The following is a 64,473-nucleotide window of genomic DNA, read 5'->3' as shown; positions in this document are numbered from 1 at the left end:
TTGGACTAATTGTTCTTTTTCTTGGTCTATTTGTTTGAGGATACCCCCATAACCTAAGTCTGAGGCATCAGTTTCAACGACCTTGGGAAGGTCTGGGTTTGCTAGGGTTAGGCAGGGAATATCCTTAACCAATTTTTTGATTTCTTGCACGATTTTTGTTTGTGACTCGCCCCAAGTAGGGGCTTTCTTCTTGAGCCTTTGGTATAATGGTTCACAGATCTTAACCAGGGAAGATGCGAATTCTCCCTTTTGGAAAGAAAAGTTCATAACTAGACTACCAACAATTTTCTCTGAAAAAATTAAACAAAGACTCAGAAAAGAAAACAACGGTGAAATCCCATATGAAAACCTCACTTATGGAGATTTAATCAACACCATACATGAAGAAGGCATAGCCCTTTGTACAGACCTAAAACTAGCAAAACAAATGAAAAAAGAAACAAGATCCTACAAAGAATTAGGAGGATTTTGTGAACAATATGGGTTCCCAACCCCAAAACCTCCTTCAAACAAGAAGGACAGGAAACATTTCAAATCTAAGAAATATTCTAGGGACAAACGTTCTAAAGAACCAATAGAAAAGTTCTATAAAAAACCCAGGTTTTCTAAAAAGAAGAGGTTTCAAAGTAAGAAACCCCAAGAAGAACCTAAGCAAGATAAACCTTCAACAAGTTCCGATAAAAGAAAATGTTTCAACTGTGGCAAACTAGGCCACATTGCCAAATACTGCACGGCTACTAAGAAAGTAAGCCTGCTAAACCTAGACCAAGAAACCCATGAACAAATATTCAAAATCTTTGCTGAGTCTGACTCAGATACTGGGGACTCAGATGATGAAGTCTTCTACGAAGTTAAACAAGTTAACCAAGAAACTGAGTCCAGCAGTGACTCTGAACCTGATGCAGTTGCATGCAACTGTATCACCAATGCCATAAAGACTTATTCCTCCTCAAAGGAGTATACCGAAACCAAAAGCATCGGAATGATACGCCAATCATTCTTTGATGCAATTGAACAAATAGCTGACGTACAGGTCAGAAAACAATGTTTAGAAGAGGCTAAACAGGCCTTAGAAGAAAATAAAGAAAGACAAAAACCCTATGACATTAATCAAGTCTTCAAAAGGTTTGGCAAACAGAAGTCTACTGAAAAATCAGACAAAACTAGAATTACCAATCTAGAAATAACAACATAAGAACTAAAAAGAGAAATCAAAGAAGTCCAAGAAGAACTAGTAAGATTCAAAGGGAAATCCCAACAAAACCCAGAAACAAAAACAAGCCAAAGTTATGTTGAAAGTATTTCCCCTCAAAAATGGTTTGTCAAAATCAACCTAACAATAGACTCGTCTTATAAGTTCACCTCTGTGGTCCTGATTGATTCAGGAGCACAGCTCAACTATATTCAAGAGGGACTCGCCCCTACCCAATATTTCCAAAGGACTAAACAAAGGCTAACCAAAGATAGTGGAGCCTATCTTGATGTCCAGTACAAATTACCAGAAGTCCACATTTGTAACCAAGGGGTATGTTTCAAACAGCCCTTTATCCTTGTCAAAGACCTAGATAGCCAAGTAATTCTAGGACAGGCCTTCATAGAATTGATAAAGCCTTTCAAGGTAACAAATTTAGGGTTAACCACAAAGATAGGAGGACAAAAGATAAGTTTTGAATTTTTAGAGCCCTCCGACATAGAACAAATAAAAAATTTAAAAGCGTTAGCTATAACAAAAGATCCTTCTATAAATAGGATCAAATCTAAAGAAAAGTATTTGAAACATTTGAAACAAGAAATTATGCACATCAAGACTGTAGAAATTCTACAGAAAAAGGAAACTCAAAACCAAATAAGTCGATTAAAAACCCAAATTGAGAATAATCTCTGCTCAGAATTCCCTGATGCCTTCTGGCATCGCAAAAGACACATAGTCAAACTCCCCTATGAAAAGGAATTTTCTAAGAAGAATATTCCGACCAAGGCAAGACCATTCCAAATGAGTCAAGAACTCCAAGAAACCTGTAAAAAGGAAATCTAAGATCTCCTAGATAAAAAACTAATCAGAAAAAGCCGATCACCTTGGAGTTGTGCTGCATTCTATGTAAACAAAAATTCAGAAATAGAAAGAGGGACCCCTCGTTTGGTCATCAACTACAAACCCGTAAATGAGGTCCTCCAATGGATCAGATATCCAATCCCAAATAAGAAAGACCTCCTGCAAAAGATACATCAAGCCAAGATTTTCTCCAAGTTCGATATGAAATCTGGATTTTGGCAAGTCCAAATCCATGAAGAAGATCAATACAAGACTACTTTCATAACCCCATTTGGACATTACGAATGGAACATAATGCCTTTTGGCTTGAAAAATGCCCCAAGTGAATTCCAAAACATAATGAACGACATTTTCAACCCCTATGGCCATTATGCCATAGTTTACACAGATGATGTATTGATTTTCTCAGAATCAATAGATCAACACTTCAAACACCTAAGAAGCTTCTACCAAGTTGTTAAAACTAATGGACTCATCCTATCCAAGAAGAAGATGGACCTATTCCAAACCCAAATTAGATTTTTAGGACATTATATCCACAAAGGGACTATCATCCCTATTGAGAGAACAATAATTTTTGCAGAAAAGTTCCCAGATCAAATCTTAGAAAAGAAACAACTACAAAGGTTCCTAGAAAGCCTGAACTATGTTAGAGACTTCCTCCCATCAATAAGCAAGATCTGTGAACCATTATACCAAAGGCTCAAGAAGAAAGCCCCTGCTTGGGGAGAGCCACAAACAAAAGCCGTGCAAGAAATCAAAAATTGGTTAAGGATATTCCGCTAACCCTAGCAAACCGACCTTCCCAAGGTCGTGATCCTCACTTCCTCAAACAAATAGACAAAAAAGAACAATTAGTCAATATACCCGACTATGGAATAATGCATAAAAGAACTATAGTACTATCACAAAAGAGATTTTATCAAACCCAGACCTTCCCAAGGTCGTTGAAACTGATGCCTCAGACTTAGGTTATGGGGGTATCCTCAAACAAATAGACAAAAAAAAAAGAACAATTAGTCCAATATACCTCTGGACTATGGAATAATGCATAAAAGAACTATAGTACTATCACAAAAGAGATTTTATCAGTTGTTTTATGCATTCAAAAGTTCCAAGGAGATTTACTTAACAAGAAGTTTTTAGTAAGAGTAGACTGTAGTGTTGCAAAACAAGTTTTGAAAAATGATGTTCAAAATATTGCATCAAAACAAATTTTTGCTAAATGGCAAGGTTTATTATCAAGTTTTGATTTTGAGATAGAATATATAAAAGGAGAGAAAAATTCTATCCCTGACTTTCTCACCCGGGAATTCCTACAGGGCCCAAAAACCATAAACTGCATCTCCATCATGCCTCCCAAAGAAGATGACCCCCTTTCAAGAGTCAAAGCAAAAGCCGCCTATGCAAAGGCACCGCCAAAACAAATAGCAAGTTCCTCTCAAGCTACTTCACTAGTCCCCTTCTCCCATGTGGTCATAGGGGCATCCCAAACAGTATCAAAACCAAGTTCTTCCAAATCAGTAGCCAACCTCCCCACTCAAAAGCTAACCCAACAGAGACCTATCCAAAAGAGCCAATACATAAACAAAGGCATCTTCTAAGACCTTACTATCCTAGAAGACTACTACACCCAAAAATGCACCTCTGCAGCAGACATTGCTAAGAGGATTTTCTACCAAGACTAGCACTTCTATTCTCCAAACCCTTTAAAAACCCAAGAATTCTATGAGTTCATCCTTGTAGATACTGATTCTATTAGAATCAAACAAAACTTTGACAAAGAAGACAAATCCCTGATGACTCACTCTTCAGTCACCATTCTCAAGATCCTTAATGCTGAAGATTAGGGCACGTCTCCCCTTTCTCACACAGATTTCTCCCAACTTTACAATCTCAAAGGATACCACTATTTTGACTATGTGGATGCTTGGCACCATGCATTCCTTTGTCAAAATCAGAAGGGAAGACATTCGTGGTTCTTCTGCTTCGACTACAAATTCAAAAGCAATATCCCAAATTGGTTCTCAAGATGGTGGCACACCTATGGACCAATAGAAGAAGTACTTCCTGCATCTCTTGTAGAAGTATTTGGAAGTCAAGTCATAATATCGCGAGCCTAGTCTTTCAGGCAATGGCTTTGATACCAGTAGAAAACGTAGGATCTTTACTATATTGTGACTAAGTGTGTGGTGAACATGCAGAGAAAACAGCGGAAAATAATCTGAGCTTGAAATATAAACTTTTGTGTGTGCTTAGCAGGTGTTGCGATCCTTAATTTGGACCAGTCGCTGCACACATAGGGGGTAACCCTGATTGATCTGCCGATTTGCAGGCAGTCTTCTGCTGTGCTTTGGAGGCGGCTGAGCCGGCCAAGTAAGAAGATGATATATATTTGAAAATAAAACTTGATTTTATATTACTGGAGAGATCTTGATTACAGAGGTAAGCTTAAAGATGACTGGACTTGGGTACAAGTAAGGTTACCGGAATAGGTAACTTACAGGTACGTTGGTGGATCTTGAAAGCCTAAGATAAAGGCTTTGAACTTGATACAGAACTTTGCTGAAGATCTTAGTTGCAGACCTTCAGTTACAGGACTTGACTTGACGGACTTTGAATTACAAAATAAAATTAAAATTTTTGAAGATCTACTTAGATCTTTTTGTTTTTTATCGAAGCTTGAAGATGAGTTGCAGACGTTGCTTCTCTTCTTCGAAAACTTCCTCCTCCTTCTTCTGAGATGAAGAGGTCTTCTTAAAGAAGGTTTGATGCTTTGTCTTCAGCTTTATCCGAATGGAATATTCAAGGGCACGAGGGCCTGTCGGCTAGACTTGTCGGCTGCTTTTGGACTTCGGAGGCAAGTGGAGCCTACTCACTAAAAGAGGAAAGAATCTTTTAACTCAAGGGGCAAAGCCACCGAAAGTTGTTTTGTCTCGGAGTAATCTTAGTGGATAGTGGGGACTTAGTGGATAGTGGGGACACGTGGCATTCCATGTCTGGGGGACAAACTATTTTCCACATCGTGTCTGCACTATTTGCACGCAATGATTTTAATTGCCGAGTTATGGCAATAGTGTGATAGGTGTCAACCTTACGTCACACTCACGTAGACATCCTTTTCCCTTTCAGGTTGCCCGGATTGTCCTTTGGCTAGGATCCATGACCCGGGTCCACGGGTTTTGAAATAGTCTCTTTTTTTTCCTTTTTTTATTTTTTTGATAGGGCCCTTATCGGGTCCTGTTTGATCTACGGGGCAGGTGGCCAATGGTGCTGCCACGTCCTCTTCCTCGACCCCTGGTTGTAGAATGGGCTGAGGAGATTGATTTAGCTTGCTGGGTGAGCAAGACTTCTTGATCATCGGGGTCTTGAGCGAACTATCCTTCATGAAGATGATGGGACAGGGAGTCCATGCTGAACCGCTCCTCCTCATCATCTTCTTCTTCGCTGGCTGGGCCAAGCTGGGCCAGTTCTTATTCTAACTATTTTCGTCTGAGATGGATCTCTTCATTGGAACCTTGAGACTGAGTAATCTTTGGGATGGGCTTTAGCCCAGTGATAGCCTTGATGATCTTATCCAAGGTATAGTAGGTGATATTGCACCCATCCCACCATTTTACATAGAAGATCCTAGCCAGGGTCGGCAAGGTTACTTCTTGGGTCTCCATTTCTTGGACTTGATACTCCTAATACATAATCCATGCCAGGTGGCACTGTAGGAAGAATCTAAATAGGTCCGATTGTCTTGAGACTTTTTACGTAATTTCACAGAACTTTGCAAATACTTCTACAAGAGATGCAAGAAGTACTTCTATTGGTCCATAGGTGTGCCACCATCTTGAGAACCAATTTGGGATATTGCTTTTGAATTTATAGTCGAAGCAGAAAAACCACGAATGTCTTCCCTTCTGATTTTGCCAAAGGAATGCATGGTGCCAAGCATCCACGTAGTCAAAATAGTGGTATCCTTTGGGATTGTAAAGTTAGGAGAAATCTCTGTGAGAAAGGGGAGACGTGCCCCAATCTTCAGCATTAAGGATCTTGAGAATGGTGACTGAAGAGTGAGTCACCAGGGATTTGTCTTCTTTGTCAAAGTTTTGTTTGATTCTAATAGAATCAGTTTCTACAAGGATGAACTCATAGAATTCTTGGGTTTTCAAAGGGTTTGGAGAATAGAAGTGCCAGTCTTGGTAGAAAATTCCCTTGGCAATGTCTGCTGCAGAGGTACATTTTTGGGTGTAGTAGTCTTCTAGGATAGTAAGGTCTTGGAAGATGCCTTTGTTTATGTATTGGCTCTTTTGGATAGGTCTCTGTTGGGTTAGCTTTTAAGTGGGGAAGTTGGCTACTGATTTGGAAGAACTTGGTTTTGATTCTGTTTGGGATGTCCCTACGACCACATGGGAGAAGGGGATGAGTGAAGTAGCTTGAGAGGAACTTGCTATTTGTTTTGGCGGTGCCTTTGCATAGGCGGCTTTTGCTTTGACTCTTGAAAGGGGGTTATCTTCTTTGGGAGGCATGATGGAGATGCAGTTTATGATTTTTGGGCCTTGTAGGAATTCCCGAGTGAGAAAGTCAGGGATAGACTTTTGCTCTCCTTTTATATATTCTATCTCAAAATCAAAACTTGATAATAAAACTTGCCATCTAGCAAAAATTTGTTTTGATGCAATATTTTGAACATCATTTTTCAAAACTTGTTTTGCAGTACTACAGTCTACTATATATATATATATATATATATATATACACCATATTATTATATTGTATATAACCTATATTAAATTAATATGATGATACTTCTTAGGTTATAGTAACATTATTATAATATAATCCATTTAAATAACATATAATAATATATTACACAGAATTCTTAAAATTTCGTATCCGACCCGCATCGGATACAAGGCCTGATCCAAGCCTGTATGTGAATCCGTGCGTGAATCCGATGTTCCCTGTGGTTCAGCCCACACTGGACTCAAGGCTAGACCCAAGACTCTGCTTGCATCCTTTCTTGCCTCCGATGCCTTATTTATGGCTTTTTGCTTATGAAATCCTAGGATTCTTCTTTGGGGATCTTCCCACTTCTCTAACACCCTCTCGCCAAAAATATTTAAGTTTAAAATATCAAACACGGTTTATGATTGTCGATTAGTGGAACTTACCGCGATACGTACATCTGTCGATGGGTCTTGCAACTACACAGGGGAGGTATCCATCATTTACTGGTAGGTGACGCATTACCGTAAAGGTTCTTTCTTCGTCATCTACCCGATCGAACACCCAACTAAAATTCCATAACGTACCTAATGCTATGACTTCGGGTGCCGGATCTATAATCAGATTCTGTTTAGGGTTCGGGTTTCGGGCTTACAACCAAAGTTCAAATTAGCCCTGGTTTTGGGGCACAGGTGTAACAGTATCAGAGTTGGAACCATGAAAGCCAAGAGAGATTAGAAAATTAGAGAGGTGACGATACCAGCCCTAGGTGCCTATTTAAGGCCATAAATAGAACGATGAAGGCGGCACACATTATTTGGATGAGTAGAGTCAGCGAAACCCGGCGGTTGGGGCATATAAACCTCTTCCTCCAACCACCCATGAAGAAATGCATTACTGATGTCTAACTAGCGTACAGACCAACCCTGGGAGACTGCAATGGAGAGAATGCAGCGAATGGTTGTAGGCTTTATAACAGGGCTGAAGGTCTCGCCATAGTCAAGGCCATGTTGTTGATGAAACCCTTTTGCAACAAGGCATGCTTTGTAGGGCTCAAGGGACTCATCGGCCTTCCTTTTAATGTGATACACCCATTTGCATCCAACTAAATTCATGGTTGGTGTTCGTGGAACCAAAAACCAAGTTCTATTGTGAAGCAAAGCATTGAACTCGTCAGCCACGGCCGCACTCCACTCTAGAGGCTTGTTAGCCTACGAAAAACATGTAGGTTCAGATGTATCATTAGTAATAACCATAGCATGAGGGCATCCGTGAAGCTGTAAAGCTGGAGAGGGCAGCGGTAGAGAGGCAGAGAACGCTGGGGTAGCAGTGATGGTGGCAATGTAGATGTCACTCAGTAGGTGGGTCCGCCTGGGCAGAGATGGTGGTGAGGCCGTGGGTATGGGTGGTGACGGTGTAGGGGAGGGCTGTGGGGTGGAGGGTTCAGGGCTTGGCATATCCGGTAAAGGGGTCAAGGGTGTTGGCACTAGTAAGGGCATACTGTGGGAAGGTGGGATCCATACAGGGGCAGCAACCCATGGAGGGGATGCAATGGTGGAAGAAGGTGGAAGAGGTCCTAGAATGCTAGGAGAAAAAGGAAAGGAATTCTCATCAAAATGAACATGTCTAGCTATGAAGACACGATTAGACAGAATATGAAGACAACAATAAGCAGTATAAGAGGGCCTATAGCCAAGAAAAACACACAGCAATGAGCGAAAGTACATCTTATGCTTGTTATACGGGCGTAAATAAGGAAAACATAAGCAACCAAAAACCTTAAGAAATTTGTAATCAGGGATTTTATGAAAAACAAGTTGAAAGGGGAAGACTCCAGTAGAGACAACTGAAGTCATTCTATTAATTAAATATATGGCAGTTTCAAAAGCATATGTCCAATAATGTTGAGGAACAAACCCATGAGCAAAAAGGGAGAGACCGGTTTCACAAATATGCCTATGATGGCATTCAACCGCCCCTTGCTGCTCATGGGTGTGAGGTGCAGAAATCCTGTGAGAAATGCCAATTTTTGTAAAAAATGTGGGTAGAGTGTGAAACTCCCCACCCCAATCAATTTAGACGGCTTTGATTTTTTTATTAAATTGACGTTCCATAAGAGCCTGAAATTGGCAAAAGGTTGAGAACACATCCGATTTACACACAATAGGATAAAACCAAATAAATTTAGTGTTATCGTCCACAAAAATAACATAAAAACGATGTCCAGATAAAGAGGGGGTAGGAGAAGGTCCCCACACATCACTATGAATTAAGTCCAAAGAAAATAAACTCCGACTATGAGTAATAGGTAAAGTAAGTCGACTGGTTTTCCCTAATTGACAAGTCGAACAAATATTATTAAGACGGAAAAAATAAGGTAAATTATTATAAGCAAGCAAATGACGTAGCAATCGCTCATGCGGGTGTCCTAGACGGCTATGCCAAACATCAAAGGAGGATCGAATAGTAGTATTGGCGGTTGGCAAGGATGAAGGTTGAAGCACATAGAGACCGCCTTTACTCAGTCTGGACAACAGAGTTGACTTGGTGACCTGATCCTTCACAAGAAAGTGTGAAGGGTGAAACTCAAAATAAGTATTATTATCCTTACAAAATTGTTGAACAGAAAGAAAGGGTATTGAGATAGAAGGAACATGGAGCACATTATTTAAATGAAAAGAGCGAGAAGAAAAAGAAGGAAGAGAGGAATAACCTATGTGTAAAATCGGTAAACCCTTACCAGTGCCAACATGTAATTGATCCATACCAGTATACTCATCATATTGAGAGAGAGATTGGATGTTAGGGATCACGTGATGGGAAGTGCCTGTGTTAGGGTACCAAGTGAGGGCCGTAGAGGGGTGGGGTGTGGGTAAAAAAGGAGGATCAGGGTGGCCATAAGAGAAGGTAGATGGTGGATAGGTGTAGTGAACGGTTGGTGTGTGTGGAGAAGAAGGATATGGCAAAGGTGGGGTATTAGGATTACCAAGCTGATTGCAAAAATAGTAGCGATCTGTAGAATGATTAGTGCGACGGCAAATATTGCACCAAAAACGTCCAGTATAAGAGCCACCGTAGGAGCCACCACGACTGCGACCACCATGGCCACGACCCCAACGACCTCCACTCCCCCCACGTTGAGAGGCAGGAGACCCAGATTTAGTAGTCGAACCAGAACGCTGAATAGTGTTTGCAATTGGAGAACTGGTTGCAGGAGGAGCATCTGCAAGTGCAAGCTTGGTCATAGAAGTACCTTGAAGAAACTCATGACTCAAGAGCATGGCATGGAAGTCATCATAAGTAATTGGTTCAAGATGAGTAAGAAGAGAAGAGACCATGTCACGGAATTCTATTTTTAAACCGTGAAAAATATGAAGATTGAAGACGCTAGGACGTAGTGTCTGTCCTGCTGCATTGAGTTCGGCAGCGATGGTCTTAGCACGTTGCAAAAATTGAGAAACCGATTCTTCAGGCTTCTGAGTCAAATCGGTGAGAGACATGTTGAGAGACATGATTCTACTCTCAAATGGAGTAGAGAATGCGGTGGATAGGGTGTCCCAGATGGCACTGCTGGTCTTCTTGCCAAGCACTAGAGGAAAGACTTCATCAGAAGGAGAAGCAAGAAGAAGGTTGTGTATCATTGAGTCTTGACGACGCCATTCAGCACTGGTGGTCAAATCATCAGGGCATGGGGTTGTACCATCGAGATGCCCAAATAAATTTAATCCATCAAGGAACGGCTCAACTTGATAGTGCCAGAACAAATAATTCTTTGATGTAAGCTTGAGAGAGATACAGTGGTGAGCATTAGGGAAAGAAAAAGACGTAGAAGAAGAGATAGTGGAAGGAGAGGAGGACTCAATGCCTTCCATTAGAGAAAAAAAAAAAGAGGAAAAACGGCCCAAGAAGGATGGAGAGAACTCGTTGGAGTATTAGGCTGCTCTGGATACCATAATGAATTGCAATTTGATTCCTTAGTTTCATTGATTCTCCAAAGGGAGTATATATAACAAATACAATACATGAGATAGCTCACCACAATAAAAAGAAAAATAAATATTGTAATACATAGTTTCCATGTAGGACGGATTCCATAAATCTTGAGCAGTCTTGGACAGCACTCTATATCACATGTGATCAATATCACATGTGATGAAAACCAATATCACATGTGAGGGAAAAGAGAGAGAGTGTATCGTCCTATTAACCTGTAACGTCATTAACTTCCTAAGTGGGCTAACTTGAGCCGGATTCCATCGAAACGAACTCCCATTGTACCTATTAATCATAAACCTCAATAATCAATACTTCTAAATAAATCCTTTTTCTAGGATGGGGTATTACAAATTATATATAAGTTGTCATGCATGGACATTTAATACTAACAATGAAAAACATTGTTTATCTTTTAAATTGCTAAGGCCAGCCATTCTGTAAAATGAACTACCCTATGCATCATAAGAAGAGGGCACACCACTGATCAAATGGTTGCCTATGTCGAGTCCTTTGACAGATAACTTTCAAATCCTTTGTTGGAAGCTCCAAGTCCTTTGACAGGATGGTCATGCCCACATTCAGTACCTAAACCACTATTGAAATGGATGGTAGTCATATGAGATATCTACTATTCATTTCATTTCATTTAATTAAATTTTTTTTCCGTTCTTTGCCTTCTAGTTCATGTTGTCCCTTCCAAGTCCTTTGATGGAAGCCCCAAGTCCTTTAATAGAGCGGACATCCATGAACTTTCAGATACATTTCATTCATTGTCATTTATTCTCCTTTAATAGAGCGGACATCCATGAACTTTCAGATACATTTCATTCATTGTCATTTATTCTTAACTTAACATTCTTAAATATTCATGAGTTCCATACTAGTCTTTAGAAATCATATCATAATAGGATCGTGTTCATATATACTATATCAAACATGTCAAATGATGAAGCTTATACATTTCATTTTATTTAAAATATAAACCATGATGTGATACCATCAAACTCAAAACATACATGAACACATTCTAAACCATGAAATTCCATCAAAACCTCGGGGATATGACAGAATTCCACTCACCTTTACTTTCTGGGCAACAAAAATGTTCAACGTCCAAAGTCACTTGAATATCAAGATTCCTACATAAATAATTTATATCCATTAGGTCCTTCCATAAGTGAACCTAACCTACTAGGCAAACCCCACAATTACCATTCACCTAACCTCAAAATTACCTTTTTGGGTCATCCAGATGAAGTGTCGGTCGACCCCATTCATCCGTGAACAACTGGTCGACCGGTTCTTGAGAAAATCTTGCTCGTGAATAGTAGTTTTAAGTCATGTGTCCCAGATTTTTAACGGGGTTTTCACTCGCTCCATTCAAACTCACTCTAATCTATGAATAGCTCACTATAAGCCTGCACATTGTTAGAATAGTAAGTCCAATAGACTGTTGCTTTTATTGAATGAATGAAAAAATAAATATATACAATGACTTTCCTATTCTATTGACTAACTTTACAAATATAAAGAAGATAAGAAAAGGAAGAAGAATAATGGAGAATATTGCATGCTGATCTCATGAATAAAGGGATCGCATGCCATATGGAGAAGATCTATGCGATTGGATCTGAGAATACTCCCCCTCAAGTTGGAGCGTGTAGATTTCAAATGACCAACTTGGACAAGAGGAACCGGAATTGGTCCTGTCCAAGTGCCTTCATGAAAATATCAGCAAGTTAGAGCCCAGTCGCAATCTTGGTTGGCTTGATCAAACCAGAAAGGAGCTTTTCACGAACAAGGTTACAGTCGATCTCGATATGTTTCGTACGTTCGTGGAAGACCAGGTTGGCAGCAATGTGAAGAGCTGCTTGGCTGTCACAATGGAGTGGAATCAGGAGGGAGCATGCAAGGCCAATGTCACGAAATAAAGATTCCAACCACGTAAGTTCACAGGTGGCATTGGCTATGGTACGTTATTCGGCCTCTGCAGAAGACCGAGAGATGGTGGGTTGCTTCTTGGTCTTCCAAGAGACCAAACTAGAACCCAGAAAGACATAATAGCCAGTTGTAAAATGATGTGTCATGGGGCAACTAGCCCAGTCCGAGTCACAGTACGCAACTGGGAAAATATCGGATGAGGTAGAGAATTGAAGACCCTGGACTAGGGTGGCCTTCAAAAAACACAATAAACGATGAGCCACATCGAGATGGGGCTGCCATGGTTGGTGCATAAATTGACTAAGAATGTTCACAGCCTGAACAATGTCAGGGCGAATGACTGTGAGATACATCAAATGACCCACCAGTCGGTGATAAGATGAAGCATCAGATAACAGCACACCCTCTTCAGCTATTAATTTAAGGTTCTGTTCCATAGGAGTGTGGGCTGGCTAGATGCCTGTATAATCGTTGTTGTGAAGAATATCAAGCACATATTTCCTCTGACATAAGTAAAGACTTGTACTGGAGTGTGCAACCTTAATCTCTAAAAAATATTTTAGAGTACCAAGGTCCTTGATATGGAAGGTGTCATGCAACATCGTCTTGATGTCACGTAGCATGGAAGAATCAGAACCGGTGATGACAATATCATCAACATATAGGAGCACAAAGACAAAGCCGCCAGCCTATTGTAATATTAAAAAAGAATGATCGGCGGAGGAGTATTGAAAGCCAAAAGCTCATAAAGAAGAAGAGAACTTGGCAAACCACTGGCGGGAAGCCAGCTTGAGACCATATAGGGACTTATGGAGTCGGCACACTAAAAACTCCCCCTTACGATGATAACCCTGTGGAGGGGACATGTAGACCTCTTCATCTAGGTCACCATGAAGAAATGCGTTGTTAACATCCATTTGAAGAAGAGGCCAACCACAAGCAGTGGCAATGGCAAGTAATATACAGACAGTAACAAGTTTGGCAACAGGAGCAAAGGTGTCATGATAGTCAACCCCCTCAAGTTGTATGTAACCCTTTATGATGAGCCGAGCTTTGTAACGCTCAATTGTACCATCGGATTTCTGTTTAATCTTGTAAATCCATTTCGAACCAATTTCCTTCTTGCCTAGGGGAAGGGGAACAAGAGACCATGTATTGTTGGCTGTTAAAGCTTCAATTTCGGCCTACATAGCCACATGCCATTCTGCAAATTTCATGGCCTCAGAAAAACTACGAGGTTCATCAGTAGAAGTAATAGAGGTAAGAAAAGCCGAATGAGAGTCATTGAAACGATCATTGGAAAGAAAACAACTACGGGAGTGGGGTGTTGTCGAACCTGAAATTGAAGAAGAGTCTAACGACTTGGGAAGAGAGTAGAAGTAGTCCTGCAATCTATGGGAGGGCTATCTTGTGCGCTGGGGTCGTGGGGATGGCTTAGAGGGAGCAAGTTCGGCCAAGGGATCGGGTTCGGCCAGGGGGTGGGTTCGGCCAAGGGTGTGGGTGCGGCCAAGGGTGTGGGGGGGGTGGGTAGTGATATTCTCGGGATCACCAAGAGGGTCAAGTTGGTTGGGGTGGGGTGAGGGTAAGACAGGTGAGCCTGGTGCAAGAGGTTTGGGAAGCATGGCATATGGAAAAATGGTCTCATGGAATGTAAAATGCCTAACATAAATTTTTTGTGAAATTAAATAAAGTATATGGTATCCTTTTTTACCATGAGGGTACTCAATAAACACGCCAGGAGAAGCACGCTGATCAAATTTATGGTGGACAGGTTTCTCCCAAAGACAAGGCATGAAAAAACTCGCAAATGGTGGAGACGAGGGGGGTGTGATGTAGGATTTCAAACGGAGCTTTGCCTTTTAGAAGGCAGGTGGGAAGGCGGTCAATTAAATAAGCAGCAGTTAGGACGCATTCACCCCAAAACTCCAAAGGTAAATGCGATTGAAAATGTAAAGCACGGGAATATTTAGGAGGTGTCGATGCTTTCGTTCAACAACCCCATTTTGTTGGGGCGTATGGACACAACTGGATTGTTGAATAACCCCATGTGTTTACAAAAAACATGGGTAGCATTGTTGAAAAATTCAAACGCATTGTCAGATCGAAAACATTTTAGTAACACATTGAAATTGGGTTTGAATAAGGGAAAAAAAATATGGGATCAAATGGTTTACCTCAGTTTTAGATTGCATAAAAAAAAGCCATGTACTAAGAGAAAAATCGTCTATGATTGTTACAAAATAAAAAGCACCGGATAAAGTGCGGGTCCGGTATGGTCCCCAAATGTCAACATGAATTAAATTAAAAAGGCGTTTACTTGTAATTGCACAACTAGAAAAAAGTGGCAACAGTGATTGTTTAGCTAATGGACAGATTGTGCATGTGCACTTATTTGAAATAGTGATAGTAAAATCAAGGGAATTTAAATGGGGATGGGGATAAGATCCGGGGTGACCTAAATGCCAGTGCCAGAGATCGAAATGGCCCCCTATAGATACCGCAAAAGCAATTGGACCAACCTCAAGAAAATAGAGGCCACCTCGTGTCTTACCCGTCGCTATAATCTTCTTCGATTGTGGGTCTTGAAAAACACAAGCATCTGAAGAAAAGGAAATCAGAAATGAAGAAGTAGCAGTTAAGGTACTAATAGAGAGAAGATTATAACGAAAAGAAGGGACAAGTAAAACACGTTGTAAAGAAATTGTAGTGGTAAGGGAAATGGTGCCAACATGGGTAACAGGTGCATGGGAACCATCAGGAAGGATGATGGGTGGGGACGTGTTGGATGGTTCCAAGCTATCAAAGAGAGAAGAATCAAATGTAATGTGGTGGGTGGCCCCAGTATCAAGAATCCAAGTGGAAGAAGGGAAGGGGTGGATATTACCTGTCATATTGACCAAGGGATGAGTACCAGATGGGAGCAACGACATGAGGTATTGAATCTGGGCAGGCGTGAAAGCAGGTGCGAAAGTGGCGGTGGGGGTGGTAGAGGCCATAGCAGCAACGGGTGGGCGAGTGGGGCGATTGCCATTGTTAGAACGTCTAGAGCCAGCCTGTTCCTTCCATCCATCCAGGAACCCATGCTTCTTGTAGCACCGAGACACAGAGTGGTCATCTTTGCCACAGTAAGTGCAGTGATAATGAAGTTTGGTGCCAGAAGAAGTGGTTCGGGCAGCAGCAGCAAGGGGCGCTGGTTCGGTTTTGAGGGAAGCAACAACCATCACAGTCGAATCAGGGAGGATAGAATGAGCATCGTGAATGGAACGCGGGCACTCCTCTTGAAGGAGCAAAGAATAAGCTTTGTTGACAGTAGGCAAAGGGTCCATAAGTAAGATCCGGCTACGAACAGCCGTGTAGGCCTCATTCAAGCCCTACAAAAAATCCATTAAATAGTCTTCAAAGTGCATGGTTTGTAAGATGGACATGGCACCACTAGTCCAAGATGGAAGTCCGCGGTAAGACAGGAGTTCATCACGAAGGGTCTTGATCTTGGTGAAGTAGGCAGAGATTGAATCCATCCCTTGAACATGTGTGGAGAGGGCACGACGGATCTCAAAAATGCGAGGATAATTCTTCTATGAGAAGCGATCATGGAGATCGATCCAAACATCAGCGGCGGAATCTATCCATATGATACTGTGGGCAATAAAAGAGATGGTAGAATGCACAATCCACGATCGGACCATGCTGTTGCCACGGACCCAATGAGGGTAATCAGTAGAGTCAGAGTTAGGGGCCCCGAGGGAACCATCAAGAAAACCAATTTTGTTCTTCGCTTCCAAAGCCATGAGCATGGAGCAATGCCAAGTGGGATAGTTATCCCCATCAAGCAAAGGGGTAACCAAAGAAGAGCCTGGTTGATCCAAAGAATGGAGGAAGTAGGGAGATGAGATGGTGATGGGAGGTTCGGCCATGGTGGAGCCGGAAGAACCCTAAAGGGGATCGATCTTAGGATAATACCACGTTAGAATAGTAAGTCCAATAGACTGTAATCGGTTGCTTTTATTGAATGAATGGAAAAATAAATATATACAATGACTTTCCTATTCTATTGACTAATTTTACAAATATAACGAAGAGAAGAAAAGGAAGAAGAATAATGGAGAATATTGCATGTTGATCTCATGCAATAAAGGGATCACATGCCATATGGAGAAGATCCATGCGATTGGATCTGATAATACACATAAACTCAAATCTATAAAGAAACCAAAATAGAATAAGTAAGTTTTTTCTATTTTGTGATTTTTATTTAATTATTTTTCATATTAGGCTAGATTTCGCAAGCAACTGTATTTCAAAATTTTCATCATGCTTTATTAAATAGAATTTTATTTTAAGTTCTTTATTTCAATTTTGTTTCTGTTATATTACACAAGAATAATTTTATTCATATATTAACCTATTTTGGTTTATTTTTCACATTAGTTTATATTGCATACTAACTTTATTATAGCACAGTTGGATTTAGGTAAGTCCTCACTTCCTACCAATTTGTTTTCTTTGTATTTTATTTTGTATATTAGAATATAATTTTAATTAGAATATTTATCATCTTCTAGAAGTATGAAATAAATAGAAAGACTAATTTAACGAAGTAGACTTGGGTGCCAAACACCTTCCCTAGTCGGCAATCTGACTCTAATGCGATCTCATGATCAAATTTTAGTTCAATTTAATGGAGTCAATTTGTGTTTAATGTTGATTCTACGGAAAAAAAATCCTCTCTGGTACCCGCATCTTCCAGTGTGCTGCAGTGCGGATGCCAGAGCTCAACATGTGGAAGATGTGACATCCAACGATGCCGAGCTCAGGAAAAAAAAAACCTGGGTTTATTGAGCTCGCACCACGTGTCAAGTTCCAACAACCGTACTGCACCGCACGGGCAGATGCGGGTGTTATTGGTGAAGCCTGATCTCAATTCAAAAAGTGTTGTGGTGATTCTCAGTTTTGTACTTTCTGGCTGGGTTAGGGCTTTCTTATATATTGTAGTTATCTCTTTGAGAGATGAGAGCGTGAGGGTTTGTATTTGCTTCACAACAATAGTGAATTCTTTATATTGCTCGGTCGTGGATGTAGGCTTTCTTCTTGGGGGTGAACCACGTAAATCTTGTCTTGTATGTTTGTGATTTCTCTTCCTTTTTCATTTTCTTCTGCGAAATAGCCATTCTGCCGCGCTGTTTTTCTAACAGCGGGCACCAGAGAGGATTTTAAGTAATCTTGATTCTACACCCAAATTTTGGTGGTGATTCCCTATTCCTTCCTTAATAAGAGGAGGATATCTCCTTGAGAATGGAAAATCATTACTCACATTTTGTTTTTTTGCTAAAAGATCTTGTATATTAATAGAAATGAAGAAAAACGAAAATTGCAAAAGCCCAAAGAACAAAAGGGCCGGTAAGAGCCGCAAAAAAACTCAACAGGAAATCCCCACCTTCGGCAAGGCCATCAGCAAGGTAAAACCAAGAGCCAAAGGAAACTCAAAGAAACACGAAACAATCAGGGATAGAACAACCGAAACCTCAGCCTACCCTGCACATCCAAAAGCAAGTCCTTCTGAACCAAATGAGGCAATGTAACCATCACCGACAAAACTTGCAAAGAAGCTACTGATTTTGCCAAAAAATCATTAAACTCATTAAACTCACATATTGCTGCTAACAATTGGGATATTATCTGGATCGTATTCGATTATTTAGGAAATGGATAATGCTTATATTTGATTTGACAAATATTCAACCCACGCATGTTAACATATATAGTATAAATTTTATAAAAAAAATTATCTATAGAAAAATATAAAATTTTGCATGAGGATTTTGTATATTTATGTATTCAAATTTAAATACAAAATGAAAATATAACTTAAAATGACAATGGCATGAATCTGTATGTTTTTATCATATTGTCTAATAAGATATTCAATATTATTTAAACCGACATGGATAACTGAGGTTTCTTGCTGGTCAGGTCCTTTGGAAGAAGAGCTCAGAATTGATGCTCAGAGAAGACCTAGATTTTGGTTATGCTAATTCCTAGCTATTTATTTTTTCGGTGTTTGCTTGTTCACTGGTTGTCTATCCTACTGATGGCTTTGTCGTAGGTAAGGGTCAACTCAGTTGATCTTGTTTTTGTTTCTGGTTTCCCCAGTTTGTTTGTAATCTTCTATTTTTCTCTTCTTAATATATACAATTTTTTAGCGAAAAAATATGGATCCAATACAAAAAAAAGTCCACAAAACTATAGCTGATCCTATGCTATTTATATCATACAATTTCTCCTTTTTTTTTTTTTGCTAAAAGATGATTTGTATTAAAGAGAAAGAATTAAAGAATTACAACCAAAAGAAAGGCATTCCACCGGAGATTACCAACACAAAAAGCTAAAACCAAACCCTCCTACCTTGTCATATACAGTTTCTCCTAATCAAATACAAATACGTATGTAATTTACATGTCATAACACCCCAATTCTAGTTCACCTTGTCATATACAGATTCTCCTAATCATATGTAATTTACATGTCACAACACCCCAATTCTATTTCTTTCCCTAAACATAACAAAATGTTCTTTTGTCACAAATGTTATGGCCCATGAATTAATCAAGGAAACAAGGGTGCGTGTGTGTGTGTGCTATATATAGAGAGAGAGGGGGGAAAATTATCTCCTCCAGTTCCTGCCCGGCCCAGTTCCTCAATGCCTCTAATAAAGGGCTGGTGGACCCCACCCGAAAAGAATATTCAGGCAGGGGTAGTAGGGTGGTCATTGCCCTCCCTGTTGGAGGCACTGGAGAACTGGGCCGGGTAGGGAACTGGAGAGGATAAAAATCCGAGAGAGAGGTCTACTTTTCTAGTGCTAGCCAAGTCACTGCCAGGAAGAACTTCCATCTCTGATCTGTCTCCACTCTGCCTCAACAAGTCTTTCAAAGGAGTTGAGTCTTGAGTCTAGTCCTTCAACCTCAGAACCTTGTGCTGAACCATCTGATATACCTTCTGAACTTGGAGTTACTGGGTGGAAGAAATCCATGTCTACACCCATAAATGGTAACCAACCAACACTCTTCTCCTTTGGCTCAGGCACCAACCGAGCTTCAACACGGCGCCGGCAAATTGGGCATGTCGAGTGTGAGCTGAACCACATATTGATGCACTGTTCATGAAACATATGCTTACAGTTGGGCAGAAGCATTGCAATCTCTTCATTCTCGAAACTGCTTAAGCAAACCGCGCAATCCCTCGTGCCATCGTTGTTGGGCTGATCGATTTGTTTGTAAACATAGACAGGCAAGGTAGCGATGATGAATGGATCAAGAGCATTATAGGGTCTTTCTTGTGACTGCACTTGCCCCTGAGGATCAGCTTCTAGACTCTCAATTGATTGATCTGCTTCAGAATTGGCTGTGACATTATCTCTAGCAAGACACAATACATACCTGTAGATTAAGAGGAGAAAAATAGAAGCACCACATATAGTGAAGACAGTAATAGCAAAATTATTAGTTTGAAACCATCCACCACTAAAGGCAAAAGCCATATTTGCAAAAACCCAATTGAGGATTCTTGTTTGATTTTGGTTTGTTATTTCCTTTTAGACAAAGTTTTAAGAGTTATTGATTAATTTTCGTGTGGGTTTGGAATTTTGTAAGTAATGTATCTTCTAAGTTATGATTATGTTGACCATTTGCTTTCCCTTCCTTTGCTTTCACGCTTTGTTTTATCTTTCTCTTTGATTGTTGTTCTTCAAATTGAAGGAATGTAAAAAGAATCTTAGCTCCTTGTCCAACCAAAAGAGACATTAATTATTAGTCATTGATTTTGAATTTTAAGATTCAAAAGACCCAGTCTTGGAAGGTCCAACATATCCAAATATATGTAGAGATTCAGGCAAACTTTGGTTTATATAAAGTTTATTACATGATCCAATTCATCAATTAACTTGACTCAGATATGGAGTGACGTGAATGAATTCAAGATCAAAAACTAATTAAGTTATTGAGGGCCTAGTAAAATGAGTGATGTGACAAAGATTGTGTCAAATTTTCAAATGGATCTTCCACGACCAACAACAACAACTCAGTCTTATCCCAACTAAATGAGGTGGGTTACGCGGATTCTTGCCAAGATAAAATATTAAAAATAAAAATAAACGAAAAAGAAACACAACAACAACTACAAAACAGTCTTATACAAACTAACTAGGGTCAGCTAAATAGATCCTTGCCCTCCGATCAGCTCTATTGGACATCTTACAAGAGACAAGACCTAAACTATAGATGTGTTTCCTCACCACTTATCCTAGGGTCCTTTTATGTGTGCCCCTAGCTCTTTTAGTACCTTCAATTAGAATCAAGTCACTCCTCTAAATTGGAGGATCTGAAGGCCTCTGTGGAACATGGCCATGCTACCTCAGAGGACTTTCTCATAGCTTATCTTGAATCGATGCTACTCCCAAATCATCTCTAATATGGTCATTCCTTATTTTATTCTTCTTGGTTTTGTCACTCATCCATCTCAACATCCTCATCTCCGCTACACTTATCTTACCTATATGATGTTTCTTAATTGCCCAACACTCTACGCCATACATCATAGCCAGTCTTATGACTGTCCTGTAAGTCTTTCATTTAAGCTTTAAAGGGATCCGTCAATCACAGAACACTCTGGATGATTGAATACCTAAAATGGATACTTTGTGGAATCCCCGTTTCCTCAACTTTTTCACCCCCTCATTATATGTTCCGGAATTCCTAAAGTTACATACTATATACTCCATCTTCGTTCTACTTATCCTAAGACTTTTTTGCTTCCAAGGTTGATATCCATAACTCCATTTTTTTTTCTCATCAACCAAAACAACGTCATTAGCAAAAGGCATGCACCAAGGAACCTAATGTTGGATGTCTCTGGTTAACTCATCCATGATAAGTGCAAACAGATAAAGGCTTAAAGTTGATCCTTGATGTAACTCAACTGTACTTGGGAATTCATTACACTAGTTACCATACCATTATACATATCTTTAATTATGTACACATATTTACTTGAAATATTTTTTCTCCCTAGAATATGCCAAATGAAATCTCTAGGAACTTTGTTTAAAACCAGAGATAAGGGCTGAGCTGGAATTGGTCAAGCTCAGCTGATTCCAAACCAACAGATATAAGGAAGTTCCACCCTTCATTATCCTACAAGGCAACTCTAGCCCAACCCAAATCTGTAGCTCAGGCCTACATTTAGGGTGTCAATCATCGGCCCAGCCCACCTACCCATTAGAACTCCAAAGCTACGCCAATCTGCAAACATTTATGAACAAGTCATCAAAGTTGTTACCCTGCATACTAAGTAGCCTGATTCTTAACTAACACGTGTTTGGTTCATCATCCCAAATGTGCTGATTCTTAATTACATTGCAAGTTCGCCATAGTTGAAGTCAAAAGTCAACACCTTGATTTCCAGCCCAAGGACCCCAAATTAGTGGTTGGCACATTTTGATCATAATTAAATAGTTTATACATAATTGGAAAACCGGGTTTTGATTGAAACGAGTGACCCGAGTCGAGTCAAGATTTTGGAAAATCTGGTTAAGAGTCATGTAGATTAGGTTATGGTAAAAAATGATGAAACTGGGTTATAAACCGTCCGAGTCAAATAACACTCGGTGTTTTTACCTGAATTATGACAAACTAAACAAATTTAATCATTTTTTTTTAAATCATAAAGTCAGTTCAGTTAGAAACTAAATTGAGTAAAAAAGTAAATCTGTATTCTAAAACAATAAGAAACACTCAATTCCTCGTCTCCCTTCTCTTGTTCAATGGTATAAACTCAAAATGCATTGATATGTGATTTCTTGATTTTTTTTTTATTTTATTTTATGGGTTTCCCATATTTTTCTGATTTTTTTTACAAATTTATACATATTTATTGTATTAAAAAAAAAAGTAACTCGCCTTGATTGGGTTTGACAAGACCGAATCACCAGGTTTTTCTAAAAGACGAGTCAAGTCAGAAAACCTTGTTTTCTAATTATTTATACATATAAAAATGAGAATAAAAATGTTGTCTGATCACGTGGATCCTACACTTAGACACAAGAGTGTGCGGAATTGTCACACCCTCTCATGGATCCCACGCTAGTGCAGGGCCACGCGACCAGATATAAAATTAGCAGAAGTAACCTATCAGTGTTTTGATTAAAGGGGAAAAAAAAAAACTCTGGTAGCTAGTGTACGTTGCTTCCCATCTCAACGCGGATGACATGGTATTGCTTTCCAGCTCTGCAAAAATGACATAATATGATCCCGTAGGCAACAAGAACAAAATATGTTTCATGTCTTGTTAGTTCTAATTATACACGCAACAATTAGCAAATCCAAGGAAGAAAAGAAGAGATGTTTGGGCAACAAATGCTTTTGTACAAATCTCTTTTGCCACGTGGTTAAATTCTCCTCTCTGATCTTTGACTACGACCAAGTAACTGTCTCTGCATCATCTTCCAAAGTATATCCTTTAAACTTGATATCCTTCAATAAGAGGCATTGAGGTTTGACATCACAGAAGCAAATGGGACAAGTGGAATATCAACTTAACCAATAATGATGCAGTCGGCAAGGAACATGTGTTTTTTTTGTTTTTTTGGTAAAAGGCATGGAACATGTGTTTAATGTTGGTTATGTGTGCCCCTCATACCAAATATCAATTATTTAATTGATGTTAATTTCCATGATGTGTGATGGTTTGTACCTTAAGGTTAGACTTTTAAACTGTTTGCAATTAAGGATTGACCAAGGCCATCAATTTATGGATCTGCATTCTCTCCAATGAAGAGCGTGCCCAATGAGTGCTCAAGGGGCATCCAATGGCTGGATTGGTTGGATGTGCATCGGAATGTGTACCAGTCAGCCCAGTCATTAGATGCTTCATTGAGTAATCTTCTCATTGGAGAGGATCCCGATCCTCAATTTACATGGTTGTTACACTGTATATTTTGATGTAAATGAGATTTTGAGAATACAAGTGTGAGTACTCATATATTGTGTATAACGAACCAGAATCATAAGAGTTGTGCATGATAGACCATCTGTTGTGTACTTGCACAAGAATTTCATCATTAATGGTGTTCTAATCCTTGACTTAAGAGGTCCCCCACCATTACAAGTGGACATTGTACGTTTTGATGTACCAAAGGTTAATGCGAATTTGTGTTAATTACCGGTGCGATGGACTCACTGTGTTCATTTGTGAATGAGAAAGATTCTCAATGGGGAATCTACTTTTTAAACATGGAGAATATCAAATGGAAATCTGTTGACTATGATTGGACAAAATTTCAAGCTCAGTAGCATTTTCCAAAGTGTTTATTTTAAATATTTCTCAAATTTATGTCCAATCCACGGTCGAGATTCCTTGTTTAATGTGTTCGATGAGTTTTATATTATCGCCCGCTTAAGGATGAATGGTTGGTAAATAGTTTGTCGATCACTTGTTGTAATACCTTTTACTAAATGAGAGGTGGATTGCCATAACCCTAGTTGGAACACCTTATAGGATCCCATTACTTGTCTAGTGGGTTCCACTCTAATTATGGTTTCCCTGTTCACATGGGAGGCTAAGGGGAGGAGAGACAGTTAAAAAAGAAAATTTTAAATTTAGGCATAGTGTTATCTTGAAGTGTCTCATTGCATTTCAAGTTTGTTTTTAAAGATTGTGCCCTTTCCCTTTTAAAATTTGATTTTAAAAATGGTGCCTTTTGGGGCTTTTTTGGAAGGGTGTCTAAGGGGATGTGTTATATCCTGGTCCAAAACCCGTACTAATTTAAACTTTGTGAATATAGCGTAGCTTGGGCGGCTGTCTACGCCGTCTGACCTATGGGCTACCACTGTCAAGGTGACATTCAAAATCATCGATCGAGTGTCGGGAGACGTCGTCGAAGAAAGGTTCATTAATCGGACATGGGGTAGATTTATGGATCGCGGTACATTTGTTGACGGACCACCACTTACTGGTGAGTGGTGGGAAGCAAAGAGGAGGAGATACCCAGGACCTGCTTCTAAGGATGATTCCTTTGTATGCATGTGTGAAGATTGCGTGGAAGAGAGAGTGTTATTCCCGGCATTGCCTCCATATGCGTGAGGTGAATCTCTATCTCCGCACCCCATATGTTAATATAAATTAATAGTATTAATTATAGATAATTTACATTAGATAGTTGTGGGTCCTACCAATCCCTTTCATTACATTAGAACCTAAAACTTTTGGCCTTTATTACTGAAAAACCTGAAATCTGGGCTATGGGCCTAAGTGGATTAAAGAGGCCCAATAATTTAAACTAGGACCTAAGGCTAGTGCTTAGCCAAACAAGCCCCAATCAATTGGACCTAAGGACCTAAGACCCAACCAAACATGCCCTAGTACTAATGTGAGGTAAATAGCGATCAAGCCACTATTCACCTCACAATAGAAAACCCTAGAATCGATTGAGAAGGAGAGAAGAAGAAGGAAGAAGAAGGAGGTGGAAGAGTGGAGCTCGGACCTAAGCCCCAAGCTCATCCCTCCTACTTGGTAAGTCTTCTTCCCCATCACTCTCCCTCTCTCATTCCCTAATTTGTAGAACTAGGGTTTGGATCGGTTGAGCATACCATTAATGCCTCACCCACCGAATGGAGAGGTCATTAATTGCTAACCTTAAAGCCTTGTTAATGAGGATACCTAACCCTACCTTGGACCCCAACTCTCCCTCTCCATTTTCCATCTAGACCTTGAGGTTTTACCTCCATTCATGGGGTGTACCAACCCACTTGGTATACCATTAATGGAGGGCTTTAATGTCTTCAAAGTGTATTAAGTAAACCCATTCAAGTCCCCTTCACACCCCCTCTAAAACCCCAACTCCTTTGAGCAAACCCTAGATTGGGAGCTAGTGATTCTTAGGGCCTTCTTATAATTTGTCATTGCTTCATTCATGGCCTTATGTGTAGAAGCTAGTGAGGACCTTGATTAATTACGCCCAATGTAATCAACTTCTCTTCTGTCATTTTGAAAACCCAAGAAGGGGGTTTGGTACCTTAAACCTTGAATGGGGATGGTTCCCATAGCTAAGAAAACCCCATAAGACCTGGGGGGATGCCCCTTATGAGCCAAAACCCCAAAATCCCAAGACCAAATTCGGATTTAGAAATACAGTAGGACAAGCAGGAGGACATGCATAAATATTGCTTGGCTGTTCGGGCCTGTGGGCACTACCAAGGGACAGGCAGGAGGATAGGCACAAAGGTTCCAGCCTGTGGAACATTACTGTTCCTGCCTGTGGCCACTGCCAAGGGACAGGTAGGAGGACAAGCACGAAGGTTCCTGCCTTTCCCCTGTTTTAGGTGATTTGAAACCTTTTGGGTCCTCTCTCTCTTGGGGGCTTAAACAACAACTAATCCTAGGTTTTTACACATGTCCAGGGCACTTGATAACTCACAGGCACGTGCCGATTCCAAGGGATTCAGGCCATGAATTGGGAGGTCGGTCGAATGCATAAGGTGAGGAAATCGGATACCCGACCTATCTTGGAATGTTATACCTTGTTGTGTGATTGCTATATATGTACCTGTTTATTTAATGGTCGAGATAGCATGGTTAATAATGCCTATTTTGTTAGAGATAATTTGGTAGAATTCTTCCATGTTGAATGTAGATGCTAGGATATATTTTACTTTCGAATTACTACAGTGATGACATTGTGAATGAGAATGTGAATGTGATTGAATGATGAGATAGGCATGTGTGATGAGAATGAACATGGTTACATGTGTTGAGAATAATATATGGGTATGTGCGTTGAAAACAGATATGGTTATATGTTGGAATACGGGAACGGTTGATAGTTGTGAGATGTGTGAGAACGATGGGATCCAAGTGCCGAAGTGTGCGCCGAACTTGGGATCGATAACTAAAATATAATTGAATGTTTAAGTGTAAGCTAGAGGGAGCGAGAGGATAGCGAGCCTGGTGGAGGGACTACGGGCTCTACCTCTAGCCTATGCATGTACATACCATATTATGCAATAGATGTTGTTGGTTAGGTTGGCACCATACCCCACGCTACGACCCTTGCCAATAGGGGTTTAGGTGTTGGATCCCAGCGATTCCAAAAGAGGTACTGGGATCGGAGATTCCAAAGGAGGACTGGAATCGTGGTAGTGGGATTAACTCAGGGGTTTGCTGGATAAACCAACGATTCCTAATGAGGTACCGGGACCGGCGAGTCCGAAGGAGGATCGAGACCAGCAGGTTCCTTGTGCAGCTTGGGTTTGACATTGCCGGATAAGCCATCCAGGTGTGAGTGATGGAGGGCCGGGGATGCTACCTAGGGTGTTGCAGTAACACTATACCTGACCTAGAATGTAATGTTAGTTAGAAGAGTAATTAATGTATGCATTCATCATGATTATTTGTCATCCATGCATGTTGTAACCATTTGCATGATTCGATTTGCTCATTGGGCTCAGTGGAGCTCACTCCTCGTGGAAACATCTTTTTAGATGATGGTGCAGGTTTGGTGGAGCTAGAGGGCTCAGAGTATGTCGTACTTGATGGCAGTATCAATGACTGGTGGACTCCTAAGGTTGGGGAGCATGGACCGGATTGCTATTGTGAGGCTTCCTACCAGGGAGAGTAGCAGTCTTGGCCGTGGCTAGTTTTTGAGACATTTATATTTTGATACATTTATATTTGATACTTTATCATTTTGGGTCCCGTCATGAGTGATGTATTATCTAAATACTAATGCATAAGTCCTAATGGAAAGGTAAGATGATGTGTAACATTTGATGTAATAGATTGATAAACCAGATAAACTTCAATAGTTACGGTACTATGGTAACATTTAGCTTCTGCTACTCTGAGTATTATTATTATATATTTCATTTTATCCCTGATCTCTATTATGTGGTGTGGATGAGTTAGCTTAAATACTGCATCAGTGATCCTAGTGGGAGTGTAAAGCATATTTGTACGCTCTAATCATAGATTTTGGTGGTACAGGAACCTGAGCGTGACAGGATGCCACTCCTCTATTTATAGGAGTGGTCCCCTTATGAGTTGGCTAATTTGTTTTTGCTCTCAAGCATCTACATAGCCTTCTTTTGCTCCAAATTCTCTCTCTCTCTCTCAAATTTTTGTGAGTTTTAATAGGGTGTTGGCACTACCTTGTCTACTAACGTGGCCCTCAAGTTAAGTGCAAGGATGCTTGAGTGGGCTTGTAAAATTATGTTGTATCTTGGGAGATTGGTTTGCAAATAAACACGGTTTGCACCTATAGGGGGAAAATACAATCTTAAGGAGAGTGACCTATTAGCAAACCTTAGTCTTGTTGTTTCTTTCGTTTGATGTACATGATCCTGATCCAAAGATAGACTCTCCAAATGTGACATTGTTTAAATAATTTATTTTCACAATATAAATCTTACTTTATTACTATAGTGGTGTTTATATACTACAAAACTCTCTCTTACGAATTGTAAATTGAGAATTCTCCTTTCCTCTCTCCTCTCCTATGTAGAGTTTAAAGCACTAGCCTCCATTTGGGAAGAAGGGAGCTCCCGCAACTAAATAGAGACACCTGATAAGTGCTAAAGTCTTCAAAGGTATTGTTGTACATACTTGTTACACTACAGAGGTAATCCTAAACCCGCTTTTGGTTAATGGCAAATATCCTTACGCATGTGAAGATGCATTTCTGATGGCCAAATTTTGATTTGGCACTCTTCGTTTCCATCAATTTGTATTAGAGCTACCCTTGTAAGCATTGAAGATTTGCTCTGTAATGGTGGAGATGTCTCCCCTCTATTTATTCTTCAAGTTCCTTGTCCAAGTAAGGATTTTTTGGTAGTTAGGACTTTTCCCTCACGGGATATTCAAATGGCTATAATGGCGTTAATGGCATATTATAGGAAAAAATGGGCCCTGTGGCGCCGCGGAGGGGCTCTAGGGCGTGGGCGGTCACAACGCCGCATGGCTTGGTCGCAGATGGTTGGAGCGCCGTGCGATTCTGCCTTATGCAGCGTTGCCATGTGGGGCCGCAGTCTTGTGCAGCACTGCCATGCAGGGACACAGTCCTATGCTGCGCTGCCATCCGGGGCCACGATTTTATACTGTGTCGTGGTAGTTTTATTTTAGGAAAGTTGCGCCACAGTGGCTCAAGCGCGAGCCTGGTTCAGCTTTACGTTTGTTTTGTTTCTTTCTAGGTGTTTCTACGCTTGGAAACGGGGGAAGTGTCCATGGGGGGTGTCGTCAGTCATTTGCGTTCGATTGTCGTCATTGTCGGGGATGGTGACAAAATTCAGCGTCTACAGTCTTACGCTCCTCTATGGAGATATCCGCAAACAAAAGAGATACTAACATGGTCGTGAAGGTGTTCGGTTAAACTAGAGTAATTTTCTAAGTCCTTATGTCAGAGGTCAACTGGTGAAGGATGGAGACGTCTGCTTGACCTGACAGATGTCCACATACCCATGTAGATGTCCGATCAATGTTTTGATGAAGAATGGATCTCTGAATTAGGAGATATTTGCATAAGAATGGAGGTGTCTATGGTCTTAAGGAGATTGGTGAATCACGTCGACACAAAACCAGTAACTTTGACTCTCAGATATGAGTCCCTTAGTTGGTCAAACATTTGCAGACGTCTACTGAGCTAATGCAGATGCCCACATACTTGTATGGATGCATGCATGACATGAATTACAATGGTAATAAATATGACCATTGGTAGTCCAACTGTTATTATTATTATTTTTTTAACTCGTGGAGTAAAATGGAAGTCCGCATACCATCAGTGGTCGTCTACTTGGTGTTTTTGTTCATTCCACCTTTTTTAGAGGTTATCTTTTTCTTCTCACATTTAAAAGGTTGCAGTTCCTCATATGAAGATTGGTATGTACAATAAGAGTCATGAGGTGATTTGCGGTTTTGGTATGAGCCTTTGAAATTAATTGAAATAATGAAAATCAAAATATTTGAGGAGCCTTGGTAGTAGATGTACGGAGTAACCCGAACCGCTCTAAAATCTCGTGTTCTCTCTTGCTTTATTTATCTTTTCCCCCTTACATTTTCTTGACTCTTGAGTGTGAATGAGTGTTAGAAAACTCTTTGCTTCCACGTTTACTCTTTTGTCTTGGTGTTTTTGAACATTGATTCTAACAAATAAAAAACTACAAAAAAAAAAATTTTATTTGATCTTCTAAATTTTATATTTTTAATTCACCACCTTTTGGGAGATGTCCATGATGTGCCCTGTGGAGGATATTTCGGTGTTTTTTTTGATAAACTTACCAAGAGGACGTTCCGAATAGTTTTTTGGGGCAAAAAATTTCATTGGTGACGTGTGTTTTTGATAAGCTTATCAGAATCAGGAGTGTAATCCCAACCAAATTTGGGCACAACTCTAAACCATAAGTGGGCTGAGCAGGCTCAGGCTCATTGGGCTTCAAACTCAACAAAGGCCCAGTCCCCTTGCGACCTTAATTAAAACAGTCCACCAGTTTCAGGCCATGTGGATAGCTGGTTTTAGTCAGCAGTTGATCGTTGAATGAGTTGAACGTCTATCAGTAGGGCTGCAACAGGGTCGAGTTGGGCCAGGCTTTGTAGAACCCTAGCCCAACCCTAAGTCCCATAGCTTGGCCCAGGCCCAACCCGACCTTGATTCAGGGCTAAAAATATCCAACCCTGACCCGTCCTCAGGGTTGGGCTGTGCTGAACCTGATTGGCCCTGATCATGGGGAGGGGAAAAGAAATGCATGGGCTGGAATGGGTTGGAAAGAATATTAGCAATTTTTACATAAAATAACAATATAATAAAATGTATTATATCATTTATTGTCTTCATATATAGTATACTATATAAAAAAATGTGGGTGATGTTTAAAGTTTTATGTATATATTTTATAGTATAACTTAAATCAGGGCCGGGTTGGGCTGAGCCGAGCTTAGTCCCTAGCCCGACCCGACCTTGACTCAGGACCAGAAATTTCCTGCCCTAACCCACTCTCAGGGCCATATATTTCAGCCCAGGCCCTATTCGGGTGCAGGGCGGGTTGTGGCCGAAAAGGCCAAACTTGCACCCCTATCTATCAGTGAGACTCTTATCTATATCATATGACTCATCATGTAATGAGTTTTTGCCCTTTGTATATAATCGTCAAAACACATCGTGAAGGTTGCTATTTCAATAAAAAGTTTCCAAGTTATAAATCTCCACATGAGAAAATTGGACCGGGTGGAAACTAACTAGGCTAATAGATGATTATGTGAATAACATCTCCATAAATTAAGTGCTAGTGAATTTACCATGTGACAGATATTCTAGCTGTATGTAAAATTTTGCCGTAATTTTTCTAGTATCTTGTAAAAATATATTCATTGGCATCCCAAAGGGATCCACCTCCTCAGTGCTCAATGAGGCATTCGACAGCTGGGCTGGCTGGCACCCATCCTTGAGCGTGCATCAGGATATGTTCCAAGCAGCCTAGCCATCGAATGCCGCCAAGAAGAGGAGCCGGATCCAACCCAAAGGCGCTGCTCTTGGAAGGGTATGTACCAATACCTAGATATTTGAAACACACACATAGAAAGATTCCAATTAATAAGAGGGCATATGACTTAATTGGAATCTAAATTTGACACATTGCGGATCGAAACAACCCCATAAAAAACCATTGGTCTAAATTACCATATCATCCTTTCATGTAGCACAATATGGTGGATGCTCAACAGATGTCAGTGAGACATCCAATGGTTGGGTTGCTGAACGTGCATGGGAATGTGTGCTTGCATGGGATTCGGCGTGAATCCTGGTGCATGCCTAGTAACCCAGCCATTGGATGCGTCATTAGGCAGCAGCTGGGCGCTGGGCTCACACGAGAAGAGCCGAATCCCAATAAGGTGACGAAGTTTCAAATTTCATTGATAATTGTTATTATGTCCTTGAAAATTATTATAAAAAATTAAACTACTTTTATTTGAGAGTGGTGTTCTGACTGGCACGGCCAATGTGGAATCCATGGAGAATGCAAATATGTGCCATATGGCAGTTTGAATTGGGTTGAAATTTTGATCAATATATTTTTTTTTGGAAAAATTACAAGATTCAACATTTTTGAATTTTCATTTACATAACTAATCACTCTATGTTTCAATTAACAAAACACACAATTTTTGGGTTTGAGTTTACAAAACTGGCTAAAATAGTGATTATCCTTCAACAATGCATATTGTTTAACCATTTTACCCCTTACTTCATCCACCGTACCTTTTCCGATCACCCATGTCCACAATCCCTGCAATCTCTGCAACCCCCAACCCCCACCCCTGTGAGCGACCCCAGCCCCGGGTCCCTCTCTGCTCCAATCGTCCCTACTCCTACAACCCCGCCCAATTGACCCTCCCCATTACGCGCACAACCCTACGAAACCCTTCAGCCCCCAGTCTTGCAATCGCCTCGTGGCTCCTCCTAATGATTTTCCCTTTTACAGATTACTCAAAATCCATCTTGCAAATCGTTACCAACCGTTGCAAATCTTATGCGCAGGGGAGTGTTGGGCGAGGTGTTAGGATGCAAATCATTCCCAAAATTACTTTAGAGCTTCTCCAAACCCAATTCTCTTTCAACTGATTTTGTTTTTTTTTTTTTTTTTCTTGAGATTTTCTGTTGAATCCGATTCTAAATTCTAGATATGTAGAAACAGCCTGTGTCCAGTACTCCAGCATCCGTCACACAATTTCTCTTTAAGGGGATTTTTTTGGGAGGTATTTCTTGTTGAATTTGACACTCAATGCGGATTTGCAGAGAGCCGGGCCCATTATCCCACAAGGTTCGTCTCATAGCAGAAAAAATTCCCTTGTATCAAGCACCTCTCTCTGCACGTCTATAGCAACCCAACAGAAGGGCGGCAAAGGAAAACCACAAAAGAAAAAACATTTGATTTAATATAATCTTCAACAGAAAGAGAAAAAGAAAGGAAGGGTTTGGGGGAGGTGCAGAGATGATGTATCCAAGAAATCAGTCACCTCCAAGCCTCGAGCATCCACTAGTAGTACCTCTAATATACGTTGATCATATCTCTCTCTCTGAGACGGTGGTGGACAAAGAAGAAAAGAGGAACGAAGTTAGAGTGAAAATAATTTCAGATTTTATAACTCCACTAGTGAAAGTGGCAATGGATTTTTTATGTTTTCAAGGCGTTTTCCAGTGGTCGCAAGAGAAGTGACCACTGGCAGGGGATGATGCTCGTAGGAGGGTTCGCAAGGGGTGCAGCGGTGGTAGTTTTTAGTGAGGAAGACGGTCAGGAGGAGGAAGGGCTTAGGTGGGGTCTCGGGTTGCAGAGAAGGTTTGCAGTTCCGGAGATCAGGCGGAGGAGGTGGGGTGGTGAGGTGCGGTGCATTGCAAGTATTCAACATGGTAGGGCAAGGGTGAGGGCGGGGCCGAGGGGAGAGGTGTTGATGGCAGTGGTGGTGGCGGTAGCGGTGGTGGTGGTGGGTGGTTGAAAGAATTAAGGGTAAAATGGTAAAAGAGAATACATGATTGAGGGAAAATCAGTGTTTTGGTTCGTTTTGTTAACCCAAACTTAAAACTGTGTAATTTTGTTAACTAAAACAATGAGTGGTTATTTTTGTAAAGATAAACCTAATAGTGGTTAATCAAGTAATTTTCCCTTTTTTGTTTTGGTCCTATCTTATCTATCTGCCCAATGGTACTTTAGCTACCAATTTAAGGATCCAGATCCTCTACTGCCGAGACACAGTAAGGCGGGAATGATCACCTTACCTCTGCTCAAGAGTCTTACCCAAGAAGGGGTAAGATGGTCATTCCCTGCCTCACTGTGTCTCGACAGCACAGTCTTGCCGGACAGCTCGGCAATAGAGGATCCAAATTGCCAACTTAGAGAGGGCCAGGGAGAATGTACAACTACTATTACATGGAACATCCTTTCCTTGATATCCAATTGTCAGATTTTGCATATCTTCTTTCCAGGTAACACAACTAGATGTGCACTCAAGAAAAGAGCTAGCTATTCTTTCGGACTGAAGAGTTTTGTTTTTTTCATAGAGAATGAAGACCTATTACATCATATCGATCAAACCCTGAACGAAACGAACTCAAGTCTATCATAAGCCTTGGCTCAAATGTAACTTCAAATCCATCATACCTTCCTTCCTTCTCGAGGAGTGCAATTGGGAGAACTCTAGGCCTGTAAACGGATCGGATTCGGTTCGGATGTAATCGGATTTGGATATTTTCTGGTAGAATACGGATACCTCTAAATGAATTCGGATGCGGATCGAATTCGGATTTTCGGCCATCCGTTTACACATCTGTCTTGTGTAACTCGAACCTTCCTCCCCCTACTGGATACAATTCACTCTCAATCCATAGTTTTAGATCATGATTCTCTTTTCCTCATATTCTAGAACCTACTGAATCTTCAAAAACTCCAAAGATCATTATTTACTTAATTTTTTATAATTAAGTATTCAGATTCAGATTTCTATCAGAGTATTTGGATTTTTTTCCGGATATCTCAAAATGAATACGGAGTTAACAGGACTCCTATATGGTCTGGATCAACCCCTTTTGAGAGGCTTGAAACTGAAAGAAGTATGGTGTTCCAATCCGGCGTTACCAGGACTTCTTCCAACTCCATCCCGTTCTTCCTGGCCCTTTGAGATTTTGACCATTTTTTTTTTAAGATAGTGGACTGTGTCAAAGGACTCTTTTAAAACTCTTCCTCATCCCCCTTTTAGTAAGTGGTTGAATTATTATGTTAGATTAACTCAGAATACTACTACCTGTTGTTTCTTTGATCCTTGTCAAGAGTTATCTTCGTAATTTAGTAAATTCTTTCATTTTTATCAAACAAAAAAAAATGTTTAGGAATTGTTGATTGGAACCCAAACCGAATCAAATTAAAGGTGTTGAACTTAAAACCGAACCAAATTTAAATGCTCATATATAATACTGACACATAATACTGTGGGTATGATTTTAATAATACTAATATAATATTAATAGCTTGGAAATGTGGCATTAGAGGTTATGATTTTATAATACTAATATATATTACTAGTAGCTTGGATATGCGGCATCAGCTTTCTACCCAAAATAAAAAAAAAAAGAAATGCGGTATTAGTGAATTTGATTTTATAATACTAATAATATATTGTAGGGAGAATGTTCTCTATACTGGGGCGCAGATTGCGTCTAGACACATTGGGTGGGTGCAATGATCACCCTGTCCCCCTGAGTGGCAGACCCATGTGACTGGGCACAGCCTATGCAGCAGCACAAAGAACATGAGCCCTATATTGTAATAGAAAAAATTATATACTCCTCTCCTATACTATGGCCTAATTATATTATTTTTTTATAATTTTTTTAATTACATTTAGAACCCCTCTGGCTGTCGGTCTTAGTCTGCTGTTAGTTTTAGTTTCAAAAAGACTATTTTGCCCCTTTTTTAAATAAATAAACTTTATGGAAGAAAAGGTCCCAAATAAAATTTTTTGATGACAGGATTATCCCCGTCCCTAACCTCTCGCCCAATCTGAAATAGAAACCGCAAGTGTTTCTACCAACGATTCAGCCGCCGATTGGGGCTTTGTACGTCACCCTACGACCTTACAAACCCCGGTGAATGCCCACCTCATGCTGGAGAACCTTATTCCGGGCGACCCATGCCGGAAAACCAAAAAAAAAAAATTGATAAACCCCTTAGGTCGTCGCCCCTGTTGCGGTTTTGATTTTTGATTTCACGATCATAGCAGCCTTGGCTGCCCAATTAATTTTTTATTTTTTTAATTGTTGCACACGGCAGAGATTAATGGCAGCGAGGCCCTACTATGGTTCCCACGATAATGGCAGCCTTGGCTGCCTAAGTTTTTTTTCTTCTTTTTTTTATTATTTTTATTCTACCTACCACCAGAGCTTTAGGAGGGTACCCAGTGATGGCAGCGGCAGCAATATTGCAATATAAGGGACATGCAGCGGGCTGAGCAACCAGGGCGATTTTCCTTACCATGCTGGTTTCGTAATGGCAGCCACGACTGCTATTGATGGCGACCTTGGCTGCCCCATGAATTTTTTTTTAATTGAAAAATCACCGCCGGCTGAGTTTGTGAATCTGATGCCAGAGTCCGATTTCATAATACTCCTTTCTGTATTCTACTTTAATGGCTACTGCCACATGGTAGCGGTCAGTAATTCACACAACGCCGAGCACAACGACAATAGAGCACCCACCGCGTACTCCGTCGCTGTGAGGAATGTCGATCCGGTCGTCAGCCGTATCACCGGATCGACATTCCTCGCAAAAAGTTTCATCGTACTGTCGTTCCCCATCACTGCGGCGGTATCACCGGATCGGCATTCCTCACACCAATGTCATTGTATTAACTGGCTTTTCTTGCAGGAAAGGGGTTGAAGAAGAAGGGTAAAAGGGTCATCTCACAAGGACCCAGGGTCAGTTTGGGGATTATGAAAAATATTATCACGCCATGTCACCACTTACTAGACGGACAGTAACGGTAAGGGTGTATTAGTAATTTTCTACAAATTAGAGGAGGTCAGAGTGTAATTGAAGAAAATGTAAGAGAGATGTAATTAGACCATAGTACAGGAGAGGGGCGTATAATTTTCCCATTGTAATATTATTCTTCAAGAGAAAAAAGAAACATATTTATATAAATAGCGTATGGCGAAAAGGTCGCGGTAAGTACGTGTGAAATAGGTTTGCGGGACCTTCTCTAGTGACCATTGATTTCACCTAGCGCAATCTAAGTCATTGAACGTCTTCCCCCAGTTCAACCGAAAACCGGCGACAGCAAGTCATTATTTGAAATCCCTATCAACGAGTATGTCGCTGAATCCTGCGAACGTCTCTTCCCTTCCGGAATCTTAGGGAGAGTGGGATGTCTCTGCTCTATCTCTCTTTTTGCGATCTCCATTTCTCTCCCGTAATCCCCTTCCCTGCTCTTTCTCTCTTTGATTGGCGATTGCATTGCAGAAATATCTCATTTCAATCCCTCTCTCTTCTCTAGTCTACTGCGGTCAAATGGTCGATTTCTCGCGTGAGTCCTAAAACCCTAATGAGGAGTGATCTTCTGTGAGCACTAGCAGAAACCCTAAATCACTTTTGACACATAGAAGAAAAAAATGAAGAAAAATTGACTAAGAATCATGGGGAGAATGGAATGTTCGCTTCTTGCTCCTCTCTCGGACTTCAGTCCTCATTATGCGAAGAACTCCGAGGTTTTGCTATCTCTCTCTCTTGTTTCTGCTCTGAACTGGTCACTCATTATTCTAAAGTAATTACAGTAAGAAGTGAGAATCTACAACATTTATTTCATCAAAATGAAATCCTGCTCTCTTAACCGATCCCCACTTCCCCTCCGGAAAAAAAAAATTCCTGTTCTTATTCCCCTAAAAGATTTATTAATTCATTTGAGTCAATGGTCTGGATTTCTGATCCGATTTTGTGAACATTCCCATTTTTGTGTTTATCTCATTTTCTTTTAGATGGTAAGGTTTGCTATTCTTTGACGGAATTTCTAAACTTGTTAATGCGACTACTGGCACTAGCAAGACTATTACCTATCTAGCTCCTATCATTCATCAGTCATCACCTTCAAGTGCATGATCCTCGAATTGGTATAGCTGATGGAACTTTTGATAGGTTGGGCTTCCAATGAAAACAATTTCTCTCTCTCTCTCTCTCTCTATAGGAAGACTATACCTCCATTGATAAGCTTGGGCGTATGCAGTATGCTACCATGCCATCTCAGCAGGGAATTAAATCTTACATTTACATTCAGTTTCAATTACTTAACTTTGATGTATGGGCCCTTTTTCTCAACTGTTGGCTTGCGCTCAACTAAATGAGCCCACATGAACACTATTATTTAAAATTTCAATAGATTTCATATCCACATTGGGAGAGGGGAGGAGAGAAAAAGAAAATAGAAGGCTTTCAAGACTGAGGCAGCATTCATTGTTCTTTGTTTTATTGGTTTTTTTTATTTTTTTTGGTGGAATGTTTCTTTTTATTTTTCTTTGATGAATTAGCAAAGCCATAAATGAATTTTTGCTTTCAAGGCATTTAAGTCTAATGCCTTTATCTGAATCATTTAGTGTATCCAGGGGTTCTATCATGGCCTTCTGGCCCTTAGTAGCATTTTATTGAATACAAATTTGCATTTTTTGTGGATTTGTAATAATATATTTGAATAATCATTTTTGCTAGTGGCACATTATCTTAAACCCTATTTTCTCTTTATGGAAGGAAGGGGGAGAAGGGTGAAATTATTAGTACTGATGCTTGGGAGACCATTCTTTCTTCTTCATCTTTGTATTCCAGTATTTCTTCAATTACTTCACTGATTGGGTTCTAAAATAAAGGAAAATGGGTCTTGTTGATAGAGGATTTTCTGTACAATTTTCTACTGTTGTAATTCTTCAATTACTTCACTAATCTTTTTCCAATCCGGTTCTTTAAACTGTGGTGGTGTTGTTATTATGGAGTTATTCTGTTTACACTATCTCACAATTACAAAAAATGCGAAGATGTTTACACTATCTACTTTGGGTCAAACCCCTTACGCTGCTTCTGCTAGCCTTTTCTTCTTCTTCTCTCTTTTGTATAATGCATTCATTTAATAACAACATTTTTGTTGTAAGTTCTACTTCATGAGTATTCACAATAGAATTCTCCAAGGCATGAATCAACTACTTCTTCTACGCACGAAAGAATGACCGGCTCTTCTTATGAGCTATGAAACAGTAACAACTGCAAAAATTGTTGCTGAGAAATTCCATATAGATGACATTGGAGAAGAGGGAGAGAGAGAGAGAGAGAGGCATGGCATGACAAATACCAATAGGAATGTATTCAGCTAACCAATCCCTCTATGAGTTGGGGAGAAATGTGCCTACATAACTAAACCCCATGGTGAAGAATGAGATAGATTGAAGGAAGGTATATGAAGTAGTAGTTTTTCCCAATTGCAACATCAGAGCAGCCACAGAAGAAGAGGAAGGCTTCAAATCTGAGCTCCAGCAGGTCAGTTTTCTATGGCTACCTAATTGCAGTGTATTTTCCATACCTTCAGTTACAGTTTCTTATTTTTGGATGACACTCTGATCACCACTCTCACTATTCCCATATTTTCGTTACCAGAAAAAAAAAACTATTCCCATATTTTCTTTTGACAGCAACAAGGAGTTGGGCCGGTTGAAAGCGAGTATAACCTTGATGGATATTCCATGGACAACATTCCAGTGTAGATGACCCAATTATTTCCATGGACAATGGTAGCAGTGCTGATCCCAGATCTGGGGTGCTCTGTTTTTCTTAGTATAGTCATGTTGTGAGTTCAAAGAATCAAGTTACATCATACAAAAACGTGTGGGGGCATGAAGCTTTATCTCTTGTGGATCCAATGTCCTAAATGTAGGAAACAACTGCATGATATAGAGAGGTGGTGTACATTCAAAATTTTGACTGAATGGTTTTAATATCCCAAGCTAACAAGTAAGATATCTAGTGTTACAAAGAGGGTTATGAAGTTGAGTATCGGTTCAAAAGAAGGTAGTTTAGAGATTTAAGATTCCAAGGCCTCCACATGCTGGTGGAGGTGGAGATCTTTTCTAACTCAAATAACACTTCAGATTGGTTTTTTAGGAATTGAATTGATGCACAGATTCCGTTTGATTGCTTAAGGCATGAATTTGAATTTTCTTTGTAATTAAAAAAAAAAAAAATTTGTTACAAGTGATTCTTTCCCCAATGGTTGAAGTCTTAAATTTGAATTTTCTTTGTAGCTAAAATCTCTTACTTGTAACCTGTAGTCTTAAATTGCTCTCATTTACTTTCTTATTTGTGAGTCTTTAACTCAAACTGGTAGAGCATTTGGGGATTTCCCAAGAGATGGTGGTTCGAATTCATCAAGACTCATTGAATTTTTGTATGGCTAATTTTATAAATTCTAATGGCATGACTGCAAATGACAATTGTACTGAAAATATGGACAAAAATGTTGATAAGTCATTGGTGATTTTAATTTTTTAATAAAAGAGGGAGTGTTGTAGAATTCATTTCGATTTGATTATCGATTTTTGAACTGATGCAGTTTTTGGTTTAGTTTCAAATCACGTCAACTATAAGCCCAACTGAACTGAACCGATGATGTCCATTGAGAGGGGGTGAATCAATGGCAACAAGGGGTGAATCAGTGGCAACCAGTGATTTCTGTGATTTTTGCTTCACAAAGGCTACAACCAGTGTGTTCTCTTCATTCCAAAGGATAGAGCTCGGAGAGATGAGAAAAACCCAACATGAAACACCTCATTTGGCCATTGGATGAGGGAGATATCGCGATTTCAATTTGGGTCATTTGGAAGGCTTGAAATGGAATCTATGGAGGCTGTGTACTTGTGCGTGTGGAACATGGAAGCAGTTAATGATCAGGTATAGCGTTGATGCACCAGAGTGCGTCTTGGACGCCGTTGGATCAGAATCCTAGATAGAACCATTAATGCACATGCCTTTTAGCTTAAAAGAGCTGATTCTGTGTATGGTGGTCTACTATAGACAATAGTCTCTGCCAACTATTAAATCAAGAAAGAAATCTACACAACTACTTCGTCTTTTCAAATTTGAACCCACATTTCAACATAACCTGAACCTTATGAAAGGTTCTAACTAAAGACTTCGTACAACGTAAAACTTGGGTAACCGTCCAGATTGTCAGTTAAAGTTGTAGCAAATATAGTCCATTGGATTTGAATCTGGAACATCTGTCCATTAAATCGACGAACCACAAACCACATTTTGGTAGTTTAAGAAGCCCATCTATATATGCGTACCGCACTAAATCATCTTCCCATATTGAGCTCGGACATGTCTGACCTTGCACATTACACCTTATCCAAAATCCAATCAGAAGCTACTTTCTCTCTCCTTATTTTGTTTCTAAGCTGCATAAATGTAATATCTTCATCTGGCATTGAAATGACGTACTTCCTGTTGCATTGGAAAAGGACTCGATAAACTACAATACTAATGTAGATTGATCCGCCTAGTTATGCCATTACACCCTCCAAAATTATTAACGAACACACTGCCAGTGTGAAAATCTATGAAATCAACATTCTTAATGCATTTAGCCTTCACCCAAGGCTATTTAAGGTTTCCAAGCACTGTTAAAGGCCGAGGTAAAGTGTCATATGTTGTCACATAAACATAGATGCTCTTGCATCACTGCCAACATGTCACATCCCTATCAAATGATGAAAATGCCCCTGTGAGTTGTATCAACACTCCATTGACCTCTGTGACTGACATGATCACCAAACACTCATGTATGCTGACTGTCACCTACCTAGGCCATCAGTACTCTGTAAAATAATAGAAATGCCCCTATAATGACAGTCCATGCCTGAACATGACAAAAATACCCTTGGATGACTCCTAAACACTATGGGACCTTTGTATATATTGCCAAACCCCTATAATGATGTCACTGCCACTGTGAACATTATAAGAACTACTGACACTATCCAATCACTTACCATAGGCCTGTCAACTCAACCAGAATGCTGCCTGAACTGTCCTGATCAAATACACTGCCTCTATCACTGTACTGCACCAAGATGCATTGTGTTGACAACAACAACAGCAAATGCATTGTGTACAGGAACCAAAACTGAGTAAGAATCGAATATCATAACCGAACCGAACAGATTCGGTTTGAGTATCAATTTTTGAACTGATTCGGTTCTTGGTTTGGTTCCAGATCACGTTAATTATAAGCCCAACTGAACTGAACCGATTACTTGGTTCTAGAACAATTTACATCCTTAGGTCCAAGTGCAATTGAGATCTAAGAATTATTCGCGGAGCCCATATGTAATAAACAAATAATTGGATGGATTAGAGAATGGTAAGATTACCCAATAAAGAAAAAATTGAACTACACTTTGGGATTAGATTTGGTTTGTGTTTGGCCTATTATTAGATCGAAACTGGTTAAACACGATCAAAATTGGACCACACTGATCAATTGACAACCCTAAGTGATGAGAAAATAGTAATAAAGGGTATTTTTTTGAGTATTCATATGAAAGAAATCAAAATAATGAACCGATTGCCACTCCTGAGTGATGAGAAATTAGTCCACCCAATTGTTACTGAAATTGGACCGAACCAACTGATTATTACTGCTAACCCAAGGTGGATGTGCATAAGGGTGTCAATTGGTCTGGAACCAGAATCGAAAATCAAAACCAGATCCGGACCAAATAATTGGAACAAACCGAACCTAATAGAATTTGTTTATACTAATGAATAGAACCGAGGCTGGACTTGGGTACTTCCTTGATCCAACATAGGAACTGACGATTAGATCCGAAACCGAACCGGATTTGGGTATCAATATATCATAACACATTAATATTTTTGGTAAATAATACATTATAATACTAATATCTTATGCCAATTATTTTTTTTTATGAAAAGAGAAACGTATATTAAACTAAGGAAATAAATACATAAGTTTCACAAAAAAAAAAAAAGGTACATAGGGGATACCCCTTTGCAGATTTATATTAGGAAAATTCCATAATAGGATTTTTTTTTTTTTGGGGGGTTAACCGTAATAGGAATGGGAGTATAGAGAGAGAAGAGAGAGAAGACCCTCTCCAATGACATTGAAGAGGATTTCTCTCCAAGTAATAGCTTCTTCTTATACCACATTTTGTATCTTGGGATTATAGAGAGAGAAGAGAGAGGAGGAGTTTGGATCCTCTCCAACTACCTTCTTCTTATGCCACGTTCAAATTCACGGAAAGAAAACTTGTTACATGTCGTTGGAGAGGATCGGGACTCTATGAGGAGAGGGAGATAAGGAGTGGAAAAAGGGAACTTATTTAGAAAGAGCATAAGTACAGCAATCAAACTGCCGACTACCCATTATCTAGATTATAGCGAGTGAGAAGGGATCATGATTCCCGCCACCACTGCAGATCTCTTTCATTATAAATGGTAGAATCTTTGTTCCATTTTACAAATCTTTACTAGATCGTTTGATAATTTATCTTTGTAGGTTTGATTGATTGAAGAATGGCCGAAGTGAATGGTATCCGTCGCACAACAACAAGGGGAAAGAAGAAGAAAAATACTCTCAAGCAACTCTTGGCTGACTACAAGAGGTGGCAGGATGCCTCTTCTTCGAATGCTCCATCGAATGCAGCGGGTTTTATTTTGGGTAGAGTCGGTGACTCTCCTCAAAATCCAATCTTAGTTGATGACAACGACAGTTTGTGTAGGGTCGGTGACTCTCTTCAAAATCCAATCTTAATTGATGACAACGATAGTTTGGGTAGAGTTGGTGATTCTAAAAGAAATCCAATTTTAATAATTGATGACAACGATAATTTCGACAGTGAGGGTGAACGAAAGATGAAGATGAAAGAGGAGAATGTAGAATTCAAGGGGTTATTGGCAGTCAAAATAGAAAAAAATGTAGCATGTGAATGGCTATGAATATAGGGATAGTTATTTAGTCTATTTAGAGTTTTTTATTTTGCTTTTTCTTAGTACATTTATCATGTATTTGATTTGATCTTAATTTAGACCTAATGTTGACGTTGTCCGGATGTAAATTGAGAGGAACAAAGAATTTGAAGTTTAAATGATCATTTTAGTTTAATTTATTTACTGTCTTGTCTTTGTTATTGTTATAGTTGTTGTTGCTGTTGTTGTCTATAATAATGATGGGGAACAGAGGAGCATGAGGTGTATTTTACTCTATATTTTTAAATTTAAAATATCTATTCTATTTACATATTGTATGCATGAAGGATGTGCTTAGCATGGTTGCTATAAGTGGTTATTGTCATTAATTCTTCCACATCTCTTATCCTCTTAGAGGAATTTTTTTGTTTTTCGATTTATTGTTTTTAGACTGGATTTGATTTATCCTTTTCATTGATCACTAATGTTATTATTTTGGTCTTAAACAAGTTCGTGCCTATTACAGCTTTGGACCTCTGAGTGCTTATGTATCAATAAATTACTTGGATCAGTTCCTTTCAGCCTATGAACTTCCTATAAGTTCAGTATTATTAACCTAATCTTTGTTATTTGTTGTAGCTAGGGAAATCTTGGATGATGCAGTTGTTGGCTGTGGCTTATTTATCTTTGGCATCCAAAATGGATGAGAAAGAAGTGCCACTGCCCCTAGATTTACAGGTGAAGAACCATATCGATCTTACATTGTATTATTTGGAGAACCATTCTGCTTAACTGAGAGATTACTAAAATTGTTTTTCTTTTGGAATTGATGGTTTTGGTGATATGGGTATTTAATATGAAATCGGGGATTCCACATTTTTACCGTGTTGTCGGTGATATGCACATCTACCTCTCAGAGGAGTTAGAAATGATGCTAAAAAACCAAGTTATTCAATGTACAGATCATCATACAAAAGCAAAACATATTTTTTCACCACCACACCATATCTTTAAGCTACTTAAATAAGTAAGTAGCACTAAGTATCTAATCAGAATGAAACAGAAGTTCTACCAAAAAGTCTGAATTAGAATGAAACAGAAGTTCGACCAAAAAACGAAAAAGAAATGAAACTGAAATCTAACAGCAACCGAATTTCCCATTTTTTTTAAGTAAGCAGTCTGTTCCACCAAACAAAAAATTTTAAATTCCTGCAAATGAAAATAAACTGAACCTCCTTGCTGTTATCGGCAATAGCAGAATCTAACAACTGGAAAACAAAAGCCCTTTCCATTTTCTCAACTGCATCATCACATGCTGCCTGTAAAGAAACAAAAGTTGAAACCATAAGCATGCAAATTCTAACATCTAATGCAGCATAGCATATCACTCAAGTTATGCACCCTCATATCATGACCACAAGGCAGCAATGAATGTTGAGGAAACAAGGAAGCAACATCTAAAACTTTTATACTTGAAACCCATGTGACACTAAAAGAAATTTTAGTGATGCAGAAAGCTAGAAACATAATTGAAATAAAGATGCACCCAATGAATGTTGGGAACACTGTATGAGAAGAATATCCCTCTTCATTAAGGAACAAGTAGGAGAAAGCAAGTCAAAAAAGTACCACCCAAACTTATCTAAAAACTACACATATCAGCAAATGTAACTAAATCAACAACCTGTGGAGGTGTATACACAAAATACCTTTGTGATCTATGCAGGTGGACTCAAGTGGTACCATTCATTACTGGGAGGATCTGCGCAAAAATCAACGGTTTGTTAGGCTATTAAGATATGGCGTATCAAAACAATTATGAAAAACTGGTTATGCGAAAACAAAGTACTACTATTCAAATCTATTTGAATCGGTTGATCGAGTAGCTGGGTATTAGCATCTGTCCTACGTGCATTAACCTAACAGATTGTGAGGAGTATTTTTTTCAATGTTAATGACTAAAAATAAATTGAAAAACTGCTGTAATTAATTAACAATAACATGAAAAAAATAAAGATAAAGACCCTCACCAAAGGACTTGACGCCATGTTGTGTCATATACTATTGCAACCCGAGCAATGATAAGCCTTTTTGTTGGTGATATTATAAGCCCTTCTGTTGGTGATATTCTCTATAGCTGACATAATACGGGATTTATTAGGTCTCCCTTTCGTTGAAGAACACTCTAGAGCCACGACATGAGGACAGTCCTGGTTCAAAGGAATGCCAATGCCGCTTTGTGATCCCAAATTAGAAGTAAAAGTGCCAATAGCTAGTTCCAATTTCAACACCTCCTATAGAAGTTCACTCAAAGCTTTAAGTGCAACATCAAACCTCTCTTGGTAAAGAGATCCTTCAATGGCTATCCGGTTAGCAATGTTATGAAGTTTTCACACAGGCTGTTGGGGTTGTTCTTTAGATGAGCTCTCAGCATGTCCACTACCACTGCTATCATATAGGGCAGATTTGGACCATCTAGGCAAAACATAGTGTTGAGGAATTTGGGATCTATTTGTTATCAAATACACTTTAAGTATGTGCCTACAAAATAAACATTTATGCTCGAACATCTTACAACTACAGGTAGTAATTTCGGCCTCTTGGTTGTCAAGCATATAGTTCACATTAATCTCTCGATCCTCGTCCCTCAAAAATACCTTGTACCTCTTAACTGGGAATTCTCAATCACATTGCCTGACCTCAAGTCCAAAGCATGAGTACCACTCCTCTGTGAAAACCTTGAACATCTTTATCGTATAAACATTTGCGGCTTACTCCTCAACTTTATGGGTTATACGACAAGAAGGTGTTGAAGTGATGCAATCAACATCTACCTTTGCTTCTTTTTCACGTCTTTTCTAAATAGCCTCTTCATGTTGTGTTACAAATCCATTAATTGGGGTGGATGGTGTGAAGAAACCCTTAAAGTATTTATTCATTGACTCCCCTCTTTGTGCAGTGCTCATACCAGCAAAAAAAGTGTCAGTATAGTAGCATGGCACCCGATGCTTCTGTATTTTGTATTGCCTCCTCAACCATTTATGCTCCTCTAAATTATACATTTGTATCATACTAGCCCATCTCTCCTCAAACTCATATGGTATTTTTAAATCATTAATGGAACTTTTATATATTGCTTCCAAGTCTGGATATCTTTTATATAATGGCCTCATGTGATTAATCTTATGGTTCTCCAAATGCCATTCACAAAGTCGATATACAGTATATAAAAATATATGCTGAATAGCTCTCATTATTCCTGGGTCCTCATCGATCGAAATTGCCTTTGGATGGATATTGTGCATTTTTTGAAGCCATGTTTGAAAAAATCACATAAATGATTCCTTTGTTTCATCGGCTATTAAGCCACAACCGAACAATATATAATGCATATGATGATTAACACCAATAAAAGGGGCAAATGGAAGCTTATACTTATTTTTTTTGTAAGTTGTGTCAAACACAATTACATCATCAAACTTTTCATATTGTTCTCGTGCACGATTATTTATGCAAAAAATTCCAGTCAATTGTTGCTCCTCATTGACACTGACTGCATAAAAGAACGCTGCCTCTGAAGTTTGCTTACTGTGCAAATAATTGATTGCTTTTTTACAGTCAACCCCTATAGATTATCTACGATTAGACCTAATCAAATTCCTGCAACTATCCTCAGTTAAACCAACATGTTGTTCTCCACCGACAAAATCTTTTAAAATTGTCATTATTTGGGACTGCATAATCTCACACTTTTGCAGTCGTTCTATCAGTTGAATTGTACCACTAGTAGCTTTCTGGTGTGACCGAAGTCTAAAAGAATCATTCGGATCTACCATTGGATGGTTGTGCTCCTTTTCCCAAAGATCTACCACCCATTTTCCATTCCTAGACTTGATCCTCATTATAGCTCCACAATTGATTTTCTTTAATGCACGAGGCATATAATTCATTCCCCTCCGTCGCTTGTCATTACACCATTTTTCACCTCGGTTTGCATATACATAAGATCTAGCAAGGATACGTTTATCAACTCTCGAGCGCTCCACCCTATATTTTTGGATTGAAAAACCCATCTCCTTTGCATAGTTGTTATAATGGTTATATACATCATCATCGGTCTCGAATTCCATGTCAACAAATGGTTCCAATTCACAAATGAAAAATCTAAATTGTAAGATGTTGCCATCGCCTTCCAAGCTCAAATTGACGGCTTGCTTTTTGGTAACCTCCTCAACATTAAAGCCAAAAGATGTTTTGCTATCCTCATTCTCATCACTTTGATAAGAATTATTTTCTTCATCTTCAGGGCTATTACTATCCTCATGCATATCATTTTCTTCTTTGTTGGATGTACTATCATTCTCCCTCCCATCATTAATTGCATCAGTCTCTTCAGTTGTATTATGCTCCACTGCATTGTTTTAGAAACCAATAAATACATTACATGCATCTGAAACATGCATATTATTACCTTGTAAGGAAACTTGATCCGTTAAGAGTGACCGGTCCTCTATCCAATTACTTTTCATTTTCTCAAAAAAAAAAAAGAAGTTATATTGCACTATCCTGCAAATTAAAGATGACTCAAGGATTCAATAGTACATACAATCACACTAATTAAACCAGCATATCATTAGTAACACAATACAAAGAACAAAAATCTATACCTACCAACCCATAAAGCCCGCATCCTAGTAGCACCAATAATTACTATAAAAGAAAATAATTTTTATAAAGTAGTCGCAAGGAATAAATCTAAAACCAAATACAAATTATAAATTATCTATTCTACATCGAGTGGATTTTTTAAATCAACTTAGGAGTTTAGTATAGTATATTAGTCTCAGTTGAAATTATTTCAAATGCAGAAAATTCCCATTTGACTTAGTTGTGAATTCAATAATCAATCATAGACAACATTAAATGATAATAACCAAATAAACTGCAATGTGGTATAAAAATAGATAGAACCCATAAACACACTGACATTTGGCTCCTACATGATATGCCTACTTTTCCATACACAATTAATTTTTTTTAAGACAATTAAACACAAAAATAATAAACTCAACAAGTATTTCCCTTATAAGAAAAACTCTTAGTCAATGAACATGAAAACAAAAAATAAGCACTATTTTTTCTTAGTCAATAAAGAGAGTGTTAAAATAATAAGAGATGGTACTAAATAGTTTTAAAAAAACCTAAAACACATAGGAAAACAAAGAAAATACAAGACAGACCTTAGAGAACAATTTCTATGGTTGAGAGAATATATCACTTTTAAACTGTATATCTAAAAAGAAGTAAAACAAGACTCAATTCTGCATCAAGCAAGTATAACAAGGATAACTAAGACATCAGTTAGCACCTGAAAACAAATGGTTGAACATTGATAAAACCCCTTATTGAGACAAATCCAAGAAATATAACTCAAATAACTCATATCAGTTATAGAAAAAAAAATATTGAGCTGCCCACTCTACCAGGTAGTAAATTATAACATAGTAAAGACTAGAAAGAATGGAATACAACACTATTTAGCTGCCTACATGCTCTTTCCTGTCAGAGTTCAAGTTCATACATAAATTTCATCTGGCAATCAAGCACACCCTAAGTATGCCAACCTTTTTTTCTTTGGCCTTCCCTTTCTACAATTTCATAGAAAGAATTGGGATCAGTTCTTATGGTTAAAGCTTTTCTTTTTCTTTCATCCCCCCCTTTTTCATTAGTTGTGTTGTTGAGATATTTTATTCTTAGTGATATTTGTTTATGAGTTGCTAGAGACAGGGGTATTATTCGAACAATTGTTAGAATACTGAGGTAATATTCTAATAAGTGGAGCTAAATTCTTAACTAAGAGAAACACCTTTGCCTGAAAGGCTTGTTACAGATAACTTGATTAACTATAAACCTTCTAAGACATTAAGAGAATTAGAGAAAGGTTTGTCAATGGGTCGGGTTGGGCCGGGCCTACCTAAACCCTGACCCTGACCCTAGAGGCCTTAACCTAAACCCTGACCCTGACCCAACCCTAGCAGGGCCAAGAAACCCTCAACCCTAACCTGACCTTGCTAGGGTTTTCCCTAACCCAACCCGACCCTGATTGACCCTGATAGGGTCGGGCAGGGTCGGGTTGGCCCTGATTGACCCTGTCTTGACCCTGATTTCCAGATCTTCCTTTGAGGCACAAACGTAGCATTCTAAGATAAGTTGCTTCATTTACAATTGCTTTGATCTATTTTGAGGAACCCACAACTACATTAAAATCCTGCCTAATAAAATAGTTAATGGCTTCAAGCCAAATCTTTACATACTGAAGCATCCATTTTAGACTGGTAGCAAGCATGTAAAATATGCATATGAACAAGTCACACTGTTGCACTAACACATCGATTCTCATATGCAGACACACCATACCAGACAATGGAAGTAAAGTGTATTAAAAAAAAAACAAAAGCTTAGCAAGGGTTCCTCGATTTGTAGTCTTTTACAACACAAAATTATCATCTCCAAAAGCTCAATTCTCAGCAAATGAAACCGGTAATGGAGAAAATTATGGGTCATAACAAAATCAATGAACAGGCAATTGAGCAGGAATGGATTTGCCAATAGGGTTATACCTTGATTTGGGGTATGGAATAAGCCAAGTTCCCCAAGTAAGATATTTTAGCATACATCTTGGCTTCTGACAAGGAAACCCGACAGAGCAACTTGGAGAAAGAATTCCAATTGAATTTGATCTCTTGCTGCTCAGCCTGCTCTTCCTCCTTCTCCTCATCTTCATCAACACTACAAACTCCAAAGTCACCATCATGGCAACAAGAACATTCACCGCATCGTCGTCAGTATTCTCTTGAATCTACAACACAATTCAAGAGATAACCCTTGGGAGCGCGAGATGCAGAGGAAGGGGCACAGCAGAGGAAGATGGACAGGGAGGCAGTAGAGAAAGATGAACATACCTTGAAGCCTTGATCGTCAAGTGAATCGTCACCGGGAAGGAGGAACAGAGGAAGAGGAAGGCAGCAGGCTAGCGTCGAGCAGCAATTGATGAAGAGTGAAGAACTGAAGATTGAAAAATGAAAAGGGAAATAGGGAAAATGGGATTAGCCGATTAGGGTTTACTAGGTTAACTCTTATGGGCATTTTTGTATTTTCATTTATAATATTATATATTATTATAAATATATATGTTTATAACTAATACAGGGTCGGGTCCGGGCCGGGCAGGGCTAAGCCCAGGGTCTTATCCCGAACCCGACCCGACCCGACCCTGCCAGGGTCAGCCAAAATCTCAATCCTAACCCGCCCTTCGGACTGGCAGATCAGGGTCGGGTCTGGGCCGGGCTCAGGGAGGGTTCGGGCGGGTTCGGGCCAGCCGGGTATTATTGATACCCCTAATTAGAGAGGATTTATTGGCTTTTTCGTTCATCCTCTTCACCCTTCGTAAGGGAAGCACTTCTGACTTCGAATATTTAGTCTGTACTGTAAAAATTGGAGGGTTTGTTGAAACCTTGCCTCTCAGTTCTGCCTCTCGTTGACATTTCTGATTTCTTTGCCAAGTGCTTTCTGGACAAAAATCTCTACTAAAAGAACTCAACTATTCAAATGAACAATAAATGGATATGATTTAATTTAATGATTCGCATGATTATGCATGAATTCACTTTCAACTCATTAAAACAATTTTACCTAGATTCTAATTGCTCAAAATGGTTTCCCAATGACCCCTACTATGGCTTCTTATTTGTTGCCAAAATTTTTGTTATGCTCATGAAAGGCTTAGAGATGGTAAGATTGTTGTTGTCAAGATACTATTTCATCCTCCCCTTGACTGGCTCCATTTATCTATCTAATCTATGCATCAAATAAGAATGCACAATTACCAAAAAACAATGTACACGAAATGGTATCTCATGTGGAAATATCATACTATGAGCACAATGTAAAGGAAAATCAGATATAGCGCACTTACAGTGTTGTTAGATCCAACAGATTGGTTACAGCAATAGAAAAAGCCACAACAATTAATAAATTATAAATTTCCTTGCAAGGCAAGAGTGATCACATTAGGGTATAAACTAAGCATTTGTGATCAACACCAAATACTGGCAGAGGCATTATTTCTAAGGAATAAGCCTCAAACATCAAACACATCATTGCTAACCTACAGAATGGAAAGGGCCTTCCAAGCTTAGTGTTTTAAGGTAATGTGCCACTAGCAAAAATGATTATTCAAATATGTTATTACAAATCCACAAAAAATGCAATTTTGTATTCAATAAAATGCTACTAAGGGCCTTCTTTATATTTATTGGGAAGGATAAACCATAGAAGGCCACGATAGAACCCCTTGATACACTAGATGATTCAGTTAAAGGCATTAGAGTTAAATGCCTTGAAAGCAAAAATTCACTTTTGGCTTTGCTTATTCATCAGAGAAAAACAAAAAGAAGCAATAAAACAAAGAACAATGAATGCTGCGTCAGTCTTGAAAGCCTTCTATTTTCTTTTTCTCCCCTCCCCTCGCCCAATGTGGATATGAAACCTATTGAAATTTTAAATAATAGTGTTCATGTGGGCTCAGTTAGTTGAGCACAAGCAAACAGTTGAGAAAAACGGCCAATACATCAAAGTTAAATAATTGAAATTGAATGTAAATGTAAGATTTAATTCCCTGCTGAGATGGCATGGTAGCATACTGCATACGCCCAAACTTATCAATGGAGGTACAGTCTTCCTAGAGAGAGAGAGAGAGAGAGAGAGAGAGATTGTTTCATTGGAAGCCCACCCTATCAAAAGTTCCATCAGCTATACCAATTCGAGGATCATGCACTTGAAGATGATGAATGATAGGAGCCAGATAGGTAATAGTCTTGCCAGTGCCAGTAGTCGCATTAAAAAAGTTTAGAAATTCTGTCAAAGAATAGCAAACCTTAGCATCTAAAAGAAAATGAGATAAACACAAAAATGGAAATGTTCACAAAATCGGATCAGAAATCCAGACCATTGACTCAGATGAATTAATAAACCTTTTAGGGGAATAAGAGCAGGAATTTTTTTTTTTCTTCGGAGGGAGAGTGGGGATTGGTTAAGAGAGCAGGATTTCATTTTGATGAAATACATGTCACAGATTCTCACTTCTTACTGTAATTTCTTTAGAATAATGAGTAACCAGTTCAGAGCATAAATGAGAGAGAGAGACAGCAAAACCTCGGAGTTCTTCATATAACAAGGATTGAAGTCCGAGAGAGGAGCAAGAAGCGAACATTCCATTCTCCCCATGATTCTTGGTCATTTTTTCTTCTTCTTTTTCTTCAATGCATCAAAACTGATTTGGAGTTTCTGCTAGTGCTCAGAGAAGATCGCTCCTCATTAGGGCTTTAGGATTTGCGCGAGAAATTGACCATTTGACCGTAGGGTAGACCAGAGAAGAGAGAGGGATTGAAATGAGATATTTCTGAAATGCAATCGCCGATCAGAGAGAGAGAGAGAGAGAGAGAGAGAGAGAGAGAGAGAGAGAGAGAGAGAGAGAGCAGGGAAGGGGACTGTGGGAGAGAAATGGAGATCGCAAAAAGAGAGATAGAGCAGAGATATCCCACTCTCCCTAAGATTTTGAAAGGGAAGAGACGTCCGCGGGATTCAGCGACATAGCCATTGATAGGGATTTCAAATAATGACCTGTTGTCGCCGGTTTTCAGTTGAACTGGGGGAAGACATTCAACGACTCAGATTGCGCTAGGTGAAATCAATGGTCACCAGAGAAGAACGTCCCGCAAACCTATTTCACACGTACGTACCGCGACCACTTATCCATAGAGTATTGGATCCAAAATTGAATTCAAACCGAATAAGAACTTAAACAAAACCAAATTGAGCAGGTTCAGTTAGAGTTCAGATTTTTATAACCGAATCGGTTCTTGGTATGGTTTCAGTTTACACTAGCAATCCCTTGGACCGAAACCGATTCAACCCCTTAATGCAATGAATAATAGAATAAGTTTCAAGAATGGAGGAACGAATTAGTGACACATTAGTCAACTAGCATACTGTTGTTTGAGTTCGGATCCCCTAGACATACGTCCAGAGTAGTTAGCCTGGACTTATGGTTATGAGTGAACAAGGAACATGCACGTAAGTGCATATGAACGTACTTCTCATAATCAATCACTTGTTTATTTTGTTTCCATAGATACCCCTTCTCCCGTTGTAAATGACAAATATATGATAGGTGGTTGCTTCTCACATGTACTTGCACTTGTAGGTACATATAGAGGAACCGAACTCGTTATGAGTGACATTTGTTTTGAAAAAACCCTATTGTGACGGAGAAAAGTTAGCAACTTATCTAACTTTTCAATTGCTTTTTCTATTTTATTTTGTTATGTAGGCGTAATTTCTGATCTTCTTCCTGCGCTCAGTATTCTTCATTCTGAAATTAAGTTCATCTTCGGCTCTCTCACTCTCCCTCTGTCCTCTTTTTCCGTTGTGCATTGCAACTCCTTGCCTCCTCTCTGTTGGGGTTGGAAAAACAACATTTCCAATCTTCCTTCTACTTGATTTAATAAATTGAATCAAATCTTAAGTTCCATCATTAAATATACTAACATTTTAATATCACTTTGCTCATCCATTGAATTTGTTCAATCTATGATCATTTACTTTAAATACTCAATCAAACCTTTTTATTTCTATTTATGATTATTTATACTTTTATTTTATTAAATTAAGCCATTATTCATATTAGGTTCTAATAGGGCACATGTTGTGTTTTCAATTCATTACTTTCATGATAGGTCACATCAGGATCTCATATGGGTTTAGGTTGTGAAATTCATTCACTTGTATATGATAGTTCAATATAGGTACGTTAAGTCTCATTTGAGTCTTTAGGTCCTTAATTCAGCCCCTTAATCCATTACATTGATCCATAAATATGTCATAAATTCTATTGCTCACATTAGGTTCTATTTAAATCCATGGTCTTCAATTAGTACATTATCCTCACAGTTGAGTGTCATGTAGTCATACTTGGGGCTTACCATAGAGTACAGGATATGCTAAAATTCTGTTGGGAAATGATGAACCATAATTGGAATCAACCAATTAACGAATGACACGTTACGGACCGGCCCATGGCCGAACCAACCAGTGTCCCCAAATCGAACTGTGAGGAACGTAAAGAGACCGAATAACGTATAGGACCAGTTTATCAATCCAGTGTTGGGCGAACAAACCCGAAATGACAAATCAGTTACCGAGTCAAGTAGAAGATCGGCCTAGTCTACTCGGATCAGACTTAAAACGCTGAATGCCTAAACCTAAATAGTTAATTGACCTAACCATGTGCCTAAGCTGGTCAAGGTCATGCTTTCTCTATGACTCCCAACCCGACAGGTGTCAAATCCTAGGAATGATACCTAGGATCACATGAGACTCAAACTATTGTCTACAAATAGGTAATTTCCATACCGATCCAGTAACTCAAACCTATAAATAGTAGCGCCTATTCTAGGTAAAGGAGACTCTCTCACTTTCAAACTCTTTTATCTTGTGCTGCTTACCTGTGCAGATCAGCTCGGATTTTGCCGCAACAGAAACATTATAATACATGTCTTGGAAAATCTTCATAGCAGCCCCTACCTTGTACATCATCTCATATCTTAGATTACTATAAGTATATTCTTTCATAAATCAAAGGGGGTTCTTCATAATGATTAGGAGTTTAGGACTCTTAAAAATTCTGTCATAGGGTACAGCTACCTAACTGACTCATCAAGTATATGAAACCCCATTAAACATCCTTAAGTTAATATGTGAAACGCATATTAGTAGTAAAACAATTCATTAATAATGAACCATTCAATTATGCTAGGTTCTAGTAGGGTTCATGTTACTTATTTAGTCCATTATATTCATGATAAAATCTTATTAAAAAATATTAGGTTCCATTAGAGTTCAAGATGTATAAACAGTCTCATATATTCATAATAAAATCCATTTGAACATATTGAGTTTCATTATATGTAAACAGTCCTATACTAGTAATTTAATCAATGTGTGAACCCCCTAACAACCTAAAATATACATGTGAAGCCCAAGAATCTGTAGCATATCATTACTTAGAATTAGGCCCATTAAGTGATTTAAATTAGGCCCATAATAGAAACCCATAAAGATTTAGGCCCAAAAATCATTTATCTCCTTCAACCTCTAATTTCCTATTCTTTTTCACCTTCCATTTTTTTTTGTCTTTTGTAAAACGGTGGACAAAAGCCACATTAGCAGCCTATGTGGCTCCCACACACACATACACATGCACATGCACAAGGGCAGGGGTGCTCATCCTCCTTGGCCGAACCCTCTCTCTCTCTCCTTATTTTTCTCTCCTCTTTCTTTCCTTCTATGTCTCTCTTCCTTTCACTCTCTCGGCTCCTTCTCTCCTCACCTATTTTCTCTCCCTCTTGTCTCACACTGTATCGCTCTTCTTTCTTTCAAATCGCTTCCCAAAAATAGAGCAATTTCCATAAAAATAAATCCCCAAAATCAATAAAAGAAAATCTACTTTTTGAAGGTTCCAAATCCCACTTCAAGCTTGACCCTTCAACTCCTTGAAAATCTCCTTTCAAACTTCTCTTCCTCCTCTTCACGAATTTACTCCATCTCCCTCTCTTACAAAATCATCTGTCTCCCCAAGTTCGGCTCCCACTCTCCCCTTTCTCTTACTTTCCTACAAATCAGCAAACAAAGAGAAAGAAAGGATATAGACTCAAAGAGGTGTTTTAACTAGGGATGTAACGGATCAAACAAATCGATGATCGATATTCCGAATAGATACCTCTAACGGATTCGGATGCGGATCGACTTTTCAACCATCCGACATTCGCTTGGTAACCGGCGGATACAATTCTCTTTCAATCCATATCTCTTAGATCATGATTCTCTTTTCATCATATTCTAGAACTTGTTTAATCTTCAAAAACCCTAAAAATCATTATTTACTTAATTTTTTATTATTAAGTATTCGGATTTTTTTTTCGGACAGATTTTAATCGGAGTATTCGGATTATTTTCCGGATATCTCTAAACGAATACGGATGCCCCTAAACGAATACGGATGCGAATTCGGATTCGGATTTGGATTTCGGTTATCCATTTACATCCCTAGTTTTAACCCATTTTCCTAGGTGAAATCTCACTCTTACCCTTGGTCACCTCCCACCTAGACCAATCCATTCACATGCACACTTAGTTTGATTAGGGTACCTTTCCTTCCCAAAATCACAGTCCTAACCTTGATCCAGTTATTCCCATGCAACCAAGTTGACTAAGGTGAATTTACCTGAATACCCTTTGACTCGTCCTCTATTTACCATGTATCCGCATCACCTCCTCCCCTCCATGTGGCATACATGCACATGCCACCTAAGATGACACATGTCCCAATCACATTTCATGCATTTTTCTTTCTTGCTTTGCCCTTACCTCCTACGATGACACATGTCATCCACATCATCAATTGAGACCCACTTCTAGGTGACAAATAAAATGTATACAAACCAATGGCTCAACCACTAATTTATTAAATTCTCAAAACGAAATTGTATTATTCTATCCATCACCTAACACATTTTCAAATGAGAAAATCACCGAAGGTTTGTAAATAAAATTACCTTTGGGCAAAAAATACTACATCTTAGGATTTCATCGGGGATCGAAAAGATCAACACCTACGAAAAACATGTCTTAAGATTTCTAGGAAAAATCGGGGTGTTACATCTTTCTCCCTTTAAAATAATTTCATCCTCAAAATTACATAGATTGACACATGTTAAGACTTTTGACTTGGAAATGATGGCTATTGATCCAAATCATTCCGACCCAAAAGATAAAGAAAGTTCCATCACGAAAATCACTATATAAGAATCAAAATAGAAAAATGCTAAGTCAGAACATTAAACAATGGCTTAGAAAAATAGGGTGTTACAACCAGTCTAGATAAAAGCCATCAAACCCAACGCTCTCAACCCCAAACCCATCTCAGCCTCATTCTCAATTTCAATCTTCCCCAAGCTCAATCCCCTCCGATTCTTCCATGAGTTCTCTTGTGCTTAACGGTAAAAAGGTTACACCTTCTCTGTCAAGTATGGGTGAAACCAAGGCTAGTGTAATCAAGATGAAAATAATTTTATATTCCAAAGTTGCAGGACCTGACAAAGGTACGAAGGATGAGATGGGTGATGGAGATTGCGAGAATGTCGAGTTGGATGCAGTAGAATTACTAGCGGAACACATACATCATTATGAAATCTGTGGGAAAGAATTCAAGGGAGTTGCCAATCTAAGGATGCACATGCGTAGACTCCATTTCTATGTCCATATTCCCCAACGATGCGCCTTGGGTTTGAAGGAAAAATGTTAAAGTATAGACACTTTGTTAGTGATGACATTCGTTCAAGTATTGATGATAGACGTGTCACATATCTTTGGCTTAATAATTGGCATCATTCCAATGTGTAGACGCTGACAATTGCCACCTTCTCCCAACAATGACGATACCTGGATATGAACAGACATCAACACCTCTTCCAAGAAGTATTCGCCCAATGAAAACTCCCTCAGTCCCCAAAATCCCCAAAATAGCCAATGGAAGCCTTCCTTAGCCTTAAACCACCCCCCCCCCAAAAAAAATCACTTTCTCAGCACTGTGGCACTCTGGAGGCCGAAGATGCCTCCCACGGCATGTACAGGAGCTGCCATCGTGTTGCGCTCAACTCACAGGCCGCCACATGGATTCCTTGCCGATCCAATGGTTGGTAGACGAGCTACTTGGTGGCCTGACATTTTAATTTTGAACGGTAATTCTGAATTTTGAATGGAGCTCGTTCTACCTAGGGGTGAAAAAGGGCCGGGTTATTTAAAACCCTAGCCCAACCCTGAGTTCGCTTAGATCAACCCAAGCCCAACCCAATCCTAGGTCGGGCTGAGATATCTCAGCCTAGGCCCAACCTTGCCCGGCTCAGCCCAGGCCCAACCCGGCCTTGAATGACCCTGATCAAGCCAGGTTGGGCCGGGTTGGCCCTGATTGACCTTGATTTTTGCCAAGGGCTGGGTTGACCCTAATTGACCCCGAAATTTGTTTGGATCTAGTTGGCCCTAACTTGTCCTGCTTTTTTTCCATTTACATCATCCTATGCATTCAAAAAATGTGACACATGTGATTGGGTATTGGTTTGTTTCATACTTAATTGATTATTAGGCTTTTCTTTGAGTAAAAAAATTAGCCCAATTTTAAAATTGTCAATATTTTCATTCAATAGACAAAGAGAAAAGGTTTCGTACACGGTCGTGTAAACCGTGTACGAAACCTTTCCCCTTTTTTTTATTCAACAAGTGGGTCCGTTGTCATCATGATTTTCTTCTTCCTTCATTATTCTTCTTCTTCGTCGCAGAAGGCAACGAAGGAAGAACCCGAAATGCCAAAACTGGGAGCGAGGGAGAGGAGAAGATGATGGAGAAGAGGGGGAGAGAAAGCTCATCCCTTAAAAGCCCTTGAAATTCTTGTCGATTTTAGGTGACGGTGATGTAAACTCATCTCCTCCTTTAAACCAGAGAAGGCAAAACAGATGGGATTCAGAAAACGATTGAAAATTTTTTTTATTGGAAAACGTAAGAAACAACAGTGATTTCCCATCTGAATCCTCCTCCTCTGCGAGAATTGCAAACTAGTTAGAAAAGTGAGCTCTTTAAACCTCTTTCCATATATCTATCCCCCCCCCCCCCCCTCTCTTTTCTTCAGTTGGGCTTCTTTTATGAGGGACCGGGGGGTTTTAATGTAGGGCCTAGATTTATCCCCCACTTTGAATGTAGGTGGTTCTTTTTAGTTTTTTTATGACCTCAAAAGTTTGGAATACTGGGCTGCCCTTCAAATTTTAAGGAAATTTTAAGAAACTCAGATCACCTACGAACCTATTTGAAGATTGGGACGAAGAACAAGGGGTGGGCGGTACGCTGGGTTGGGACGGGGTTCCAAGGGATGAAGAACAAGGGGCAGGGTGAGCTTGCAAAAGGTGTGACGCTAGGACTTGGGAGGAAGAAGAAGAAGGGATGGGGCGGTGATGTCCGTCGTCGCCTTCTAAGAAGAAGACTGAAGTAAAGAAAAAGATGAAAATGATCGTGGGACCCACAAGTTGAATTTAACAAAAAAAAAGTTTCGTACACGGTTTATACGACCGTGTACGAAACCTTTCCCCATAGATAAATTAACCTAGTTTTGGTAAACCAAAGATAAGTAGATATTAAAAAAAAATTACAAAATGTAAATAATAAATTATAAAGCAAAACTTGACACAAGGTCAAGCTGGGCTAGGCTTAACCCGAGGCTTCAACCCTATCTCAACCCAACCCTAACTCAGAGCCTGAAAATTCAACCCTCACTCGCCCTCAGGATTGAAAAAACCAGCCCAGGTCCTATTCAGGTTCAGGGCGGGGTCGGGCCGATATGGCCAAACTTATATCCCTAGTTCTACCAACCATTCAATGGGCATGTAATCTACGTGGCCTGGGAATTGATGGCAACAGAATGGCCGCTCAATCCCACGCTGCAGAGAAGCTCAATCCAATCCCAAATCCACCATTGCTCTACAGAGACCATAAACCGGGCATTTTGGTAAAAAAAACAAGGCTAATTTTTCTTCTCTCCATAATATAAAAGACATTTAATGGGCCCTGTGTCTTTACTTTGGGAATGTATACTCTCTTTTTCCTACCAAACCTTTGAAGCTCGGGTTTCGTGCATGACGTAGGAGTAGCCGGGTCAAGGTTACAAACTTTAGTTATTGAGATTTTCCTACCAAAACATTTGAAATGTAGTTTCATTCTTTAGCTAGAGTCTTCTATCCTTCTGGTCAAGCCGAGAAAAGAACAGTTCAGATACAATTTATTCATTCGAAGGCAAAAATGATATCCCATCAATCCTTCAAAACTGAGAAACCAAATAAAGGATCTCTATACAGAATTTTTATCCTCTCTTGTTACTGCACGGTGCAGTAATGCATTATGCAGCGGCTGCAGAGGTCATGTGCACCATGTGGGGTTTGCTGTACTACATAGCCTTTAGCACTGCACGATGCAGTACTATACCGTACAATAATAGGAGAGGATAACGATTCTCTCTATACATCACAATATATAACTACAGTATAAACAAAAAAAAAATTTACTCTCATATATGATGCTTCGGGGTCCTCTATTGCCGAGCTGCCTGTAGTGCTGCACACACAATAAGACTTGAAAAGACCGTCTTACCCCTGCCCGACCACCTTAAAGAAGTAATGTCACTGCCTCTCAAGATCTTCCACTCCATCTGTTTGTCCAGAAGCTTGAATTCTCCTCTCTGATCTATCCCTACTAAGCATTCTCCTGAAGGAACTCAATCTTGAAACTGATCCAGCAACCTTAGAGGATTGAGCAGCACCGTCTGATGTACCTTCAGGTGGAGCCGTAGGGGTCACACTAACACCCATCTCATGAGACTGTGGTGGTGGTGGTGGTGGCGTTAGGGTTTGGGCTTGTTCTTGGGGTTCAGCCCCAGTACGGCAAATAGGGCAAGTAGAGTGGGAATTCAACCACATATCAATACACTCTACATGAAACATGTGCTTACAATTTGGTAAAAGCCTTGCTAGCTCTCCATCTTCTATACTGCTCAAACAAATTGTGCACTCCGTCTTGTTGGTATCGTCAGGTTGTTCTTCCGTTCCCTTGTATACGAATACCGGTAAGGCGGCAATGACCGATGGTTCGAGCCCCGTGTTTGGTTGCTCGCTTGAATTCACTTGCATACCATGGCCAGTAGTTCTTACGTTTAGACGGATTGACGTCCGCCGCCTTGCTTGGCGTCGGAGGAGAAACCTTGCATAGATGTGGAGGATGAGAACCATCACAATTACTACAACCAAGGAAGTGATAGCCGTGAGCAGGATATTGGTGTTGAATTTGTTTCGGTCCGGTGTGTTCGCGAAAGGGTTTTCGGGGTTGCCCCACGGATAATGATCGTGATCGTGATCGTGATCACCCATGGTGGCCGGCCTCCAAAGAAGAAGAGGAAGAATTGAAGAGCTAATTAAGCAGCAAAGGATGGATATGTTGGTCTCTTAATAAACTGGTTCAAGGAGTTGATAAGTAGGTGTGGAGAGATGGAAATATATGGATCACTTGGTCTATAATATTTGTTAATTGCGTGCAGAAGGGGCATCCAAACCTTCAACGTTTCAATTTATTCAATAATCTTACGCGTTTAATCATCTTTCAACAAGTCTCATTTGACTTTTATACTTTCTAACGTTTACTGTTCTCTATTTTCATGTCTCTTGACTAAATTGCCCTAATTGATTTTCTTATATTTTTCTCATTAAATTTAAACCACCAATTTATCAATACTCATGGCTGAATTTCGGCCTTGGGTTTTCTTCAAGCATTTGGTAGATTACAGCGTGAACTCCTTGTAACTTCTTTTTGGGGTGTTCCAGTTTTGATTCTCCATCAGGCATTGGATTGATGTTTTGTTTCTATTGCTTTTCTCTTTGTTTTATCCAAATCCTAAGTATCTCTTAGTGCTATCTTAATTGTCTTATTTTTTAATTTTAATATGCTTATTTTTTTGGTAAATTTTATTTTAATGTTCAGACTATGCTAAATGTTAACTTAAAAAATTATGCAATCTTTGTGGGAATTTTTATCACCTGCGGTTCCCCTATCCGGTATGGTTCTCTAGTGCCTCTAATAAAAGGAGGTGAACTTCACCCAGGCAATGTGTTCAATCAGAAGGTGGAATGGTCATTTCAACCTCCGCTATGAAAGGAACCGCACAACCGTACCGATCAGCGAACCTCAGGGGATAAAGATCCCCTTCATGGAGACTGATTTTTATGTTTTGTTTCCCCTATTTAGGTTCTATTGACAACTGTTGTCATTTAACAGACTGCAGAGAGCAAGGGGTGAGGCGGGAGAGGGAGAGATTATAGAAGGGGGATGAATAGAATGAGAGCACCAACGGGGGTTCAAAGGGGAAAGAAAGAGAAGAGAAGGAGATTGGGAGGGAAAAGGAGACGAACAAGAGCTGGAAACCATTCGACATACTCAGGAGTCAATGGTTGAATGGTTAGGGGCTTTGTGTGTTGAGCCGCCCAAAACAAAGCTATATTCCCATAACTGAGCTTGGTTTTGTATTTCTTTTTCCCATTGGGTTTATTATATTTTAATCCACCAAAAAAAATATATATTCTCATAGTCTATCAACCATCAAACAAGCTCAAAGAACAAATTAAGCAAACTATTTTAAGAACAAGTCAAAGTTTGTATCAACAAAATGGAGCTTCACCAACTCATCAGCAAGTCAAGAGTATGAAGAAACAAGACTTTGAAGTGAGCATGATGATGATCAAGATAAGATTCAATAGACATAGGAATAGTTTCATTTTTTTTAAAATTCATATGTAATCCTATGTAAAGGTTTTAGCAGCCTAAAACCCCTTAAAATTGGTAAGAAAGTTAGCCACTCTCAAAGAGACAAATTGACATCATAAATGATTAAATTAAAAGAAGGCGGTCGACCAAATGCAGGATCTTTATCCTCTCAATTTGCCTGTCCGTATTTGACGTCAAGTACATCTAACAAAGGGGGCGAAAATGACTATCCTACCCCCTGTCTGAACACACTGCTCGAGGTGGGGTCCACGTGGGATCCACCTCCCTCTATTAGATGTACTTGATGTCAAGTACAGGCAGGCAAATTGAGAAAATAATTAAAAATTCCCGAATGTAGGGATGGTCGATCTCCTAAGAGATGTGGTTGACCCAAATTTTGGCCTGAGAGCCAAGGGATCTGACTCCTCTACTTCCACCTACCCAGTACTGTCATGCGCCCTCACACACAAGTGCCATGGAAAGTACCACCTTTCCCCCGCTCGGGCAAAGAGTTCGAATAGGGATAAGGTGGTACATTCCACCTTACTTGTGTGTGGGGTTCACACAACAATAGGGATAGGTGGAAGTAGAGGAGTCGAATTGGAGAGCCAAGTTCTACAAAAACATTACAAGGTGAACAACCAGATGTTCCCAATGGTTGAACAGGCGAACAGCCAATGGATCCATTCAAAGATCTGGCAAGTCCAATAGCTAAGTTGGCTAGACGTACTACCGAGCACTCCAGGCGGTCGACCGGCCAAAGTTATAAAAATTTCCTAACTTCTATAAAACGACTATTCTTTTAATCCAATGTACCTTGGGATACATATAAGAACATGTGGGACACCTCTCAAGCAAACCATCTATGTTCTAGGCCACAACTTAGAATCTTGAAATTCTTCGGCTCATAGGTTGAGAAAGCACTTTGTGCATTTGATTTATATGTCTCTTGCTTATTAAGAGGCATTGTTTTTCAATTTTATTTTTTTTTAGGTTTTCATGTAATGAGAGACAATGTTCTCCAAGGATGAGTAATTGCAAGGTTTGATTGCCATTGAGAAGGCAATTGTGAGTAATGGAAATCCCAAGGCAACAGCTGGGTTTGGACTTAACCCCTCAAAATCTTGTGGGGTTTTTTTTTTTTTTTTTTTTCTGTTTTTCTCCTCACTCACTCTTTGCTTTCCTCCCTTTTGATAAAGAGTTCAAAGATTTTAATATTCTCAATTCACCCCCTCTGGATTATCACCTTGATACACATTAGGATTGTATATTTAAACATTCGTGGATGAATCCGGCCATTTCTTCTTTTTCTTCATTTATTTGGACGATAAGCATATAAGGATTTTCTGAAAGGATTTTGTTATGGGACATATGGAGAGGACATAAAAAATAGATCAACAACCATCAAATATTTGCCATGTGGCAGTTTTGATGGGTCCAAATTATATGGACAAGTTGAATTTAAGATTCTTTGCCCACATTTCAAAAAAAAAAAAGACATTGAATTGAGTGCAAGTAGATTAAAAAGAATGCATTGACATGTGTTGAGAGGGTATAGGAAAAATGAATGAATTTAATGATGAAAATCGTCAATATTCAAAATATTTGAATTTTGACTTATCTATTCAACCGTTGGAATTACTAACAATACCCATCTAGGTGATTCATGGTTTTTTTTCTTTCGAAAGATGCCAAAGGATAATATTTAAGGGATCTTTATCCACTGTTGTGCATTGAGGACATTTTTTTAAT

The 64,473-nt window shown here is 39.3% G+C and overlaps 2 protein-coding genes across 2 annotated transcripts; both read right to left on the bottom strand.

Moving 5' to 3' along the window:
• Positions 1 to 19,571: 19,571 nt before the first annotated feature.
• Positions 19,572 to 20,240, bottom strand: LOC122638724 (RING-H2 finger protein ATL40-like). The gene has a single exon (XM_043831576.1). It carries the CDS (start codon positions 20,238 to 20,240, stop codon positions 19,572 to 19,574), a length of 669 nt encoding a protein of 222 aa, XP_043687511.1.
• A 40,350-nt stretch (positions 20,241 to 60,590) lies between these two features.
• Positions 60,591 to 61,334, bottom strand: LOC122638723 (E3 ubiquitin-protein ligase ATL41-like). The gene has a single exon (XM_043831575.1). It carries the CDS (start codon positions 61,332 to 61,334, stop codon positions 60,591 to 60,593), a length of 744 nt encoding a protein of 247 aa, XP_043687510.1.
• Between the last annotated feature and the right edge of the window lie 3,139 nt (positions 61,335 to 64,473).

The sequence above is a fragment of the Telopea speciosissima genome, chromosome 9 (genome assembly GCF_018873765.1).
Source record: "Telopea speciosissima isolate NSW1024214 ecotype Mountain lineage chromosome 9, Tspe_v1, whole genome shotgun sequence".
NCBI lineage: Eukaryota > Viridiplantae > Streptophyta > Magnoliopsida > Proteales > Proteaceae > Telopea > Telopea speciosissima.
This window is presented reverse-complemented; position numbering and strand designations above follow the sequence as displayed.

Coding starts and splice junctions, on each gene's coding strand:
- LOC122638724 (XM_043831576.1), bottom strand. CDS start 20,240: ATGGCTTTTGCCTTTAGTGGTGGATGGTTTCAAACTAATAATTTTGCT.
- LOC122638723 (XM_043831575.1), bottom strand. CDS start 61,334: ATGGGTGATCACGATCACGATCACGATCATTATCCGTGGGGCAACCCC.